The sequence below is a fragment of the Tasmannia lanceolata genome, unplaced genomic scaffold (assembly GCF_043159265.1).
Source record: "Tasmannia lanceolata isolate RefF3 unplaced genomic scaffold, GAP_Taslan_0.1 ptg000044l, whole genome shotgun sequence".
Lineage (NCBI taxonomy): Eukaryota > Viridiplantae > Streptophyta > Magnoliopsida > Canellales > Winteraceae > Tasmannia > Tasmannia lanceolata.
Window position 1 is genome coordinate 3,546,378 of NW_027518721.1, and position 69,408 is coordinate 3,615,785.

At 39.3% G+C, this 69,408-nt stretch overlaps 2 protein-coding genes across 2 annotated transcripts; both read right to left on the reverse strand.

Annotated features, from left to right (window-relative positions):
- Positions 1-45,473: 45,473 nt before the first annotated feature.
- On the reverse strand, positions 45,474-51,429 carry LOC143863618 (putative peroxygenase 4). The gene is made up of 6 exons (XM_077374341.1): positions 51,295-51,429; positions 51,055-51,153; positions 50,738-50,826; positions 47,825-47,919; positions 47,580-47,705; positions 45,474-45,836 (listed from the first exon to the last, which is right to left on the reverse strand). Exons 1-6 carry the CDS (start codon positions 51,311-51,313, stop codon positions 45,686-45,688), a joined length of 579 nt encoding a protein of 192 aa, XP_077230456.1. The 5' UTR covers positions 51,314-51,429; the 3' UTR covers positions 45,474-45,685.
- A 7,239-nt stretch (positions 51,430-58,668) lies between these two features.
- On the reverse strand, positions 58,669-59,731 carry LOC143864035 (uncharacterized). Its single transcript, XM_077374851.1, has 2 exons — positions 59,204-59,731; positions 58,669-59,046 (listed from the first exon to the last, which is right to left on the reverse strand). Exons 1-2 carry the CDS (start codon positions 59,729-59,731, stop codon positions 58,669-58,671), a joined length of 906 nt encoding a protein of 301 aa, XP_077230966.1.
- Between the last annotated feature and the right edge of the window lie 9,677 nt (positions 59,732-69,408).

The following is a 69,408-nucleotide window of genomic DNA, read 5'->3' on the forward strand; positions in this document are numbered from 1 at the left end:
TCAAAAAAATCCAATCCTACGTCCAATTCAAGTTCATGAAAAAATCTCTAAATTCTTCGTTGTTGAATTCATCAATCAAAGCTATCTTGTGTCTTCGAGCCCGTTTGTGAACGGTGCTTCATTTCTCGAGCCCATTTGTGAATGGCCTCGTCTTCTCCTTGAGCCCGTTTGTGAACGGTGCCTCATTTCTCGAGTCCATTTGTGAATGGTCTCGTCTTCTCCTTCAACCCGTTTGTGAACGGTGCCTCTTTTCTCGAGTCCATTTGTGAATGGTTTTCTATCCTCCTTGAGGCCGTTTGTGAACGGTGCCTCATTGTCCGAGTCCATTTGGGAATGCTTCTTATCCTCGTTGAACCCGCTTGTGAGCGGCGTCTCACCTTCTTCTAAAAACCGTTTGAGAACGATCTTTGTTCCTTCTCTTCAGAATCCATTCGAAAATGATATCTCATTCTCTCGTTGCCCGTTTGTGAACGGCACAGCATCATAATCATCCTTTGTTCTGAGTTGCAAGGTTTTTGCACCCAGAGTAAATCCGATTCTCCGTTATTCTAAACTGTCATCTCATGGTGCTTAGAGTAAAATATTTTTGATAGATGTTCAAATTCTAGGATTTCATCTAGGGTCTTGCATTATGTTAGGTTGCATTGTGTCTAGGGAGTCCTTTGTCGATTAAAGCTACGCAAAATGGTTCTGTTATTTTGGCTTTGGTATTCGATGACTACGTCATCTCTACCAAAGAGGGGCATCTGTAGACACCCCCATTTTGCTCTGCCTTAGTCAACAAAGAAGTGAGTATTTTTCTATCAGTTTTTCAGTGTTTTCTATTTCCGTGTCCGTCTCTTATATTTTCTCAATCTTTTCAATCATTTCTGCCATGTTTCGCATTTTTCCGCTTAGTGTTGAGAGGGGTTATTCACAAGAATCCGAGCAAGGGAGAATTTGGACCCATTGGGTAGGCCCGCATTGAACATGTCGATTGGAATGGGACCAAGAAATGTGCCCCACATTGTCTTTCATGGAAACATGAATTTTTAAACTTATATGGATTTAATGAGCGAAGTCATTTTTCATGGCGAGCGTAGTGTATTTCGGCCAATCTTGCATGGGCCCATTATTGTTGGAATTCAAGATTAAGGTGGCGGCCCATTAATTGAGTGCTTCGGATCAACCTATGTAAATGGTTTGGCGAGCACCGTCAATTTACATCGTGGCTCGGCAATTGGATGGTTTGGATCATCATAAAGAAATAACTTGTGGGGGCATGACCGGTGAATGGCTCGTTAAATGAACATTTCAGATCATCCTATGGACACAATTCAGGGGACATATTTGATTTACAAATTGAAGCCCTCAAGATGAGCAGTTTAGACCATCCTATGAAGCGAGTGGCAGCCATGGCGTTGGCATAACAAAATTATGTTGGTGTCATTACATGGATGGGTTAAATCAATTTCCATAGAGTAAACTTGTGTATTTTAGGCGTATGGTGAGGCCCGCCATGCTCCCAAGATGTGTGTGCCAATTCTAAATTGTTCGGCCATGTTGAAATGGGCCCTCATGTTGTTGAATAAAACCCAAAACCCATTATTAGGGGCCCATATGTAAAATGGTTTTCGCATATGGAGATTGTTCGGCCATGTTGAATGCGCTCCACATATATGTGCATTCACATGCTATTTTCAAAAAAAGGTGGTTCTCTTTTAAATTTAGAAGGCCAGATGTAGAATCTGACCATGCAATATGGGACCCACTTAGGCTATTTCAAAATGGACGAAAGCCCATGGAATGTTTCTATTTGGGCATGGTATAGCAAATAGGGAAGTTGACTCTAAAGGAATCTTTCAATGCCTTTCATGAAAAGTTATCGTTATTTCTTATTCTTGAAAAGGTGAGTGGTGGAATAATACCTTATTGCTAAAAGAAGAGGCCACGTTTATGTTTTGGGTAATGCCTAAAAATAAAAGAGAACAGATGTTTGGCAATAGGGGGGAATTTTCTTCTATTGCTTTTGGGGGACGGCGATTGCTTTCAAGGGAGGAGATGCACTGTTTTGAAAGGAGGAGGAGGGAGAGATCACGTTGGGGTTTTTGGAGGAGAAATATACATTCTTTTGGGCAGCCATATCTCAAAAAGGCTGGAAAACAGACCCTTCATTGCAGTTCCTCTCAACCACCGTATACCCATCACATATACCCACCTCCCATCTCACCCTCAACAGCAGCCTTTCACTCTCAAACTCTCAATCTTCCCCACTCTCCCACACCTCTTAGTCTTCTCATCTCCTCTCCGAACAGCCCTCTGACCGGACCCTTCTAAGAACAGCAGCCCTCCCAGCTCCCCTATCTCATCTCTCTCATCCCTCTCAAAAACAGAGCACCGAATCTCAACAACCCACTATCCCCTGCTCTTCCCATCCCAAGAACACCCTCTTGTCCCTGTCATCCCCTCACCACTCCTCACACTCTCTATCTTTCTCCCTATCTCTCATACTCCCTTTCTTCAGCCCACAAAAAAAAAAAGAAAAACAAAAAAAAAAATAGAAAAAAAAAACGTGGAAAAAAAACAGAGTGTTGTATACTCTGTTTTTTTCCCACGTTTTATCTCTCTCTCTCTCTCTCTCTCTCTCTCTCTCTCTCTCTCCTCCTCTCACCCCCTCTGTCGATCTCTCTCTCGCAATCTCTCTCGGTCTCCACCACTCTCTCACACTCTCTTGGCTTCTCTCTCTCGGTCTCTCTCTGTCACTTTCAACCTCGCTCTATCTCACTCTCCATCTCATATTCTCTGTCCATCTCTCTCTACCTCACACCCTCTCAGCCATAATCTCAATTTTTCAAAAAACAGAGGATCGGTTGTGTTTTGTTTTTTTGTTTTTTCTCTTGTGTTTCACTCTCTCCTCCCCACTCTCTCTTTATCCCTCTAACTCTCACTCTCTCTATCTCTCTCCCTCAATCATTCTCACTCTCATACTTTCCCTCCAGACCTCTCTTTTCATATCCACGAAAAAAAAACGATAAAAAAACAGATAAAAAGAAAAAGAAAAAAAAGAGAAAGAAAGGAAGGCGGATCGAGCGTCGGCGGGATTTTCGGAGTTTTCGGATCTCGGATTCGGCGGGGATCTCGACTATAGATAGGTACATGATTCTCAGATTTTTCCCAGATGATTTGGCATTTTTTATGAATTTTGCATGGTTTTTAGCATTTAATTAAATTTAATTCAATATTAAATGTGTGAACTAAAAATCATGATCTGCATGAGTGTTTCAAATCCGTTTTGTCCCAAAATTTAATACGATGTTCTACTTAAATAGAGTAAAATAACTATCGGATCGGATCAGACATTGGATCAAAGGTTTTTTAGAATTTGAGTGAAGATAGAATTTTATTTAAAATATTGGCTGAGAAATTACGAAATTCGAAAAAATAGCCATCTCAGGATGATCTATTTTTCGGAATTTTAAATTTTTCTTGTGTTCATCACATCAGAACAAGGTTGGAGGATATTTTCCAGAATCGTAATTTTCTCGAAAATCCTGTTTTAAAAATAGAAAGCTCTTCAAAAATATCTTTTCGACGAAGCAAAATAAAATATATTCTAAAAGAATTCTAAAATTAATGAAATTTCCTGGGAAAATAATATCATGCTGATAAATTCTACCATGAATTTTTGAGAATTGTTGGATTTGGGTTGGTATATTATTTTATGCTTTCTTTGAAAATTATCAGATTTTGGGAGAATTTTTACAGACATCAGATCACAGATAAAATTCCCAAACTTTTTACAGTAGTGTTATATTTCATATTTCTAGTTTCTGTAAAATTTTCAAGTGATTTAGATCTTGTTTGATATGGAATGTACTGTTAATTAATAATCTGGTGTGAAAATTGAAAAATCCGAAATTGATAGTAAATAGTTTCTAAAATTCATGTAAATCTCACAGCATGCTATATTTACTCACATCTTATTTCTGTATAAATTTTATTGAATTTAGATTTCTATTTCTAGTATTTTCTGTGTTATTCTTGCAATCTGATCAATTAATTGTTAAATCAAAATTAAATATGAGCTTAATGTAAAAATCTGTAAAAATCTTTCAGTAAGCTATATTTCATCATATCTTGCTGCTGTAGAAGTTTCAACTCATTTTGAATTCGTTTTCAACAGTTTCACTTGTAAAATCACTCATATGTTTAAAATTGATAAAATTCATTGAAAATTCGAAATTAATTGAAAATCATCTGAAAATCTCTAAAGAACCTTAAATCTCTGTCACATATTAATTTCTTAATCCATTGAAACAGAAATCTTAGGATCTTTAGATTTCCCTGGAAAAATGGCTAGCGCATCCATAATCGTATCCCTATTGCACTCGATCTTTGACAATTAGAATATTTAAGCTATAGCACGTTGTTGGCTCCGAGGTTACTGTCCACGAAAATCCTGAGATATGCCAGGCAATAAGGTGCTATAACCTAAGTATTAAATTGCGCAAGGAAAGAGCGCACGATTCCCTTCCTTGGATGCTATTCTGGCCGAAATTGGTGAACCCTAGAGCCATTGATAATCCTTAAATGTCCAAAAACTGAAAATCCTTGAAATCTGAAATTAACTAACTTCAAGAGCTTAAATCGATTTGTCTCGAGTCTTTCGGAACTATTGGATTATGGTTTCCGATATAAGAACCATTAGAGCCCAATTTAGGAACACTGGTGTCAGGTCGTGTCTTAGGTTTTCGGGAGTCTTAGGTTTTAGGGAGTCCTAGAGTTAGGGGTCCAGCCTCATCACGGACGCTTGCTATGGATAGCAACCGTGCCATATGTCTAGTTACACTAGTCACCCAATCTTTCCCTAAGACAAGCCTAGTAAACTAGGATGTAGGCTAACCTGCATTAGTCTAAGGAACAACTTGCATTTAGATAAGAATCATATAGCATCTTAGATGAAATCCTAGGATAATAAAATCCTCAACTTGAATTAAATAATTCCTCTTAAAACTGTTGAAACAGTCAAATCAGTCCGGATCGGTGTCTTAGTTGAGTTAGGCATAAGTAGCTTAGCTTAGGTGCACCGAACTACGTCGACTCTGATCCCAGTGAGGCTTAGGTACGTAGGCAGCTTGGATGTCTGATGGCATACCAACCGCGAATCGGCACTACAACAAATTGTGGTGTTTTGTATATTAATTTTCGTGTAAATGCTTAATCAAATCACTTAGGATTTTCCATGAAATTAGAATTTTAGGAGAACTTTCACTTAGATTGAATTCAAACAAATAAAGTAATCAAGATACACATTTAGGATTCACATTGAAATTAGATCATAGGATGCCTGTCACATAGCTAGCACATTAACATAGAGTTGAATGAGCCATTTTAAAATAAATTTAAAAGAGTTAGCTTTTAGAATTGAAGACCGATTATCGGGCATGAATGGTGCATGTGGTGGATAACTCCACATACCTTCCATTCTCGTAACCAGGTAGCGAGTCTAGATTTCTGGTTAATTATGGGTCCTAGATCCCACATCTAGGTGGCGACTCTGTCAGTCTCTTTTGTGTAGAATTCGGATTGCCTTAGTGATCCCAAGTTCACATAAAAGATGAATTAAAACCAATAATAAAATGCACACGCCGATCGCGTGGGTACGAGAGACTAAGAGAAGGCGTGGCGGCTCGCACCCCACCCCTCTCGTGGGATCGGGTCCCACATAACCTAGCAATGCTTAGGTGACACTTATCTTTTATTATTTTATATGTGCTTGATAATTTCTATCCCCGGGTCATTCATGTTTAGGAAGACGTTCTCTTGAGGATATTAGTTCTCATTTCATATGATTTTTGCCCAAAACTCCTCAAAGTTAGTAAATAAATGGCATAAGAGACCAAGTGCTCGTACTCGGGCGGATTAAGATGCTCTTCGGACCTTCCTCATCCGTAATTAGGCGCTGACCCATATATATTTCTAGTTATCCATTGCACAGAGAATTTGTTTTTAGGGTTCCATGGCCTATCCATGGATAGCGACTCTGAGTTATTTTAGATACGTCTTGGTTTCGAGCCCCGTCTCCGGATCAAAAGGTATCTTCTCATTTTGTATCGTCACTCGTGCTATGCTATGAGGGTGGCACCTATGTTGAGAGTTCCTTGGTAGAGCTCTCTCTTTCATGTGGAGATCCCAAAGGACCGATGAGGGACTCGTTCCTCACCGCCTCTTCCTCAGGGTCGGGGTCCACAGTGCCACATGAGCATCCAGTTCAGAGATCATCCTCCATGGGGCTGGAGGGCAGATTGTTGTGGGATCCATCCCCATGTGGCCCCACCCACCCACTCGTCTCTTAATTAAAAGAGAGAGTCGGTGGGGGCTTTCACAACGGGTAAAAAAGGGAACAGAAGCCTTGGGGTAATCCTAAAGATGGTTTGAAAATCCTAATCTCCACGAAAGCTTGAAGTCTTTGCTTGGGCAAGAAGGAAGAGGGAACAGAAGCCAAAACATAGGGTTTTGGAGTGGTTCTTAAAGAATAAGAAGAAAATCTATCACGCTTGGTTCTTTGTCGTGGGAAAGCATTCTCTTGCAAAGGGTTTCATGAGGTAACCCACATTTCCTCCAAGATTTGTTTGTTTATCTTCTATTCTTGGTGTATGTCTCAAGTTTTTGGGAAAACTTGAGAAGAAAGACTTTGTATTTCTCTTTTCCTTAGTGGATTTCTTTCGGGGTTTGTCCCGTGGTTTTTTCCTACAGATGGTATCAAAGATAGGGCATGATAACCCCGGTTTGCCTCCGAGGATGGAAATATCCCTTAGGGAAGATCTTGGTAACCCCAGTATGCCTCTGTAGACACCCCATTTTGACCGAACCCCAAATTACTTGGTTTAACTAAAAACCCTATAATATTAGTGAATTAGAGTCCCAAAATCAGCCCTAAGGTAGGCTAGGATCCTAAGTAAGTCCCTCTAAATTTTTGTTGAAATTCGTCGCGGTTTGCTTAGTGAATGAACGAAGTAGATAGTGTAGTGTAACATAGTGTAGGAACAAGGGGAGTGGTTTATCCTGTTTGGGTGTGGTCATGTTGGAGTACGTTGCAGCAGGGGGGTTGTCCTAGGCAACTAATAGAGCTCGAATGTGTTCTCCTTATTTTAATTTAGCATTTGTTTTCATGGGCCACCCTATGCAACCAAAGCCAAGGGCAAACAACATAAATAGAGGTGTCCCAAAGACACTTAAAAGGGGGGCAAAAATTTTATTCAAGTTCTATAAATATGAGAGCTGCTCTCTCATTTGAGGAGGATTTCATTTGTATGTTTCACAAAAAAAACCCTAGCAGAGCCAAATCATATAAAAGAGAAAGAGAGAAACTGAAACCCTAACTTTTTCCCATTTTTTCCGATCAAGTTCTTCTTTCTCCGGCCAATTTCTAGCTTACCTCCGGCAAAGCTCCGGCCATGCTCCGGAAAGATCCGGCCATGTCTTCATCCTCGTCCTCATCTTCTCAGGCAAGATACGGCCGTGCTCCGGCAAGCTCCGGCCAGCTCCTTTTTCTTTTAATCATCTCATATCTCTGTTACTAATCTCTATTGAGTTGAGTCCCTCAGAAATCCGGTTATCATAGCTTTGGAACCCTAATTAGTTAGGGGGAAATCTTAGATCTAGCATATCTTCTACATTTTTTTTACAACTGATTTCATTTTTCATCGAATCTACTGTTTAGTGTCTCAATCACAATCTCTACTTTTATTTTACTTCCTGAAACCCTAGCTTGAAGATTCATGCAAAATCCTTTCTAAAATCTCATATCTTTTCATTTAAATCAGGTTAATTTCAGCAAGATTTACTAGTTTTTAAGCAGGACTTGATCATTTTCTCTGAGGAGTCCCATCAGAAAATTTCTCTGTAGTGAGAATATATTCATTATTTTTCTCTGGTTGAGAGCTTAGACTTTAGGCTCATTTCCTGTGGAATCGAAGAATTATTGAAGAAGCTCTGGCTGAAATTTTCATTTCCGGTGTTCTGACACGACATTGTTTGTTTGAGGCCCCTGATTTTGTATAAGGGTGAACTTGATAGCTAGATGCATAGTTTCAAATTTTTGCTTGAATTAGTTTAGGTCTTTGAGAAGAAGAATTATGATAAGGATTTCAAGATCGTTGATGTAAAGGCTTCTAGGTTCTTGAGAAGAGAAGAAGACGATTCAGTTCTAATCTGTAAATTTCAAAGTTTTGTTTCAAAGACCATTGTCTTCAGCAATTACAAGGTAATTCTCATATGTTTTGTAGTTTAAATCTCTTGTTCTAATTGAATGATTTGGTGATGAAATTGATTTCGGTTGAATCTGTGAAGTTTTTGGTGTAACAATTATAGGCTTATTGTAAGGATATAATTTTAGGCATATTTTGACAAAGTAGGGTATGATGAATTGAGTTGTTTTAGGGTTCATTATATTCAATGTGTTCATAAATTAATATAAATATGATTTGTTATGATCATAGCTTAGTATAGTAGTTTTTCTATTAGAGTACAAGATAATTTAGGGAATTATTAGTTGAAGGTAGAAGTTCATGTTGTTAACAAAATTGATTGGAATACTCTGTTATCTTTGGTTGAAGCATGAATTTTGGAAGTTGTGTGTCTAGGTACTTTAGTAGTTCAAGTGCAATTCAGGTTTTGCCAATTTCATTACCCATACATGCCCTTATTTACATTAAGCTCATGTATGTGAGAGATGTTGAAACAGAATCGTTGGACTGTGAGGTAGTTATTTCTTTGGAGGGTTATTTTGAAAAGTTAACTTCATGATAGTATTTAGTGCATGGTCTTGTGATGGTTTAATGACATAAATTTAAACAGGCCTGGTGCATCTGAAGTGATAGGGCAGTGATCATGTTAGAACTTTAGCTTACCAGTGTTAGCATTACTATATTGCCATGGTTGCGTTAGTGTAATTTGTTTTCATTTCTTGCCTAATTCATTTGAAAGAAATATCATATTCTGGTCTCAACCATGCCCTTTTCTTTGTCCTGTGGTGAAGGCCCAAGTTGAGTCAATTTCCTGAACCTAATCTTGCTTGTGTTGTGTTCTTGTAAAAAAACAAATGGAAGTCTTTATAATAGCAAAGTGAAGCCTTCTTTGTATTTGATGTGATATGAAGTTTGTCTCTGTTATGATACGGATGAGATTATAAATCGTATGATCAAAGTAATTTAAAGGTCTCTACTACACCTTTTATGAGAATGATATCTATGTGATCATTTATCATTATTTGAACGAGACAGTTATATGTTTCTTTGAGTAGTAGGATATGCTGTGATATAGGATGTGATTTTAATTGCATGACTTTAACCACTATTGATTGCTTGAAATGTTACATGAGTTAATGCTTTTCTAATAGTTAGTAGTGAGCATTTGGAGGATACAACAAAACAGCACATCTCCACCCTCCATTTAGTGGACTAGTTTTCTTTCCTTTATTTCATACCGAACAGACCTCTCTCTAGTTTTGGTATTGCAATTATTTTTTTTACTTGGCTCTCTCTCTCTCTCTCTCTCTCTTCATTTTGATTTTGGTAGCCTTTTTACCTTGATACTAGCAGCCCTCACCCTTTTTGATAATGGCAGCCCCCATACTCTTGATAATGGCAGCCCTCATTCTCCTTGATAATGGCAGCCCTCATATTTTTAATAATGGCAGCCTTCATATTTTTTATAATGGCAGCCTTCATATTTTTTATAATGGCAGCCCTAACCCTTATGATAATGGTCAGCCCTCACACCCTTGAGTTTTGGCAGCCCTCACACCCTTGAATTTTGGCAACCCTTTCACCCTTGAATTCAGCAGCCCTCATACTCTTGTTGTCGAGACATGATATTGTCATAGCAGCCATTTCTTTTGTTGATATGGGTATCGGCATGAATTGGTAGTTGTATTTGTACGGCCTATTTCTTTAGTTCTGTTAGTTGACTATAAAGGATACACAGGGGTTGTGAAGATGATTAGATAAAAACTGTATATTTGTATGGGATAGACATTTGGTTTTAAGCTCATGTATTTGGTCCATTGGTGGTTCATTTTATGCTTAGCTGGACTTTTTATTGAGTCTCATTCATTGGATTGGAGCTGATGTTTAAAAGGTTACTGTTATAGCATATTATTATTTTTTAGCCCAATATATTATATCTGGATATTTTGTGGGTGTAAAAATTTGGTGCTTGTGTCTAATAGTTGTAAAGTTGGGATGAAGTTTTCATCCCGGAAGGTAGGATGGGTTATGTCGTACCTTTTGTCATTTTTTTTAACCTGTTGATGCGAGCTAATGATATTAGAATGAATATACATTGGTGTACTTATAGTTTTTCTAGTCCATTTGTTGAAAGGTGTATGTAGAATTGTACCAGTAGATGGAATGAATTTTAATACCTACAACTTAGTTGGTTATTTGTTGTTGACACATGAGAAATGAAGTTATCAAGAATAGGATGGGGTTAGACCCATGTTAATTGTGTTTCTTTAAACTGATATTTTGTGGTTGTTCTATGATTTTCAATTTGACATCATTTATATGCGAATAGTGTTACATTCTATAATTCTTGGATGATGGTTGTCAAAGACATAAGATAGAGAATATGTTCTCGTCATAGTATAAATTTTCAATTCCTTATGGAGTGTTGGAACTTGTTTATGTCTCAATCATTGTCAATATCATGGTTTAATAGTTTTAACCGTTGGCCCAAAGTTGATCGAATCAGTTGTTTCTTCGGACCACCGATTTGCTCGATCTTTGGAAAAACAATCTACCGACGGAGATCGGAGGCTCGCATTGGTCGAAAATTCTGAAAATAGTATTTCTACGGCAATATTGGGCTCAAATGAAAGAGGAAAAATCAACGATTCCAACGGCGAAAGAATTATCAAAATCGGACTTCAAAATCTCCTGAGAACCGCATTTTTCGATTTTCACATTCAAAATATTTGGAAAATCTTTGACAAAGATTCTAGGAGATTTGGTGGCATCATCTTATCCATTCTTTTGATCCCCTAAGGATTGCAATTGATCTCAACCACCCAATCTTATTCCATATCTTTGCAAAGATTTCAGGATATTTGGAGACCCGATCTCGCCCGTTCTTTCGATCACATGGAGATTGTAGTTAATCTCAGCCACCCAAGCTGTTGCCATTCTCAACAAAGGCAACCAAATTGGACATTTCCCTTGTCTTGAAATTTGCTTCCAAATCCACAAAGATTCCAAGGACAAGTGGCATCATCCTGGACCTTGATTTGTTCCTAAATCTTTAGTGCTTGATCCTGGCCACATAAATACTTGCCATTTTGAACATAGCCATGGCTTAAATGGAAGATGCCAAAGAAGAGGGAGAATATTCTAGAAAAATTCGATCTTGGCCATTCTTTCCCCTTCCTTTTTCCATCACTCAATCTCCACTCTACACCTCTAGGCCCTAAAGATGGCAACCTGGCTCATCCCTCCCCTATAAATACCCCTCCATTGCTCCATCCCAAGACACAATTCAATACTCCAAGAGAGCCGACGAAGAACTCTCTTAGCCACTCTTCCCTCCAAAAATTCGTCCAAACCCCCTCACTCCTTCATTTCTTCTCATTCGCCCTCTTTGGTCGTGGAATCACTAAGGAATCAGTTCGAAGTATCTTCAAGGAATCATCTAAAACTCAAGGATCGACATCAAACGGCAAAAGAGGTAGGTCTTTTATTTTTCAATTAAAAATTCATGGCATATAAGGCTGGTATTCATGCATATCTCTCTTAGCTCTTGTCTCTCTCCATCCCTCTTCTGTCTATTTTTTTTTTATCAAATACCCCAACCCACACCGTATGCCGCACCCCCAAAGCCACACCCTAAGACTGCACCCCTAGGCTGCACCCCTAACCCTCACCCGTAATCTGCACCCCAACTCGAGTTAAACCCGAGCCAAATCCAATCCAAAACCTCTTAGGGTCCCGTCCCCATTCGACTATGCTTTAGGGTCCCACATCCAACCAAACAGCCCCCCTCCGCTTAGATTAAATCCCAACCCCACACAATCTCCATCGCCCAATCCCATAACCATCACATGCCTGCAGCTACAACTAGCTAACTTCAGCCACCTCATTCACCCATGGCCCATGTTCTCATCCCATTCATACCATCAACCCATCCATAGCGCCATCTCACCTAACCATGTGCCGTCAGCCCTCTTATCATTTAAATCATACCCCATGTCTCCCACCCATAACCAAACAGCACATGCATTCCTTCATTAATGTCACATCCCTGTAGCAACCAATTCGAGTATGCGCCCTACCCCCCCCCATGGCCATAAGCCACCAAACTTGCCATCCCAGTGGTCTCAGCCAACAACTGGCCTATGGCTATCAACCCAACCCCAACACCTACCCCATCAGACTATGCCATGTCTATTAATCCCATCATCCCCCATCCTCTATATCCATAGTCGAACATCAATCTACATCCATTATCTATTCCCACCTCCACATCTATTACCTACCCATTAATTCCATCAGAACACATCCACACTCATGACCATTAATCCTAATATCCACACCCATATCCATACATCCATAATTCACATGCCCCCCACCCATTAATTCTAGCACTGTACCCCACCACCCTATCCAAACCCAAGCAAACCAAATTGAAATATTCAAGTACACCGTGTGATTCCCCAAATTACATGTGCTGTGCACATTTAACCACCAAAAATCCCAATCGAATCCAACCGGTCTAATCCCTACTCAACCCGAGTCACACACATCCAACCCCGACTCACCCCGGTTCAACCCGAACCACACCTAGCCAATCCCAACTCGGTCTTACCCAAGCTGCACCCAAGCCAAGTCTAACCCGAGCCGCACCCAACCGGATCCAAGTTACACCAAACCCAAACCCAATCCCTCAACCAAGCCAATCCAACCCAACCCGAGTTATCCCGGACCCAACCCTGTCCAACCCAAGCCAACCTGAACCAACCCGGTTCAGCCCCAACCCAACCGGTTCAACTCAAACCCAGAACCCGATCTCAACCCCAACCGAGCAGCCCTCATCCCCGTCCCATGTTCCACAGCCATATATTTTACAGCCACATAGCCCATCCCCATCCCGTAGTACGTTATCCATAGCCCTAATCGGCCTCACCTCGCCCACTACCTCGGTCCAATCCAAGTCAACCCGGTTCAGCCCGTCTAATCCGGACCCAATACAGGTCAGCCCGGTCCAAGCCGGACCCAATCCGAGCCATCCCAGTTCAACCCGGACTCAGTTCGAACTGGTTCAACCCAACCCAGCCCATACCAGCCCCTCAAACTCGATTTAACCCACCCGGTCCAAGGTTAACCCGACCCGAACTCGGATTTGCAGCTCGCACCCCACCACCACATGATCATCATAACATCCCATGGTCATCTACCTCTAGCCCTATCTCTCATCCAATGACCCAACACCCGTCCGTGTACTTCATCAAACCCATGCAGCACCCTGTGATTCGTATACCCATTCATGATACATATGCTCTCCCCCTCCATCCTCAACAGTAGATCATCTAACTACAGGTCCATTACCCCATCCCCATGGCGGTAGGCCTATTACCCCTATACCCATAGTTAGTATCCCATCTCACCGCCGAATAAGAATTAAACCCAACCCAAACTATTTCAACCGGACCTAATTGGTCCAGCACAACCAAACCCATATGGGTTCCACCCCTAACCGAGCTTAGGCTGACCTCAAACATGCTTGGATTCATCCCAACCGAACTTAAGTTGGAAATCAAATCATGGGATGTTAATCATGCATGTAATGTGCACAATCAACGCCATCCCAACATAACTATTTCCACCCAAACCCATGCGGGTTCCATGTACCCAGGTCCAACCCAAACCAACCCGAGTTAACCCGAGTCAACCCAATCCAACCTAACTCTACCCAACCCAAGTGGACCTTCATCCATGTCCGAGCCCACCCAACTCAACTTGTCCTATGCCCATTCCCAAACCCAATTGGTCATGTCCCCGAGCCTAATTAATTAGCCGAACAACTTTTGGCCGAATCTTACGGACGGTTCCTCCTTCCAAGTTCCCAAAATCCCACTCTCAATCTAAATTCCCCATCCAAGTTTCCACTTCTCAATCCTAGCTTCTAAAGCTAATCCCAAATCTCAGTTCCAATTCTCAATCTCAACCACCAATCGGAACTACGTGTGGCTTGATCCCCGCGACGGGGTACGTAGGCAATTTGGCAAAACCAAGTTCAGCTACACCTTTCTCCATCCTTCCCGTTCCCTCACACCCTTCTTCGTCTCTTCCATCCCTCTTTCTATCCCTTCTCCCATTCTCAAATCATTGATTGCATGTTTAGTTCTTTGGTCATTTTCCATGATTAGTTACTTTGCTTTCCATGTTTTAAAAATGGCATGTTACTTGTCTTTGACAGAAATTGCATGTTTAGTTATTTTATTTGAATTGGGAACTCTTTGAAATTTGAAATCCTTAAAGAACCTAAGAACTTTCACCTAATTGGAAAATTACAATTCAAGATCAATTGTAAAAATATTTTAGGTTCTAAACTTAGAGGTTGCACTTTAGGTTCCCCAATAGAATCTTAGAGCCCAAACTTCATAAATATACTGAAAATGCAACTTAGGTCCATTGCATTAGATCTAGGTTCATATAGCATAGGTCATTCTAAGTCAAATCAATTAATCAAATTCAACTTAAACTAAATCTCATCAAATCTCATAAAATGTCAAATCACGCATATAGGCATCTAAGCATTCTAGCTAGGCATTTAGGATCATCACTCATGGCCCGCATGAGTCTAAACTGTGAACGGCTAAAAAAAAATTAGAATGCATCTAGGTTAATAAAGTTCACATTCACCCCCTTTGTTAAACCTAAATAATTAAAGCTTTCAAAAGTTAGGCAAGATCGGTGCTGTACACTTCGTGCGGTACACCTTCCGACTTCGTAACCAGGTAACTTACCCAGAACTCAAAGCGTAGACCAAATTAACAGAGTTAATCATGGGTCCTAGATCCCTAATCTAGGTGGCGACTCTGGTCAGTTGCTTCTTTCGTGAAGTTAGGATTTTTATCCTAAATTTCTGGAAAAAGCAATCATATTCAAATCCAATGGACAAAGGCGCTATCATCATCACAAGACACACACCCTCGTGGGGCCACCCCCTCCGGGATGGGATCCACAGATAGAAACTCTTTTGCAGATCTCCTGGCACTACTTGGAAACCCAGTTCGCTAAAACTTGGGTACTTGCTGCTTGGTTCGCCACGGCTCATCTCCGCAAAGATCGGGAGCGCACTCCTGGTCCGGAACCAGCTCGGATGCAAAAACCAACGCCGCTTGGAAACCCAGTTCGCTAAAACTCGGGTACTTGCTATTTGGAAACCCAGTTCGCTAAAACTCAGATACTTGCTATTTGGAAACCCAGTTCGCTAAAACTCGGGTACTTACTATTTGGAAACCCAGTTCGCTAAAACTCGGGTACTCTAGAAACCCAGTTCGCTAAAACTTGGGTACTCGCTGCTTGGTTCGCCACGACTCGTCTCCGCAAAGATCGGGAGCGCACTCCTGGTCCGGAACCAGCCCGAATGCAAAAACCAACGCCGCTCGGAAACACAGTTCGCTAAAACTAGGGTACTCGCTGCTCGGAAACCCAGTTCGCTAAAACAAGGGTACTTGCTGCTTGGAAACCCAGTTCGCTAAAACTTGGGTACTTTCTGCTTGGTTCGCCCCGGCTCGTCTCCGCAGAGACCGGGAGCGCACTCCTGGTCCAGAACAAGTTTGGACAGCAAAGACCGAAGCCACTCGGAAACCCAGTTCGCTAAAACTAGGGTACTCGCTGCTTGGAAACCCAGTTCGCTAAAACTAGGGTACTCGCTGCTTGGAAACCCAGTTCGCTAAAACTAGGGTATTCGCTGCTCGGATACCTAGTTCGCTAAAACTAGGGTACTCGCTGCTCAGAAATCCAGTTCGCTAAAACTAGGGTACTCGTTGCTCGGAAATCCAGTTCGCTAAAATTAGGGTACTCGCTGCTCAGAAACCCAGTTCGCTAAAACTAGGGTACTCGTTGCTCGGAAATCCAGTTCGCTAAAACTAGGGTACTCATTACTTGGAAACCCAGTTCGCTACAACTCGGGTACTCGCTGCTTAGTTCGCCACGGCTCGTCTCCGCAAAGACCGGGAGCGCACTCCTGGTCCGGAACCAGCCCGGAGGCAAAAACCAACGCCGCTTGGAAACCCAGTTCACTAAAACTCGGGTACTCATTACTCGGAAACCTAGTTCGCTAAAACTAGGGTACTCATTACTCGGAAACTCAGTTCGCTAAAATTAGGGTACTCGCTGCTCGGAAACCCAGTTCACTAAAACTAGGGTACTCGCTGCTGGGAAACCCAGTTCGCTAAAACTAGGGTACTCGCTGCTCGGAAACCCAGTTCGTTAAAACTAGGGTACTCGCTGCTCAAAAACCCAGTTCGCTAAAACTAGGGTACTCGGTGCTCGGAAACCCAGTTTGCTAAAACTAGGGTACTCGCTGCTCGGAAACCCAGTTCGCTAAAACTTGGGTACTCGCTGCTTCGTTCGCCCCGGCTCGTCTCCACAAAGACCGGGGCGCACTCCTAGTCAGGAACGGGCCCTTGCAAAAACCCAAGTTCAGAACATCTCCAGCCAGACTGGATATAACCCGTGGGTAAAACTTAACCTGAAGAAGGTTCCTCCGTTCCTCAAGCCGACCAGGATATAGTGCAATGCGCTACAGGACAAAACTCTGGTCATCTAAAGCCGACCAGGACTCGGCGTGATTCGCTACAAGACAAAATTCAATTTTGTATTTAGCAGATTGCGCTATATTCAGGTCATCTCAAGCCGACCAGGATATAGCGCAATGCGCTACACGACAAAATTCAGTTCATCTCAAGCCGAACTGAATATAGCACAATGCACTACAGGACAAAATTCAGGTCATCTCAAGCCGAACTGGATATAGCGCAATGCGCTACAGGACAAAATTCAGGTCATCTCAAGCCAAACTGGATATAGCGCAATGCGCTATAGGATAAAATCCAGGTCATCTCAAGCCGAACTGTATATAGCGCAATGCGCTACAGGACAAAATTCAGGTCATCTCAAGCCGAACTGACGGCTTGGCCGCACTGATTTTCCAGGCCGTACTGATGGCTTAGCCGAACTGACGGCTTGGCCGCACTGATTTTCCAGGCCGCACTGACGGCTTGGCCGCACTGATTTTCCAGGCCGAACTGACGGCTTGGCCGTACTGAATATGATGCGTCCGCTAGATGACAAAAATCAGATTTTCCAGGCCGGACTGACGGCTTGGCTGCACTAATTTTCCATGCCGGACTGACGGCTTGGCCGCACTGATTTTCCAGGCCGAACTAACGGCTTGGCTGCACTGATTATGACGCGTCCGCTAGATGACAAAAATCAGATTTTCCAGGCCGGACTGATTCTCTAGGCCGGACTGATGGCTTGGCCGAACTGACGGCTTGGCCGCACTGATTTTCCAGGCCGAACTGACGGCTTGGAGGAACTGACTCGCAGGCCGAACAGACAGATTTTCCGGACTGACTCGCAGGCCGGACAGACAGATTTTCCGGACTGATTTCCAGGCCGGACAGACAGATTTTCCGGACTGACTTGCAGGCCGGACAGACAGATTTTCCGGACTGATTTGCAGGCTGGACAGACGAATTTTCCGGACTGACTCGCAGGCCGGACAGACAGATTTTCCAGACTGATTTCCAGGCCAGACACAGATTTTCTAGACTAATTTCCAGGTTGGACAGACAGATTTCCAGACTGACTCGGCAGGCCGGACAAACGGCTTCGCTGGATAGACTCCTCCCGATCAGGAATGTGACTCACCACACTTCCCCAAATCACTACAATGACTTGGAGAACTGGGGGGCAACTGATGGGGTATAAAAACAGCAACCTGTAACAGGTCGACACCTGTCCAGGGGTATTATCGTAATTATCTCAGAGTAGGTAAACTCAAACCTATGGCAGGACAACCCCTGTCCTGGAGTAGGTGAACTCAAACCTATAGCAGGTCGCCACCTGTCCAGGGGTGGGTAATCCACGTCACCAATTTTCCCCTATAAAAGGGGATCCAATGTTCAAACCAAGGGGTAATGCAATAATTTCTCACCCACCACTCTTAAACTAGCTCTGCACTCCTGCTCATACTGACTTGAGTGTCGAAGGGCCTGTCCGGAGTAACACTCCGGGTTGGTCTTCTGACCTCATTTACACCTTGTGCAGGACTCAGCTCCTTATCTCCTTCACTTCCGCTCCTCGGGTCCCCCAGTTTAGCTCTTACGTCACTGCCGTACCTGTTACCGATTTTAGGCCTAACAGGGGGCTCTACCTTATACAAAATGAAACCTCAGGTGGGTGTAGTTGGTGACTTTTAAAAATTAGGATTAGAGTTGAAAATGTCAGAGGGGGTGTGTAACTGCATTTTTCCCTATTTTATAATGGCCCCTCACTCACACTGTAACTTCTTTTCTGGTTCGCTGTTGAGAGCATATAGGGAATTGTAACATCTTTTAAAAGATAATTAAAAAGTGCAAAGTAATGAGTGCAGTGATATTATTGAAATTAATTAAAAAGTGTAAAGTAACGAGCGGAGTGATATCTATCTATATATAATAAAGAGGAAGGGAGGTTTACTGTTCACTGCTGATGTGGTTGTTGACTTTTATGTTGAAAGTTACAATGGGGTTATTTAAGTCTTTATGGGTTTGTCCTTTGTGACTTACTTTTTGGTTTGTCTTTTGTGGCTCTCTTTGCCTTTTGACCCTTTAAGCTCAAATTTTAAGTTTCCCTCCAACACTTCTAAAGTAAGGTGAAAACTAGGGCTGCAACAGGGTCGGGTTGGGTCAGGTTTTTCAAAACCCTAGCCCAACCCTGGAACCCATTATCTCGGCTCTGACCCGCCCTGACTCTGAGTCAGGGCCGAAAAACCTCAACCCATTGCCCGCCCTACAGGGCTCAGTGCTGGCCCTGGCCCGCCCTGATTGGCCCTATTTGGGCAGGGCCAGGCTGGGCCGGCCCTAATTGACCCTAGTGCAAATACCTGTTAAAAGTGCTAAAAATAAAGCAACCACTTATCATATAGAACAAAATGATCAATAAACAGAGAAAGGGAACAAAATAAGACAATATGAATTCAACAACATGACGGGCAACAGAGACAATTAATAATAATAATCTAAAGAAACATCAATCCAAGATAATAGAAAACATTAGCAAAAGAAACATGCACATATGGTTCAATTCTATAATAGGAAACTTAGGGTCGGGCCGGGTCAGGGTACCCGAGGCATTAACCCAGAACCCGACCCGACCTGAGTCAGGGTCTAAAAGAATGAACCCTGACCCGCCCTTAGGGTTGGAAAATCCAACCCTGACCCTGTTCGGACTCAGGGCGGGTCAGGGCTGACAGGGCCAAACTTGCACCCTTAGTGAAAACCTTTAGTCCTAGATGGGAGAATGGAGGAGAAACTTAAGTTCTAATTTTGAATTACTGGGGGATTGTTGACTTTTATGTTGAAAAAGTCATCTGGTAATTCAAAGTTACAATGGGGTTTTTTAAGTCTTTATGGGTTTGTTCTTTGTGACTTACTTTTTGGTTTGTCTTTTGTGGCTCTCTTTGCCTTTTGAGCCTTTAAGCTCAAATTTTAAGTTTCCCTTCAACACTTCTAAAGTAATGTGAAAACCTTAGTCCTAGATGAGAGAATGGAGGAGAAACTTAAGGGCATATATATATAGATCCACTTTTTTTATCTTGTGAATGAGAAAGAGGAAAAGGGAGGTCCTAAGCGCATCAACCGCCGAATCGACCGGATGGCTTGTTTATACCACAGTGGCAGCCCTCTCCTTCCTCCCTTGAATCTAGCATCTTATTTTCCTCCGTATCCGTCACGATAGCTATTATGGTATATATAAACGTTAAGTAACATTGGAATAGAATGCGAAACGATTCCTGGAAATCCACCAGTAACAATAGAATAGAAATTAATTACGTTCTTCCGTCCAGTTTTGGCTAAGTTTCCATTCCGATGTTTCAGACTTCTCGCCATTGATTTCCAAATCTCCTATTGTTTTCGTGCATTTTTAAACCAGTCTTTTCCCTCCCATATTATCCCAACGATCATGCCACTGGAACGGGCAATTTTGCATCGAATAAAATGGAAATCGTTTCCCCTTCCCACGCCATTGTCCTACACGAGATAGTGATCACTTTTTTTCATGTTGTTTCTTCTTTCCACATCTAACGGTCAATCGTTACCTGCGAGATTTTTCAGACCGCAAACATGGAGAAGCAGGAGGTAGATTTTGAGGGACCTGCCCCACCACTGACCCTTCTGTGATATGTAGATCTTTGTCAATGGAAAACAAGGTGGAGTCTGCATAAAAATTGTCATCGTTTTCAGTTCTATCATCGTTTTGATGTAAATGATATGGACTGCTGACTTTGCTTCAAAATCTTCTTAGCTATTAAAGTTAACTTTCAGTTATTTAAACCATGAATTCTGAGATGGGTTTTAGATTTTCTTGGCTAATGTTTGTGTTGCAAAGGGGAATCTTTTTTAAATTGATTATGTTCGTGAGGATCTTCTGTTGCGTTTTTAAGGATTATTTCGAAACCGGCCCCAAATTAAAAGTGGGTGTTCACCACTTCACCCCCTTCTACAACCCACACTATAGGATAATCCAAACCGTCCATTGGATGGGCCACACTGTAAAGAGGTTGTGCCCCAAAAAAACATTTCCATAGGATGATCCCAACCGTCCGATCTATAGAAGTTTCCATAATGTGAGTCCCTCTTTAGATCGGTTGGGCTAATAAGACCTGGCAAAACCGACCCGTGCCCCTGCGTCGACCCGACCCACCCGCAAATTTGTGGGTACGGGCTGGAGTTTTAGTGACCCATGAAAATCGACCCGTGGGTCACCCAACCCGCCAAAACATGGGTTGGGTCAGGTTTACCTGCGGGTACTCGCAGGTTTTGTGGATTTTTTTAATATCTTTATTTTTATTTAAAAAGTAAAAAAACCAAGGGTTAAGATCATATGATCAAAAGCCAAAACAAAAGGGGTTTTATTTTTTTTACTCTTTTCTACTTTTATCTTTACACTAACATAAATAAATTTGTTACTGTGACTAATTTGTTAGTTTGCAAAAATGGGCTTTACCGACTTAAGACCTCATCCCAGCTTCCAGTAGCTTATGGGCTATGCATGAATCCGGCCCCTGTTTTTCAAACTAGATGATTGGACGGTACAACCCACACCATAGTATGATCCAAACCGTGCATTTGATGGGGGTAAATAGGTTGTGCCCAGAAAATCATTAGCATAGGATGACCCCAATCCTCCGATCTAAAGAGGGGCTCACAATATGGAAACTTCTATCGATCGGAAGGTTGGGATCATCCTATGGCAATGAATTTTGGGGCACAATCTATTTATGTTGTGGCCCATCAAATGGACGGTTTGGATCATCCTATGGTGTAGGCTGTACCGTCCAAAAAAAAATATGGGGTGAATTCATACATAAATGGGGTAAATTTATCACCACCCAAAAAAACACTGTTTTGGAAAAAAAATGCTGGTAACCCGCGGGTCAACCCGACCGACCCGCACTAGGTACGGGTCATCTGGTTGCTGACCCGTAGGAATGCGGGTCATTTTTACCCGCACCCGCGGGTAACCCGACCCGACCCACCCATTTGCCAGGTTCAGATGAAAATGATTTTTTCCCCACCTTCTAAGTGGTATTTCTGAAACCAATGGTTCTCTCCCCTGTTTCCATTTTTTAAATTCTTTATTTTTTATTTTCTTCTTTTTACATGTGGAATGTTAGTGGTGTTTCTCAAACCATGGGAAGAATTTTATAATTGTTCTCTCCTTTTTTCCATTTTTCATGGTAATGTTAGTGGTAGAGAATTTAAATTTATGCTTAAAACATTTCATTAGAACAGTTTTAAAGGATACTTTCTTTTGTCGCCATTGATGCCAGAATCCTTTCCCAAAATACTCGATTTAGCTCTCAATGATCCTTTGATCTTTTTGTTAAAATAAATTTTCTAACTAGAACTAAAGGCTTAGCCAATTTTGATCTAACTCTAAATCTGGGTTGTTTATTAGTAAATGAAGGTTGTATTTTTCTTAGATTCATTTGCTCATATAATCTTTATAGCCTACTGTTGTTGTTTTTACTTGGTATTGTGTTTGAAGTTTGATTGGATTCGGACAAGAGTGGATCTATAAGGTTTTGAAGGACATGATCTCTTTAAAGAACAAGCAGACCTAAGTCACCTAACACGAAGTACAGGACTTCAGGTATGGGAAAACATATTACTTCACTCAATGGTTTAATCTATATTGGGTAAATTTTGTAGGGATGAGAGGAATCTGATGTCCCTTGGGTATAAAATCTGATAGACGTGAGAGGTGAACGTTCATTGAGAGATGCTTCTATTGGATCTGCGGATGTAGACTTTGGGCTACTCTTTCTCTTCCGGCTGGTTTTGCAGTTTTCTTTAGTATATTGGAGAAATTATATGATGTTTGGGATTCGGATGCTATCACCACGGTCCCTCTTCTCTTATAGGTATGGACTCATGGTCTATTTTCAGGCAGATGTATAGAGAATCGATCAAATGCTTCTTCTTTTCCATTCATATGTATGCGAATAAATAAATGAAATAATATTCAATCTTTCTAGCTGATTTGTATTTCCGATTAACTTACTATTTTAATTTTGGTTTTTTTTTTTTTTTTTTTTGTGTGTTTGTTTCTCTAATGGATGATCTCCATTTCCTTCTACCTTCTCAAGTCCAGACCCATTTCAAACTATTTATTGTAGCGTTTTGGTTGTAGTTTATTTGTACTCTCTGAATGCTTCAACTCTTAGCGTGTTATATTTAGCTAAAATTTCTAACTCTTGCTTTTTTCACATGTTTTTCGCACCAAGTACTATCTTTTTTGTCCCACTAGTTATTAAAATAAGGGGCTGCCTATTTCATTTAAAATAAAAAAATAAAAAAAATCAAGGGACCGCATATATCAATTACCCATGCAGCAGTATTAGGGCCCGTTTGGATACCTCCTATTTTGTATTTGGATTTGGAATTGAGTTTTGAGGAGCAAAGAAGGTGAAGGAAACTACCAGATCTGTTAATTTCCAATTACTTATTTCCACAGCATATTTGGAAATCTAATTTTTTTCACTGTCAGTCACTTATTTGGAAATCAAAGGATTTGATCCGGATCCAAATCACAACACAAAAAGGCTGCAAATGTGAGAAATACAAATCAAAATCTTCTCGGCATCCAAACGGGCCCTTAATTTAATTAAAAAATGATATGAAACGGGCTTATAGAGAACAGAGAGATGACAACACAAAAAATCAAATTAATCAAATAATTCTTATCAAACCACCACAGTTTTAAATTTTAACTGCAACCGTTCCATCTCCACGGTAACTCCATCTCCTTCTCCACCTTATTAACACATTAGCTAAATTTGCACAAACATGAATCTTTGCAATTAGATTCGTTCATCCACTACCACCATGTCATGAACTAAGCGATACTAAAATCCAATGTGCTTTTTCCAATCATGAAAAGTTGGTTTCTCACTAATGCAGTATACTTTGACTGTCACAATATTCTCATCGCATTCTCTGAGTTCTCCAAGTAGCCTCCCAAGCCAATTAGCTTCTTTGCAAGTATGCACAGTGGCAATGTATTCAGCTTCTGTTGCATTGCAGGCAATACCACAACAATAACAATAAATAGCAAACTAACTGCACCACCAGCTAGGGGTGGACATGGTTCGGTTCGGTTCTGGGGTATATACCCAGAACCGAACCATATGTAATCGGTTCCTGGAATTTGGAACCAGAATCGAACCATCTATCTCTGGAACCGAACCGAACTTGATCGGTTCGGTTCTGGGTTTACCCAGGTGCAATTTATATCCACAAGACCCCTAATCTCTGCAATGTATATCCACAAGAACCCTAATTGATGCAAAAAAAGGAACAAGAACCCTAATCTCTGCATTACAAGAAGAAATCCCCTAATATCCGCACCACAAGCATAAATCCCCCAATCCAACCAACAAAAAAACATAATAAACCCTAACCGAAACATCAAAAACAAGATACACCCCCTTCTTCAACTCTATTGCCAAAAAAACTCCATCAGTAAATCCCCAAATACATCCCCCTTCTTCAACTGTATTGCAAAAAAAAAAAAACGAAAAGAGAGAGAGCGAGAGAGAGAGAGAGAGAGAGAGAGAGAGAGAGAGAGAGAGAGAGAGGTTTCATACTTGGTTTTATCCAAGATTCGTTGAAGGCGACGAGAGTGGCGAGAGGAGGAGCTTGCGCCTTGCGAGGTTGGAGTCTTGGAGAGAGTCGGAGACGGCGAGAGTGGAAAACAGAAAACTACGGTTTCGTTTTTTACGATTGGGATTTTATTCGTTTTTAACTTTTTAAGACTAAAAGGCAAGGCAAATCGTTAAAGGGGGGTGAATTAAAAGGCAAAGCAAAACATTAAAGCAGGGGTGGATTTTCTCACGGAAAATCGGAAACCGTTGGGGGTGGGGTGATTTTATCAGTTGAGGGTCAGTTCTCGGTTCCAGGATCCCAAACCCAGAACCAAACCGAATTTCCACCGGTTCCATGATCTCAAACCGGAACCGAACCATTTAAATGTGGAACCAAACTGAACCGAACCAAAGAGGCCGGTTCGGTTCGGTTCCTCAGGTTGAACTAGAATCATGTCCACCCCTACCACCAGCAAAGGAGAAAACATCCCGGGGTATACTTCTGCCTATCCGTGTCACATAAAAGTCCGAATCAATAGAAACAACACAATTAAGATCCACGCCACTATAATATATGGCAAATTCAGAAGTATCCCTTAGATATCTGAGGGATCCACTTCACAAAATGTCACGCCCCAAACCCCACCCTGGGCGTAAGACATGACAGCGCCGTACACCTGCAAGACAAGTTCCACAAATATACAAGGCTACAAAGCAGATAACAGAAATAACCTGGCATTCATAATTAAAATGTATATCAAATTCAATCTAAGTGGACTCATTAGAGTCAAATCAAATCTCATCTCTCCCCAAGAGTCAGAACAATTAATATAATAAGGTCTTTACATCTTATGCCAAATATTCACTTCCTAATGAACTGAAAATAAATAAACTAAATTAGTCTCTGAGCTAAAATCCAAATCCCAGCAAAGCGTCCTGTTCCTCGTTAACCTCACGAGGGCCAAGACCTGAAAAATGTTAAATAACCACAGTCAGCTGAAAGCTCAGTACATGATAAAATACTACTCTAAGTATGGTCTAAGCATAACAAGGTTCACTCGAGTCAGATGACAAAGTCAAAACTGAATACTGAATTCTCAACTGAACAGTAGGCACAAAGTGAATATAGTGTATGCCAAACAAGGTTCTAAATAAAAGGTGCAATAAAGAAATTCAATGTCTAAGGTCTGATCAAAGTCAAAGGTTTCCGAGTTCAAATACAGTTCAGAGTCATAGACATGTTATTGCTTATACACCAACAGTCCACGGTGTTGGAACTAGTTCCTCAAAGTTCAGATACAAGTCAACAGGGCCAGCGTTTTATCCCATTGACGGGCTAGAAGTTCCAGTGTTCTACCCCCACGGTGGGTCTAGAGTTGCCAAATGTTTTACCCCCATATGGCAGGGTCCAGAAATCATCCAAGCCTCCACAAAAGTGTTCAAAAAGTGTCCAAGGTTCATATTCAAATGGTTCAAAATATTCAAAGTTCAAACTGATAGTTCATAGGTTCAGAGTTCAAAACAGATGTTCATAACAGTATTTCAGAACAGTTATTTCAAGGTTCTAAAGTAGTAATAGGTAAGACAAAATGGCATGCTAGACTCAAAGCTAGTTCAGAAGTTCAAAGGTGTCAATACTGATTTTCAAAAGTCAATGTGAAGAGGGTTTTCAAATACCCATAGTAGTACGTTATTACATACCTCAAAGATGCTCGATTTCTTTCTTAATTCGGATTACGATTCAATATTCTGGTCTGAATAAGGCATAAGTAACAAATAAGGGCCCTAAAAGGTAACCCATTCTATGGCTATTTTTAGTATTTTGGTGATATCATTATTGTAAAGTTTTCAAAACTTATTGAAACTATTTTTAACAGAAAGATGACGTTTTTGGCATATCCGTAGAGTACAAAAGCGTTGAAAACGGACAAGAAACGAATAAGTTATGAATTTTCGAAGTTTTGGAAAAATTGCCGCGCCGGACTTCGAGGAATTCCGGACGTCCGAGGATCCATCTGTTGCCAAACTTGGTACTCACGGACATCCGCCATTTTTCCGGACGTCCGCCCCATGCGCAAGCCCAGATTTCTCCGAAATGTGATTTTCACCGTTTTTGTCACTAAAACGGCCATAACTCCTTCGTTTGGGGTTCAATTTGTGCGAGGTCGGACCCGATGGATTTGTATCGACGAGAGGAATCCATCAAACCCGACTCACGCTCTAAATTCAAACACATGATTTATGAAAAATCGCTAAAGATTCTTATTCGAATCTTTAAAACTCAAATTTCTGAATTCAGATTCTTATATATCGATGTTGAGTTCGTTGGAATTGTAAATCAATATTAGATCCAAGAAAACTCAAGATCAACCCAAAGATTCGTATTTTTAATCCATATTTGAAAATCCGATATAGGGGGTCCCAAGTTGAATTAGAGATGGCAACTATGAGGAGGGAGAATACGGTTGTTTAAGAAAACTAGAATTTACCAATTTGAAAAACTTAAACCGATTAAGAGATCAAAAACAATATTTTAAGCATACAAGTTAAATCTAATGGTGCAATGCAAATGAAAGAGCAAAGAGATAGAAAGAGTGCACCCGAGATTTAAAGTGGTTCGGTCCTCAAACCCGAGGCCTACTCCACTCCACCAACCAAACTCGTTGATGGCTTCACTATTTGATCTTCTTAACCTTGGCGAAGATCGGTGCCAATTACAATTGCTTTAACCTTGGTGGCAATCCTCACCACGGAGAAAAAGGGCTCCGCTTCTCCGAATACTCGCCCGAATACAAATCTTGAAAGATGAAAGAAAGAACTAAAAGATCCCTTCACAAGGGTTACAAAAGATGTACAATTGAGAGCCTATGATCCAAATCCTAGAGTTGGTGATGAGAGGCACAATTGAAGCTTGATTCACTCTTGGGTATTCAAATGAAGTTTAAGAGTGTTAGGATTAAAATTTTGTATGTTTAGAACACCCATATTTATAGGAAAACCAAAATATGACCGTTCAGTGGCATTACGGTAATTCCAGCAAAATTCCAAACGGCTCTTTTTCAGACCGTTGGAGTGTTCTCGGAGTTCCGAGAATAATTCTCGGAGTTCCGAGAATTCTCGGAGTTCCGAGAAAAAATCTCGGAGTTCCGAGAAGCCACACAGAAATTGGAAAAAGTCTACTGGACCATTTCTCGGAGTTCCGAGAATAATTCTCGGAGTTCCGAGAAAAACTCTCGGAGTTCCGAGAAGCCTATGCAGAGCAGATTTTCAATTCTGTTTTTGGGCTTCCAGTTCTCAACCAAGATGGGATTGCTATGTGGTGTGTGAGATTACTTTAATTATGCCTCTAAAAACCTAATCTAGGTTTGGATCAATTACATTAAGAAATGGTCTTCAATATTAATTTCTTCATGTCTTCAAGTCTTCATGACTTCTTGCTTGATGACTTTGGCCTTCCAATTTGTGGTCTAATGTGGGCTTCTTGGCCTTCAATCCAAGCATCCTTGATCTTACTTTATCAAGATCTACAACTTAGACAAACAAACACATTAGTGATAAATGATCACTTGTGTATTGGAATCATCAAAACAAGATGGGAATGCCAAGGTAAAAACCATTGGGCTTACAATATTAATCAAAGTTCTTATTTCTTTTTCTTATCAACCCTTATTTTAGGATTTCTAAGTATCCAAATCTTTCATAGATCATAGATCTTACCTTGGTTCGCGGCTTCGATTTCGAAATCACGATCTCCTCGGCCTTCTTCTTCTCTTTCTCCAATTTCTCTTTCTAGGGCTGCACAACCATTTAGGGTTTGTTTAACCACAAGTTAATCTATTTATAGGCTTTATTAGAAACCCTAATCTGAGTCAAATACCAACGAACAAAAACACCCCTTTTTATTCAAGGGGGGACGAAAATTGAAGGGGGTATTTTGGGTATTTACACAAAATGATAATGATTTTTTTTTAAATGATAAACAGAAATTTATTAAAGAGGCAAACAGTTATACAACAAGGGGGACAAGGTGTCCCATATCTGAACAGCAACTATACCTTCCTCAAAGCATCACTGACACCCATTCCCCAACCCAAGACCTCTAAATGTATAACATGTTTACCGCTGGGAATCCTACCCCAATTATCACGGTCCCTGAAGTTGGTGGTTCTACCATCTCATCTCATTGTGATGCCTCCAAGAGTTGGATGCTAATACTGAGATTGCAGGAAAGCAGTTTGATGACAAGTAACAGCGCCAACTAGAATAATCTATACAGTGATATCATCCTCTTTTGACCTTGGCTTATCTCAACATATGCTTGAATAGAGGTTGAACCATCAGTAAAAGATCACGAATTTTAGAGACAATGTCTGCTATATCTTCCATGGCCCCTATGCTAGCATGTAGCCCATGTCACTATGTTGCAGAACGATCCAAGGACTACGCCCGTCATTCATGTACCACTTTTGTCCCCATAATAATACTAGCTTCTGCCTCATTCATGTCATAAACCCCTGCTGGGCCAGAGAATGACAACAATGGTTTGCCATTACAATCCTGAAATAAACCTCCTACGCACTCTCCCTAGGTTTCCTCTCGAACTTCCAATGGTTTGTTCTTGCATCTTCTTTCCGTAATAACCGTTTCATTCTCTTAGGATATCACCCACTTGGTAGTTTGACTCTAACTTAGTCGCTCTTCCCTAACAAATACGATCAATTTTTAACATCTAATAGAATTCTTCCCAAGATTTTTTTTTTTTTAAATATGCAGTTGTTTCGCTCCCAAGTGGAGATGGCTACCATCTCAGTGTGGTTTCGCTCTTGCTTCTTCTTTCCATAATAATCATCTGCCATTCTCTTAGGATATCACCCACTTGGTAGTTTGACTCCAACTTCGTCGCTCTTCCCTGACATATAAGATTAATTTCGCCTCGCCAAATGGTCCGCCTTGCCACTCTAGCAAGATCATCTTAGTAGATCTTTGGAACACCTGAGACATCCAAAGCACTTGAGTATCTCCAGCCATAAACCATGAGAAAAAGGGAAATGGATCAGTAGACGATCTAGCGTCTCCCCCTTCTTATAGAAAATGCACCAACTTGCCATCTGGAATTTTCTTCTTTTTATCCAATCACAGGTGTTGACATTCTTATTTACCATAGTCCATGCAAATGCCATTACCCCAGGGCACTGGACTAATACATTCTTGGGCGGCGAACTCCCTCTCCATTACCATGCAAATGCCATTACCCTGCTACTAAACTCGAAGAACTTTTTAAAGACTAGGCCCTCAATCTTTGGTCTCCAATAGTGTTCCTTTGTATATAGCTTGGAAAAGTATCGGATCATGATATCCTTTACATGGTTCCATTCCTCAATCAATTCTTCTTCCTCCAAGATGCAATTAATAGCATTAATCTGATGGTCACCCTCCTAAAGACAAATAGCTCGAGACTTGAGTTTCCTAATAATTTCCTCGCTCCTAAGAATCTCCTCATACTTCGCCTTTAATGTCATTCTTTCATTTGTTTCACCATTGTCCAAGACATTCCTTTCCTCTTTTCTTCCAAGTAAGTCCAAAGCATGTAGGATTTCTTACTTCCTAAATTTTTTCCCTTCTTCGTCCATTTATTTTTAATTTAAGAGCTTTCAATTTCATGCATATTACAAAAACTTTCTATCCCAACACTGGGATTTCCTTTCACCATTCCTCTATATTATCATCAAACCCTGGATTTTGGCACAATGCCCCATCAAACTTAAAATGGCTTCGGCTCGGCATAGAAATCCTTCGTCTCTAGGAGTAGAGAGCAATGGTAAAAAATTGGTCTTAGAAGAGCTCTGATGTATTATTGGGAAAACTCTTCCCACTCTTTCAATATTAGCACCCGGTCAAGCCTACATAATGTTGGTGCAAATAGGGAAATTATAAAAATGAAAACTGCGATAGTATGATCTTAGAGAAAGATGGAAATACCAAACAGAGAATAGATAATCCTCAATATCTGTAGAGCTGCTGTACGTCCTCGAACGCTTCGCTTAAGACGTTATTCGGCCCTATTCCGGTGCAAGGATCTGACGACCGAACCGTCTCCAGGAACAGCAACTAAGTGTTGATGTGCACCTACCAAACACTTTAACAACAAAGCTTCGAGTCTCTCTAGTTAAGCAAATCGGGCTCTACAAAAACACCTTAAGGCTTCTTGTGAAGATTTTAATCTCACACCAAAATATGGGACACACCCTTGGTTGGCTTTTCTTTCACACACCACAACAGTGGTGTAGAACATTTTTCTTCTCTCTTTTTTCTCTTATTAGAAGCTAGCCAAGAGTCTCTTCATTCGTATGGAATCACCCTTAATGAGAGACCTAAAGGCATTCAAGTAAAATGAGTAAACCAAAGAGCCACCATAAATGGAATGCAAAGAGTCACCAAGAAAGTCCCACTCTTTTGTCCTTTTTGTGCATGACTTTTGGAGTACCAAGGAATATGAAAAGCTACCTTAAAGCCTCAGCCCAATTATTGAATATTTGAAACTTAGATTTTTTAATAAAAAATCCAACAATCCTCCACAAGTTTCAAATCATTCACAAACTGAGAGAGCTCGTCACATTGTGCATAATGAAAATGTCCGAAGACTTGAATTTCCAAATAGATTATCTGAATTGTAATGTAAGTACATGGTGGACTTAGCCTTGAATCAGCACCTTTCTACTTTTCTGTAATAACACATGACTAGACTCAGAGTACAAGTGCATAGTGGACCATGCCTTGAACTACCACACTACTCACAAGCTTGCTTGAAACAAATAGCACACAGTGCTTTTCCTGGTTCTGCGAGGGCTCTAGGAGTATGCCAGTTCCATAGAAGACACATAGTCTCCATCCTAACATAGGTGTGTCATTTAGTGTGTTCCTGTCAAATACCCTGTACCCGTAGTACTTCGGACCACATTAAGGCTTAAAAACCAACCTCTTTATCATGACAGGTTTCTGTGTGGTCTCTAGCAATCTTTCAGATTACATAGGAGATGACAAACCTCCATCCGCACATAGGTGAGCTCCTCAGAGTATCCACAATACTCAGGACTCATTAAGGCACTAAAGCCAACCTCAACTCATTCATGTTTCTGCATGGACTCTAGCAGTCTTGCCTACTCAGACCACATAAGAGGTGATATGCCTCTACCCATACATAGGTGAGTCCCTCAGGGCATGCACCTGTCATGCATCCCACACACAAAGTGCTTTGGGCTCATTAAGGCTTACAGTCATCCTCTATTCCGACATGTTAAGTGAACTATCATAGGAATGGTCTCAAACTATTTATATTAAAGTGCACCAAAAAACAAATCCATTCATATTTCATTCTTTGAACCATGAACTATATTTGATGGTAGACTAAGCTTTGAACCACGAATATAGTTTAATGATAGATAGAAATACAAATAGATTATCTAGGCAAGAGACTCATTCCAACAAGTGAGAGACGTTTTCTGCAACTCATGCAATGAGACCCTTGTGCAACACATGCACTTAGTCCTTTATGCAACAAATGCAAGCAACATGAATCAGTCTACTTATGTTTTATTCTTTGAACCATGAATGACAAAGTTAGGTAGACAAGTCTTTGAACCATAAATGTCATTACAATGGTAGATATAAACACAAAAGACCTTTCCAAATGCAAATGACCATAATTCAAATGCAAATTGCCATACCTCAAATGGACGTAAGTCCCATTCTAACTCAGATAACTCAGACAGATGGAACAGATAACTTCTGGTTGTAGTCATATGGAACAGATAACTCAGACAGATCAAAATATCCATATGTCTTCAGCATGCCCTCGATGTAATGAGATTAAGACAAACGAAACCTAGACTCTGTCCTCAGAACTCTGATCCCTAGGATAGTATTGGCAACTCCAAGATCTTTCATACTAAAATGTGATGAAAGAAAATCTTTCACAGAAGTCACAATCTGTATATCTGTCCCAATGATCAGCATGTCATCTACATAGAGACGGATGATTACTGCCTTATCCCCATCAACCTTGCTGTATAGGCATTTATCAGAGTTATTGACACCAAATCCATCACTCCTGAGGATTTTGTCAAACTTCTCGTGCCATAGCTTTGGACCTTGTTTTCGACCGTAGAGAGATCTTATCAACCTGCACACTTTGTTCTGTTGACCTTCAACACAGAATCCCTCTGGTTGTTGCATGAACAGTTCCTCAGTCAGATCACTATTCAGGAATGCCGTTTTCACATCCATCTGATGCACAATCATTCCTTCTATTGTTGCTAAAGCAATAAAAACATGAACTGTTGTAATCCGACAAACTGGTGCATAAGTATCAAAGAAGTCTATACCTTCTTTCTGAGTGAAGCCTTTAGCCACCAATCTGGCTTTATACTTCTCTATGGAACCGTCTGCACGCAACTTCTTCTTAAAGACCCACTTACAACCAATGGGCTTAGCACCTTCAAGAAGATTTACTAGCTCCCAAGTATTGTTCTGGATCAATGAGTCCATCTCATCATTAACAGCTTCTTTCTATAATAGAGCATCTTTAGAACTTATCGCTTCTTTGAATGTTTGTGGATCTACTTCAACACTGTATGTCATAAAGTCGTCCCCAAAAGACTTAGCTTTCTTGATACGTTTTGAATGAGGCTCATGAGATTCAGGAATGATGGAATCATCATTCACTTCAACTTCCTTAGACATTTGGATACGTTTCCATGATTTTACAGGATTTCTATCGAAATTTCCGAAACCAAACTAAATCTTACCTTTGAATTCCTCAAAATTCCTGAATTCTATCATTTGGACACGTTATACGTTCCCATGATTTTAAAGGATGTCCACCGAAATTTCCACTGAAACTGAAATATATCCATTTTTTCATGGAATTCAGGAATTCAAAGGTAAGATTCCAAAACACTTTTTTTTTCTTTTTTCTGTTGTGCCGAAAAACCATGTGTTGAGCCATTTTTTACTTTTTCACGACACCCTATGTGATTGCACGGAGTTTGCACGAAATTTTCCCCAAATTTCGTCAAAATTCGTTCGAATTTCGTCAACATGTAAAAAAATAAGCTTATGCACAATTTCGTTCTAAATTTTGCCAAAATTTAGGGAAAATAAATTTTCCGATTCATTTTCTTTCGGTGTCGGTCCACACCGAAACCGACATATTTCGGCCGACATTTCGAATTTCGGCCAAAATTTAAAACCACGATCAAGTGAACCATTCTAGCTCAATCCTACTCTCTATTTATCAACCCCATACCAACAATCATCTCTCATTCATCCATCCCAACAGCTTGCCTCACCATCACGATGCCCTACACAGACCAATGTTACCTGGAACGCGGTTCGTTTCCGTACGTGGTACGGGAACAGGTACAGGGTACGATGGTAGCGCGGTACGATGAGGGTATGGTATGTTGGTTAGCTATTCGGGGTCCCTGTCAGTTTGGAGCACTAATTCGAACTCACACTCTCTCTTTCTCTCTCTCTCTCTCTACACACACACACACATATGTGTGTAATTTCATATATTTTTACAAGAATATCATTCCAAAGTACACACTAGATACATTTAATACACAAAATATAAAAACCTCATTTATGTCATACATATTTTTTCAAAAAGAAAGTTCCCATTGGAATATATGAATATCCTTCCATAGTCCATACTCCATACTACATCCATTTAATAATATATAAAAAAAAGCCCCTCATGTATGCCCTACATATTTTTTTTCAAAAAGAAAGATCAAGTTCCAGTCCAACCCAAAATATATATAATGTGTAGCTCTCTCCATCTCTCCCTTAGTCTATATGCATCTCTCTCTTTCTCTCCCGCGGGTCGTCATTTTTGGCGATCCAGATCGCTAACGAACCACGTTTGGGATCGTGCGATTCCGGATCGCAGGTCGAAGGGCGGATGGCGAAATCGATAACTATGACACGGACTTCTAAACCACCAGTCTATCTTCACGATTTCCATTACTTATTGGCTGACACAAATCCATAATGCTCACTAACATGCCTGCAAGGTACTGTGGACCCCGATCCAAGGACGGCGAGGGAACGAGTCCCTATCACCCTCTCTGGATCATCCACATGTGTGGAGAGCTCTACCAAGGAACTCTCAAAACGGTTGCCACCCTCATAGCATAGCACGAGTGGCGATACAAACTAGATATCTCTTGATCCAAGGATAAATCCCTAAACTAAGAAATACCTAAAATAACTCAGAGTCGCCATCCATAGATATGTCATGGAACCCCAAAATCAAATCCTCTGTGCAATGGATAACCAGAAATATATATGGGTTCGTACCTGGTTACGAATGGAGAAGGTCTGAGAGCACCCCCAATTCGTCCGGGTGCAAGCACTCGGTCTCTTATGCCATTTATTATTAACTCTAAAGAAGTTTGGATAAAAATCATATGAAATGGGAACAATCCTCAGGAGTCGTCTACCTAAGCATGCATTTCCTGAGGATAAAATAATAAGCATACACAAAATAAAGTAAAAGATGTGTCACCTATTCTCAAATATGTTATGAGTGACATGCCTAACTGGTGTCTAAGTTCTGATATGCAAACACATGCAAGCTATAACTAAAGGTATAGGATCAATACAAGAAAGTAAGAAAACACATCAAAAAAATACAATAACTACACAACAAATCCTAAGACTCTAAATGATTAGCCCGAGTCTTCGGATGGTCTGGTATTCATCTAAAGAAGCCTACGTATCCCCGCCTCCGCAAGAATCAGAGCCACGTAGTTCTTCGCGCCTATTCTAAGCTGTGATGCCTAAGACATCTAGCCCTCTATCCTAGACTCAATCTAAAAGACCAGACCAATTATTAAAGTTTATTGTACGATTATTTAAATTCCAGTGAATGGTGGATTTTAGGACACCCTATATGTCCTAACTAAATGCAGATTAGCCCTAAGCTAATGCAGGTGGTTCCTACAACTTATGTGTAACTATGCTGTGTTTCCTAAGAAAAACAAAGGGTTGACTAACGTATCCTATTCTAGTCATCACTCGGCGATGTGGATCGCCGACTGACCGGACGGAGGCGCTCCTATAACTCTAGGACAGACCCCTAACTCTAAAACAAGCATACAACAAACAAACAAACAAACAACCTATCAAAAGAAACTCCTAACTCTGAAACTCTCTATCTAGGAGAAACTCCTAACTCTAGAGGAAGATCTTTTGAAAACAAGGTTTTAAAGGCTGTTTATTCAGAAAGATTTAAAATACTATTTACAAAAAGTTTGGCTGGACTTGGGATAAAGATCCCAAGCTGCACTACGTACCTCGTGGAAGAGGATCAAGCCAACGTAGTTCGAAACGAACTCTCCTAATTACTATTTCTAAAACACTCAACACTTCAGATTTTTTTTTAAGGTTTTCAAATGTTTTTTTATGTTTTAAATTTCTATTGTTTTTGAGTTCTAAAATATTCGATGTTTTTGGATTTTAAAACTTTTTCCAATGTTTTTTTAAGTTTAAAGAGTTTTTACCCTTTTGGTCAAAGACCTAAGGGAATATACAAAGCAAAACCCTAGGGCTAAACCCTAGGGCTAACAGGGGAAACCCCTAAACTAGGTAAACCAACGCCAAAGACGAGGGAATGATCTAAGATCACAAATAAGAAAAGCTCTAATGAGACTGTGCTAGTCTCTAACAAAGAAGAACGACAACAAGAATAAGGAGAAACTCCTAACAGATAATACCAAGGAAGGAGACAAATGAGCCCGAGGCTCTCTAATACTACAAATTAAAGGAGGAATGAGTCAAAGACTCTTTAGAAGGAGCTGCTCTAATATAAGGCTGGGTAAGCCTTCTAAAAATGGAAACCCTCTAAATGAGACAAGGTTTGTCTCCAAATAGGGGCTCCATAAATGAGGCAAGGCATGCCTCCTATAGGTACATTATCTATCAAAATCAAGGCAACCTCCCTGAGGGTAGGCTCTAAATGAGGCTTGTCTCCAAAGGAGCACGGCCTAATGAGACATAGTATGTCTCCTAGTATGGGTCCAATTTCTATCAGTGTCTAAAAGACCATTAAAGTCTACTATATAAAGGAGGGGAGCTCTACTTGGACTGAGCAAGTCCCCTAAAATGGGCTCTTCTAACGAGACAATATTAGCCTCCCTATAAAGAATTGGATTGTTCAACTACACATCACTTTCAACAATAGATGAAACTTCTATTAATAAAACACAAGATATTTTCAATTAACACTATTATCCTCTACATATGCCATAAATTTTAGCACAAGCAAACCTAGTGTCACTGATTATATCATGAGATGCCAACTAATATATTGCAAGCAATTCAAATTCTTATATATAAAAGAAACAGAGCTTATGAAATTAGACATATTAGAAACCTGAATCAAATTAGAGGCTTAAATTCTTCTCTTTCCTACACCTTGTGCAGACCTCCTGACTACATCATTCTAAGTGAAAGAGTGTTTCTAAATGACAAAATAAAATGTGGGCTGCACATATTCAAATTGAAAGAGTGGCTGCCAAGAGCCAAAATAAAGTGCACAAAGTCTACAGGGCAGCAACTATGTTACAATTATGAAAGATTATAATACTAGAATGCATGAGTATATAAGGCAGAAATGAGTGTATAAGGTAGAAACAGGGCTATAATTATGAGCATACAAGACAATGAGTAGATAATATTGAATCATGATTGCACTTTATGTTAATAAAGAACAATTCATTCAAATATGGAATCATATCTATGCAATTTCAAAGGCCAAAGAAGTTTCCCAAGTTTTATGCTTAAATTCAGCTTAATAAGCCACAACATTATCAAGGATTTTGTACAAGTCTTAATGTGTCATTTGTTATATAAGTCACACTCTTAGACATACAGACATATATGTAACCGCACTTATGCACATTCACATATACATGTTCTTTCATACACACATCAACACACATTTGATACATATAGACACTCTCACATACACATACCTGTATATGCTCAACCACATTCACAACTATTCATCTATTGACAAGAAACCCAATGAATAGAATTGAGTAAAACAGGGATTAAGTTATGAATTTGAACCCTACAAAACAGGGTTGAAAAACAAAGTGAAATCATCGCCCTTGCATTTTACCAATCAAAGGGAGGAAATATTGTGCAGAAAGTGAGCCAAACTTGGACAGATTTGTGTGCGTGAACTGCGCCAAACAGAGACAGATTTATGTGCATGAACTGTGTCAAACAAGGACAAATTTGTGTATGCAAATAATAGTATCCCTACATAAAACAGTTTTGTTAGAGGTAAATGACACTACAACTGCCACATGTTAAACCATTATTATGACCAGTTTACAGTGAGCGCACAACTCCAAATTGAACAAAATCTCCTTCAATATTCTTTTTCTATATTTTTTTTATTTCATTCAGCTCATAAAGAAATTTATGATTCAACCAACACTCAAAATCCATTTGAATAGCTTCTACAAGTTCAAATACAAGTTTACTCTGAATTGATTTATGATTCATAAATTCAATCAAACCTACAAATAGCAATAATCATTGTAATCTTAGACAAAGTCATGACCTTCCTATAAACTCAATCTGCCCTGTAAGATTTCATTTCAACGAACAACCAATTAACCAAAATCATTTGGTTGATCATATGCTCATACTAAACTTTGCTCAGCCAAAAATGAAAGGGAATAAACTTTTGTTTTTTATTTTAGAAACATGATCCATATAAACAATGAAAGTTATGACTGATAATTATGCATGCCCAAACTTTGGAATATGAATTTAAAGGATAATCATGAAATTTTAGCACCTAAAACTTGTAAGAGCAACAATATAATAGACGAGTATACATCATCAACATAGGAATGCAATTCTGACAGGTTTCACAGAGAGATGAAACTGTAAGAGATGATTTACGATTCACATAAATGAATACAACACAGAGAAGCTTGAACAAGATATATACCTAAACTTGTAATTGACATGCTATATTGGTACATCATTCACCAAAATGTACAAGAATAAGAACACGAATAAATTAAAAGGTTAAAATAAACACCTATTAAGAAACAAACCTATTGAATCTAAAAAAAAAATCTAAAGAACATTCACAACACTACATGAATAACATCATCTAAAGGATCTACAGAACAGCCACGAGATCATATCATTTGAAGGAAATCTCGTCTTCAAACGACAGTGATTTCATCGCAAATCCAGATCTAGACATGTATAAGGAAAATCAAAGAACAATGAGGCAAACAAATTATATTCAAGTAGGAATTGAAAATTGTACCTCGGCTCTTTACACTTTCCCTTGCTTTTTCCAAAAAATGAAAGCTATCAACCGGATCGGAGCACCGATTGACTCGTCGGGGAAGAAGATAGCTTAGGGCTTGAGAAAAGTCTCTCTCTCTACAATTTCTCTTCTCCTTTCTCAACCTCAAAATTTTCAGATCTAAGCTAATATCACACAGATCTGAAGATCGAAACCAGATCAGATTCTGGCAAATATTGTGCCGGAAAAAGTGAGGTTCAATGCCGGATTTAACAAAAAGAAGGTGAATCCAAAGTTGCTGAGATTGGATCTAAGATCTCAAGGCTGAAAATTAGGTTTGAATTGGAATGAAGATAGAGATCTGAAGTGGCTCAGCGGTGGAGAAGATGAGGATGATCGGAGAAGGATTTCCGACAAACAATCGGAAGAAACGATCGGCGGAGGAAGGAAAAAGAAAACCCAAATCTCTCTCTGGTCTTACTCTCTCTTTTCTCTTTCTCTGGATTTTTTAGATGAGAATGAACAGTTTTTCCCTCTTTCTGATTTTCATCCTTTTTTATAATACAAAAGGGCTAGTGATATTGGCACACCCTCAAATTGATGGGCGCACAAAATCTGATTGGCGCGCCCGTCAATTTGTCCTATCATTGCTTGGGTTGGCCTGCCGCAGGATAAATCACTCCCCTTTTGGGAGTGTACTACACTCATTGCCTAGGTCTGTTCACCGGGCAAATCGGCTCCGATTTCGATGAAAATTTGCAGGGACCCCGGTAGGATCCCAACCTAGCTTAAGATGAAATTTGGGGCCTAATTCCAAGATTTGATAAGGTTTTTGCTTAACGGTGTCAATTAAGGCTCGGTCAAAATGGGGTGTCTACAGGTACCCACCATCATCTTTCCAACTACTTTGAGTTATGATAATTTTTCACCTTCTCACAGCATCTTTCTTGCTAAGATAGCCTCCGATAGTTTTTTTTTTTTTTTGAATGGTGAATAGTATTAATATACATGAAAAAGGCAGAGAAGGTCTGTACAGATAAAATAAGAACGAGAACAGAGCAAAGACAAAGAAACAAACCAAGGAGGTAAAAAGTAAAAACTGTTTAATTTCTCCCTGAATACCCCATCTCTGGCTAGCCTATCCGCTAATCCATTTGCAATCCTCTTCACATGATAGGCATTGATAGTTGCTCCTCCGACCCTATCTTGGATTTCATCAAACAAGGCCGCAAATCTCCACGGAATTGAGTGCGTGCCATTAATCCATTTTATCACATTTAGTGAGTCTCCTTCTATCTCCACCTTTTCCAAGTCTACATTCCTTAGAAGCTTAATACCGTGATGAATAGCCCGCACTTCTGCCTCGTTTGCATCCATAACTTCTATAGGACCTGAATAGGCCCATATAACAATTCCTTGGTCATCTCTTAATACTCCCCCGATTCCGGATGGACCCGAGTTTCCCATACTAGATCCATCAAAGTTAAGTGCAAGTGGCTCCCATGCTTGGACCACTTTGGGCTCTTCCCTTGCTCCATTACATATCACCTTCCAACCATACCATAAATCATAAGAATACACAAATGCAAAGCTTGAAATGGTTCTTACCCAAGATATTGTGATTGCTATCATTTTGTTGAATAGGTAGGAGAGGTCTCGTTGAAAAGCCTTTGAATACCCATGCATTTCTTTCCTTCCATAGAACCCATAAGGTTGTGTAAGCCCAATGGTTTCCACCTTGGCATTCCCATCTTATTTTGATGATTCCTATACACAAGTGATTAATGATCACTAATGTGTTTGATTGTCTAAGTTGTAGATCACATTGGTGCTAAGACAACATTGCTTGGATTAAGGCCAAGAAGATCTCATTGGACCACATCATGAAGGCCAAAGTCATCGAAGTCCAAGACGAATGAAGACTTGTGAGGGATTTTTTGTTCTTTCCTTCTTACTCAAAGAACTTGTATTGGGCGAGTGTTCGGAGAAGCGTAGCCCACTCTCCGTGGTGAAGATTGCCACCAAGCTTAAAGGTAATCGGAATTGTAATCGGCACCGATCTTCGCCGAAGTTAAGAAGATCGCATAGTGAAGCCATCAACGGGTTTGGTTGGTGGAGTGGAGTAGGCCTCGCGTTTTGAGGACTGAACCACTTTAAATCTCGGGTGCACTCTCTCTTGAACTCTTGCTCTTTATTTTGCATTGCACCTTTAGATTTAACTTGTGTGCTTCAATTTCATTGTTGATCTCTTAATTTCCAAATTGGGTTTGAGTTTTTAAAAGGATTAAAACTTGCTAGAAACCTAATTAATATTCACTCCTCATAAGTTGCCAATTCGGGACCACCCTTGGAATTTCAGGTTGCAATAAAGGATACCTTCCAAAGACTTTTTCCTTTACCCTTCCATGGGACCATTTACCAGTTTTCTAGCAACTTTGCTAATCTGGCTGGAAAGACCCACTCAATGGCAATTGAGATACATGAGTGGAGAGAAGCAATGGTATTACCTGAGTGGAGAGAAGCAATGGCAAGTGAGATACATACCTTCGAAGACACTAAAACTTGGACCATCACTTCTCTCCCACCAGGAAAGGATCCCTTTAGATGCAAATGGATATATAAAACTAAGTATCGGTCTAATGGCTCCATTGAAAGACATAAGGCACACCTAGTTGTTAAAGGCTACACCGAAGAAAAAAAAAATCTTGACTATCATGAGAGCTTTTTCCACTTTAGCCAAGATGGCAGTTGTTCAATGTCTTCTCGCCATTGCTGGCTGGAACATTCAACAGCTAGATGTAAACAATGCATTCTTCCATGGTGACCTCGCTCATGAGGTTTATATGATCATCCCACCTGATTTTTCCATCATGAGGGAGAATAGTGGGTGCAAACTAAACAAGTCCTTACAAAGTTTCCAGATGCTTTGATAAGTGTTGGCTTCAAGCAATCATGGGTGGATTATTCATTGTTCTAAATAGTTCATGGTGCTTCGTCCATTTTCATATTGGTTTACGTTGACGATGTCATTTTTTTTTTTAAAGTGACATATTTCCTTAATATTGAGATAGAAATCGGGACCAGTAGTCCCATCCTTCATAACAAAATATTAAGGTGGACTTGACCGACATACCGGCATCGGTCCAATTGAAATAAACAAAGCATTGACATTGGGTTATATCCATCCTTGTACTAAACAAAAGATTGTATCATTTACATCTTCTTACAACCATAATACATGTACCACCCGTACGTGACAAGGCCACGACTTACTACTGGCCAACAATCTAGAGTCTTAAAGATAGCACCTTTAAAGACTGGTGTAGAAACAGATGGCTATTGCCCCCTTAATCTCAACACTTCGAAAATAATGCTCTCCCAGGAAAAATGTAGCTAAAGCATCCAGACGAAGCGAAGCGAAATAACGAATCTCTCAAGCTACAGCAATAGAAAGTAAATTCTGGATATCATCATCACTGGAATTGACTCTCATTCTAATGAGACTCTTAAGATTTAGCAAATTCTTAGGTATTGAAGTGGCACAATCTTCTAAAGACTTGTACTTATCACAACGCAAGTCTTATAAATACTTGATGAAATGGGCCTACTAGGTGCTCGCACAAATGAATTTCCATTGGAGCAAAATTAAAGGTTGACAGGCCATGGTGGTGAACTTTTGGAAGACCCTCCTTATGATCGGCGTCCCATTGGACTCCTGATCTACCTCACCATCACAAGACCATACATCATTTTAAGTGTGCACATTCTTAGCTAGTTTATGCATGAACCTCAGAAGCCACATCTAAAAGATGTCATTTGTTTTCTTCGATATTTGAATGGAAGCCTAGGCCAAGAAATTTTACTTCCTTCTCCTAGTGTGCTTCACTTGCCCACCTGTTGTGACTCGGATTGGGCTAGCTGTCACATTACTCACCGGTACGCTACATGTTACTACATGTAATTGTACCTTTTTGGGCAAAACACCAATTTCTTGGAAAAAAGAAGCAAAATAGTGTGATTGCATTCATACTTGGAACATCACCGATGTCGACGAGATTGATGGGTTATAATTTTCCAACAAGAACACCATTCAAACAAAAAAAAATTCCAACAATTGCAAACCAACCTAGCACACCTACCTACAAACATACAGCCAATGCATTGTAAAGTAATGCAATACTATCAACACTATTTTTATCCAAAAGATAACCATACAAAGACCAACAAAAAGATATGGATACATACATGGGCGGATCTAGGGGGGTCAAGGAGGGGCAGTTGCCCCCCTAAGATTCTGAAATTTTTCTACGAGTACCTGTATATATATAGGCAATAGCACCCCTTCCCTGTCTCTATTGCCCTCCCCTTTCTCTCTTGACAGACTAAAGTCTTCATTTTTTTATTATTCTCTGAGCAAGTACAAAGTACCAAAAGAAAATTCTGTATTAAAGGAAGGGCAAAAGGCAAAAGTAAAGGCACAGGTAATAATGAGGTTTGAGGGCAAAATTATAAAAGAGATGGGTATTTTTGCATTTTGTGAGGATAAGAGTTCGCTAGCATGTCTTTTGTGCAGGTGTCACACCAAAGAATTTCATCTCTATCTTGCAAAACGAAATCCCCTTTTGCTAGCACCCAATGAGATTTTATATATGTGTAAATTTGTAGTCCATTGGATTGCCTGTTATAGTAACCTCTATAGATCGGAGGGTTAGGATGATACAATGGAGATAATTTACACGGAGTAGCCTGTTTATGTTGTAGCTCAACAAATGAAAAACTTGGATTGTCATGTGAAGGGGGCCTCATAGTACCTTTTTAAAAAATATATTACTTCACGAGCATCGCAACATGTAAAATTTTAGGAATTATTGAAATTTTCAAAGAAAACCAATTCTATTTTATTTTAGGGGGGCTTGGAGTTTATTAAATCACTAGCATTCTTGGACCATGCTATGCATGGGTGTAAAATAGTGGACCCCACCCATGGTGTAAATAGTGGGCCCCATTACATCAAAATATGAAGTGTAGTGTAAAGCGGTGGGCCCTTAACATGCTACAATAGACATCCTCTTGACTCCCACCCTCAAGCAAATTTGTCCCCCTTCAAGAAAATTCCTAGCTCCGCCCCTATATATATATATATATATATATATATATAGAGAGAGAGAGAGAGAGAGAGAGAGAGAGAGAGAGAGAGAGAGAGAGAGAGAGAGAGAGAGAGAGAGAGAGAGAGAGAGAATTATAGTAATCCTCAACAATCATGTCTTCCAACGCAAACAAAACCCTAACTTACATATCTCATTTAAGATGCATAGATACATGTCAAAAGAACAAAACCTCCACAACATACAAACACCTACCAAACAAAAAACCAAAACCCAAAAAAAAAGGGGCCAAACAGAAAAAGGAGAAGTATGCAAAAAACGCTTATCTCCATTTTCATTCCATCAGTCCTGATTCTTCAGCTTCTCAACCCTCTCGCTTACCAACTCTAGCTTAACCCTAGAACCAGGGGTCCAGGACCGACTGTTTTTTCTCTTTTAGTTTCGAAAACAAGGCTCTGAAAAGTGAGATCGGAGGGGTTTATGAGAGTCGTTGAAGGACACATGGATTTTTGGAAAACTAAGTGATGTCCACGTTGCGAAAGAGGAAAACTTTTGTACATTTTACTTAGGCTACGATAATAGCACCACCATGTTTCAAAAATTACAGAAACTCGGCTTGTCTTTTCCTTTTTTTAATTGGCTTTCGAAAGCTTGTTGGAATTGTAACAATCTTTGACAGCTTTTTAAATGATAAAAGACAATATAAGTTAGTGCAATTATCAAAGCATAGTAGTGCGAACACCAGAAGCCTTTATTTACTCTTTTTTCAGGAAGGGAAATGATATCAGCACATGAACTTTTTGTTATGGGCGTGCTCTAGATTATTTTGGGAAATGATATATCCGCCCCTTTCGATCACCAGGAACACCCCATCAGTGTATTAGTGACTAAAGAGGGGCTGTTGTACTTATGTCATAAGAATTCAATGCCCCTGATTGCCACAAACACTGACAGGGGTGTTCCTAGTGATCAAAAGGGGTGGATATATCAGTTCCCCTTTTTTTTTCTTTGGCTAACAGTTTTTTGGGAACCTTAATGACCTTTTGACAGCTCTTCAAATACTAAAAGACAAGATAGGTGAGCCCATATATCAAAAAATTGTTTTGTTAATATCATTTCCCTAGGGGAAATATTTAGAATGCACTTAGTATAAAACATGATAGTGCCAATATCAATGGCCTCGTTGTTGGTATCATTTTGCATTTCAAACAAAGCACTTGAAGGATAAAACGTAAGATAAAGTATACATGGAATAAAGAATGAAGAATCCTAACCTAACCTCTCGGCCTAATCTACCATAGTTGCTTAACAAAAAAGGTAAACAAATAATTTTAGGAGCATAATAAAGCGACTCTTAAGAAACTGTTGTCTATGTATGAGATGATTATGGAGATCATGCCTCTAGAGCTAGCATTCCTCAATAACTTCAGGGTTTTGCCGTTAAGATGCATTGGGAATGATATTTTCCAATTATTTTATACACTGTTTGATAAATATACTCATTTTCTGTGAATTTATTATCAAAAGATGTGTAAAATATCATTTCCTATGCACCTTAACAAGTGCCCTTAGGGCACTAGTTAGCAAAACCCATAACTTTATATGCAAATAAAGACCAAATGTGGTAGCATATATCCGAATATGCATTAACAATGTTCACTTCCCCAAACACTAGCAAAATCTAATAATACATAGAAAACTGAGTTTCCTTATTCAATTCAGGCAATTCACTCACACTTATGTATATAATATTTATATATATGTAGATAGAAAACATTAACAATGAAACTAAAGTAATTATGCGACCACAAGAAGCATCGTTAACTAAAAGTCGTCAAGCTCTTTTCCGACTGGAAGCTCTCTCCTTTTCCATCTTGTCAAAGAGGCTCCCGTCATAAACAGCTCTCACGGTCTCCTTGTGCAACAATCCGTCCTTGTCCTTACACAACACATATAGAATCTTCCATTCTGTCCAGCTCGCGAACCTACAACAGTTGGCAGAACATGATTCCATTAACAAGGCGGGAAAAAATATGGTATTGGTTCAAAAACCATAGTAACAAATGGTCAAACAAACGAAAAAACATGTTTAATGTCTAAAATTTTGAACTTTGTAAAATATAGCGCCCTAAAGTTAGTAAGTTGGCCAAAGAAACACTTTTAATACGTTTAAAATATGAAGAATGCTAAACTCAGGGACGCCCTTGCAAAAATCATATTAAAGGGCGCCCCCATTGCTGCATTTATTGCTCTTTGACTTTGACAGTTTTCGGTTATGTTATAAATGCACTTTGGTGATAGCCATGGTTTCAAATTTCGGTTTCGGAATGCGTTTCGATCCACACTAACTCAACTCAACTAAACTCAATAAAGCCTTTGTCCCAAACTAGTTGGGGTCGGCTAAATGAATCCTTCAGAAAAAATCATGAAGAAGGTAAAAGGAATCTACTCGGATCTAATCCTGGTTCTAGTTGGGTTCTTTTACGTTGATCATTTTCTTCCATTCTATCATATCCAAGGTCAAGTTCTTTGTTATGTTCCTAGCTATCAAGTCTTTCCTAAATGTTTCTACCCAAGTTGTTTTTAGTCTGCCCCCTACCTCATTTCACTCCATCAATTTGGCACGAGTCGCCTCTTCTCACCAGAGCATCTAAAGGTGTATATGTCCAAACCATCTTAAATGGTGCTCTCTCTTCTTCTCCTCAATTGGAGTCACCCCTACCTTTTTACAAATGTCTTCATTTTTAATTCTATCTAGCCTTGTGTGGCCACAAATCCATCTAAACATTCGCATCTCTGCTACAGTCATCTTATGCACATGCTGCTTCTTGGTGGCCCAACATTCTGAGTCGTACAGCATAGCTGGCCTCACAGCTATCTTATAAAAATTTCCCTTCAACTTGGTAGGAATTTTACGGTTGTACAGAACTCCTGAGGCAAATTTCCACTTCAACCAACCTGCTCTTATTCAATGGTTAACATCCTCTTCAATCTCTCATTCCTTATATAGAATTGAACCATGATAGTAAAAGATATCCCTCTTAGATACCTCATGTCCAGTCATACTTACTACATCCTCGTCCCGTCTCCTTACATTACTAAAGTTGCATTCTATATATTCTGTCTTAGTCCTACTCAGTCTAAAACCTTTAGATTCCAAAGTCATTCTCCATAACTCTAATTTAGCATTTACTCCTGCTTTGGTCTCGTCGAGTTTCGATCCACACCGAAACTGAAATTTCAAAATTTCGGATGAAATCCAATACACCAATCAAAAATAATATTATATTTAATATTGAATTTTGGTCGAAATTTTGGGAAAATATTATATAATTAAAAATCGTGATTTTTGGGTCGAAATTTCAGAAAATAATGAAATTTTGGCCGAAATAAAGTACCATTTCGGTTATTCCCGATTTCGGTTTCGGTGCTGACCGAAATCCCAAAATTTCGGATTTCGGTCGAAATTTAAAACCATGGTGATTGCAACCAATGCGAGCTCCCTTTCATCTTATTTTTGCAAGGACAACCTTGAGTTTAGCATTATTCTTAAAATATATTTTAAATGCCATATTATTTTGCTGTAAAAGTTTCAAGGCGAATCTACAAAACACGTTTTTTCAACAAAAAAAAATGTACTTTAAAACGGCATTTTGCTATACTATTCATACAATAGAATACAAAAATAAATAAATAATAAAAAGTCGTTCTTTCTCGAACACACTCACCATCCTCTGTAGTCTTTAGGAACTCGATTCGACTTCAGCATCTCCATCAATTGATTCGAGGTTAGAGCATTGGAGTTAGTGACGGCGTGCTTCCGAAAAATCTCCTCAAATTTCGATGGCACAAACCTTGTCAAAACAATTTGAACCTACAGTTTAGTTTGAGTATTTCTGAATGGAAGGGCCAAAATTGAAGTTTTAGTGTACTTCCAAACACACACCCATGGAATTTGCAAAAGAGTTGTTACCTTCCTTGTGCATCATACACTCCAGAGTCGCTCCCGTGTTTGGCTTTGTGGATGTGCTCTATGTAAATTGGGAAAAGTAGGGAAAACTTTTTATTCTGCATCATAGAGAGAAGATTGGTTTCTGATTCCAATTATTATAAAGAACACAATAATAATAAGATATCACTTACAAGTTACAAAAACAAATGAGGATAAACTAATAAAGTAAACATAAATTGTTAGAGATCACTGCTAATAGAACTGTAAAATAATATCATGTGGATTTTCTTTATGGATAAATTAAGGGAAATGATAAATGTGCCCATTTTCATCACCAGGGGCACCCAACAGCATTGTATCAATGACTGCAGCGGGGCTGATGTAATTCACGTCAGAAGGATTCGGCGGATTTGATTTCCACGTACATTGCAGTTGGGTATCCTGGTGATGAAAAGGGGCGCATTTATCATTTCCCTAAATTAAAATGGTTTGATCAATGGGCAAAAGAGAGCTTTTTTCTTTTCTTATGGTCATTCTTCGTCATTTTCCAAGAAGTTCCTTGGGCCTCACCCGCTTGGTGTGACCATGATCTGGACCATTCATCTGAGCATTTCAATTGATGGAATTCAAATGGATGATTTAGAAAGCTAAAGTCTAGATTCAGGCTCTCAGATGGAATAATTAGTAGCCATTTGTATACATGGTACGATCCTGGATTTTACAAGCTAAAACTTAGATTTTATAAGCTAAAACCTCAATTTTATAAGTAAACCTGAATTTTACAACTCTGAGACCCTGTTTGTTTTTAAGATTATGACCACCGATTATTGGACTCAAAATTTTGTTCAAATTTGAGCCCAAAAATTATTTTGGAACTCACAATCAGCTGTCTTAATCTTAAACGAACAGGCCAGAAAGTATACAACCCAGATTATAAAATCCAGTTTTGAGCTTGTATAATCTAGGATTTTACAATGTTGGATTATAAAATCCTTGTAAGGATTGTTATCATGATTTTTAGGTAGTGGCAGCTCCACAATGTCCTCTAGATGAGGGTTTTGTAGCAAACCGAGATGAGGGTGTGGCCAGGAGAACCCCACGTCCTACCTCTATTACTTTGGACAATTCACAAAGTAGGCCCCACCTAAAATTCTACTACTAGACAATCCTAACCATCTAATCAATAACATGGAAATAAAGGATAGCACATAATTTTGTGGGTCCCAACCGCTTAACACAAGGCAATCCGCTTTTCTACCATTGGAGGGAATGATTGATACAAATTCATTTAGGCTTTGTTCACTTCTTTTTCCTGGTGCTGTTTTCCCTGGAAAACAGCCTTTTTTTTACCTGGACAGAATTTCTGTGTTCACTTCTTTTCCAGGGAAAACTATTATCAGATGTGAAATTTCTTATTTAAAAGCTAAAAATGACGTGGAAATTGACTTTTTCCTTGTTACTTGAGATTTGCTTTCCGATTAAATATATCGGAAAGAGGATTTCCAGGGAAAACGAAGCCTTTTCCTCTGGATTCCTTTTCCTTCTGCCATGTCACCTGGAAAGGCTTTTCGGGGAAAAGAAGTGAACAGAGCCTTATAGGGTTTAGGATTTAGGGCCAACGAAAGGCACCACTAATGTCTGTCTATTCTCTCTTGGACCTTTGATGGGAGTGGGCTCATCCACATTCTCTACCCTTCTAATATGCAATATGCGATGGAGACTCGTGGGACCCATCGATAGCTATAAGGTTCACATATAATTAACTTTTCCAGACTAGGTGTTTCACATGACATCCTTCTAATAAATTATTGGATAAATAATATAGTGGCCCACATTAAATGCGACACTGAGATTGTAACTTTATGAGTTAGCTGCTAAGAAGACACGCATTTTTTTTTTGTTTCTATCGAATGAAAGAAAATTTCTCACACGGAATAGCAGATCTCGATTCTCGTCTCTTCACCAAGAAAAATCCTTCAAAATGTAAGGCAAATTATAATTTCTCTTACCATTGTTAGACTATTAATCCCCTATTCGCACGGAAATCTGAACACGGTAGATAGACTATGTACAGATGTTCCCATTCGTATAAAAATCATAACCATGTCCTTGGTTGAGATAGGCTATGTACAAATGTTCCAGAAGATGAAAAACGTCTTGGATCACTAGCATATTAATCTCCAATGAGCATGGGACCGACTCTGGAGTTCAGGTGTACTCTCTCGTTTTGAGTCTCATTATCAAGGGTATGTCCTTGGTTGTTCTGCCCCTTCCTTAGACATTGTTCTAAGGACTGGGGAATGTTTTTGTTCCTTTTATTGTATCATCTTTCTTTAATCAATATATTGTAGGGGTCTGAGGTCATGATCATCCAATTCTTAAAGTATAAAATATTAGTAACGCCTTTCTCCAAAAGTTTAACAACTAGTAGTTTCACATGGTATCAGAGCAAACCTCCTTGATAGCAAAATTCCACATGCAATGGCCAAACCCAAAAGAGAGGGGTCACATGTGTTCAAACCAAGGTTTTAAATTTCGTCCGAAATTTCAACCAAAATTGGTGAAATGTACCAAATTTCAGCAAATTTCGTTAATTTCGTCAAAATTTGAAGAAAAATATTAATTATTTATTCCTTTCCCAAATTTCAGCCGAAATTACCAAAATTTCAGTAATTTCAGCTGACCGAAATTTCTGGATTTCGGCGAAATTTCAGTTTCGGATGGGTCCGTAATTACCCCCAAAACCGAAATTTAAAACCTTGTTCAAACCTCCTTGATAATAAAAATCCACATGCAATGGCCAAATCCAAAAGAGCGGCCACATGTGCCAGGCCTTTCTCCAACAGCTTAAGCTTTTGGAGTAACCGGTAGTTTCACACTATTGAATGGCTATAATTATTTCGGCGAAGAGAGAGAGAGAGAGAGAGAACTTGCCGGGGGAAGGGTGCGACGACTAAGTGCGACATTAATAAAAAAGGCACTGAAGATGGACAAGGCCAAACCACACCCGATCGCACGAAACCCTAAACAAACAAAAAAAAAAGAATTAATTACAGAATAATAAGAGGGAGAGACAGTGAAGGAAAAGGGCATTTTGGTCATCAGTGATAGCGTTATTAAAGATGGCATTTATTTGAAAATTTAACCCTGGAAAATGGTGTCATTAACCGCCAGCATTTTCATTTCTGGAAAAGCCTCTATTTAGAAAATGTTTTCCTTAAAAAATGTAACCATTACTGAAAAAAAAAAACCTTGGAATGTCTCCCATGGATACACAATTCCATCTCCATTTCTATCAAAGAAGGCAACATGTTTCTGTAGCGTGCTCAAATCCCCCTCAAACTCATCATCTTCAGAAGAAAAGAAAAACGTCAATTAAATAAATTTAATAAATTATAACAAGAAACCCAGAACATCAATTAAATAAATTTGATAATATAACAAGAAACCCAACAATTAAAAACATTATAACTTGAATGTAAATGCCATACCTTCACTTGGAGAAGACATGGATTGCAGAGAGAGAGAGAGAGAGAGAGAGAGAGAGAGAGAGAGAGAGAGGGAGAAGGGGGGAACCTGCTATCTTTTGGCAGTGGCCTTTAATTTATGCTTTTCATTTTCTTTTCGTTATGGATGTTGGGTGCTTAGAAGCCAAGATTAGTATCGGTTTACAAGCATCCGATTCGTACACGTGTCGGTTATTTAGAGCGCGAATTATACTTGGAACCGTGTATCACGATATGCCATTATTGATAGATTCGCCCTTTTTGTATCTTGGGTCACCCACTTGTAGTGGAAGGTTGGTCATAAACAGAGGGAAGAAGAATGATAGAATGAAGGGCGCCCTTGCAAAAATCAGCTCCAAGACGGCCTCTATTGGTGGATTTTTGCAAAGTGAAGCCCCCAAAAGAATGGAATGTGCTTAAAAAGTGGATATGCACCTAAAAAGTGGAAAATGTGTTGATTTTGCAAAAAATCCACAATAGGAATGCCCTTGGAGTTGATTTTTGCAAGGACGCACTTCATTCTATCATTCCTCAATAAGTAAAGGGCGGCCCAGGGCACGAGGCTCCCACCATTGCGGGTCTGGGCTAGATGTACACAGCCTTACCTCTATATGTGGTTAGTAAAAAATGGAAACACAAAAAATTGCTTTTAGAATTGGAGCAATGATAGAATGAAGGGTACCCTTTGCTGAAACCAGCTTCAAGAGCACCCCTATTGGTTAATTTAAGCAAAGTCAAAGCCGTTCCACTTTTTATAGCATCATCCACTTTTTCGGCACCACCATGACCGCACTTTGTTGAAATTGAACAGTGAGGGCGCCCTTGAAGTTTGCTTTTGCAAGGGCGCCCTTCATTCTATCATTCCTCTTAAAATTGTCATCAAGAAAATATAGTAGGGATAGAGTTGGAAAGTTGGCGAAATTACCCATTTAATATATTTTCCACAAATTCGTTTTTTTAGCGGTAAAAGTATGAGACAGAATCTTAAACTTCACACCAATAAAAAGCAATTTTTCCAACCAAAAAAAAAAAAAAAACGCCCTTAAAATGGCGTTTTGCTAATTATGGTCATAAACTCATAAATACACTAAAAGGGGCTGAATCAGGAAGGGGGGGAGGGGGCAATATATCATTTTCCTTTATCACGTGTGCGCCTGTGGGTCATGCTAGTTGCTGGTAGTGCTAGGCAAGTTACGTCGTATCTTTCTTATCTTTCTACTGCAAATGAACGATGGAGAAACTGAAAGCAAAGGCCTCATGAAGAGCTTCCTTTCCGCTTGGTCCAAGTTTAGGACATTTATGGGTGGGAATTGATATTTCCACCTCCTTCCTTAGTATTTTCTACCCACTTATGATTGTCTTTTTCTGAAAATGACCCAAAAAAGGAAGTAGAGAGAGCTGTGGAAATGATGGAAAGGGGGTGGAAATTATATCATTCTCAGGGAATTTTGCAACAACATTTCCAATTATAAACATGGCCTTGTATGAGGTAATTTGAAACATGCATTAAGCTGGGTCCACCTTGCACCAATTATTTCGTAGCATAAATATCTCCGTTTGGTTCCCAGGTTTTTTTTTCCCCGGGATTTATGTGGAAGAAAAAAAATCCTGGGAGATTGGTGGGAAAAAAAAAGTCCTACAAGTATCCCGGTAAAATGAAAAAATCTATGTTTGGTTGACCGGACTAAGGTGGGAGAAAAAAAATCTTAGAAGTATCCCAGTAAAATAAAAAAACCATGTTTGGTTGACCGGACTATGGTGGGGAAAAATAAGTCCTAGAAATATCCCCGTAAAATAAAAAAAACCCATGTTTGGTTGGCCGGACTATGGTGGGAAAAAACCCCTCTCTGTATCTTATTACTAAAATGCCACTGTATAGTCTATTCTCTTTTTAGATGGGTCCCACGTTACATGGTTGAATCGAACAGTCCCGATTAATTTTTATTTTGGTGGGGTTCACTACATTTGAAGATCCAATCCAGACGTTCAATGGGCCCGGCAAAAATAGACTGCCACGTAATCATCTTAAATAATCTTAACTCTCCAATCTTTATATATTGGATGGTTGGGATAAAACAAGAACACATGATTTTCGGGGCATGGCCTATTTACATTGGGCCCCAACATATGAATCTTTTGGATTTCAGAACAAGTTGGAGCTCACTGCATTTGGAAAAAAAATTACGGACTTATAGAATTTTTTTTTTTTTTTGCAACATGTGAAGGGTAAACATTTTATCACAGCATAAGAACGTTGTTTATTTATATCTAGAGTGAAGGGAAAAAAAAAAACGGTTTTGATCATTAAGCACAATCCCAAGCATATTACAGCCACTACACATGTCCTCAAAAAAGAAAAGTACACCACCACGCATAAGAACCATATCTAAGGAGAAGAGGAAGTTGACCCGGCAGAACTTGTTGACGCTAGTGGATACCCTTGAACGTTGGTCTCCTCTTTCCCATGTTGTATGCACCCACTATTGCCAAGTAAATAGGCATGAAGGGCAACATCTGCCTCTTGACTTGTCTCATATGATTGGTAACAAGCTCCACTAAACTTGTTCACCTGAAGATGGCAGTCCTTCCAATTGTCAAACACACCAACCTGCCTTCCCTTGAAAATCACGTAGAACTTCTGTTTTACCATTCACTTACAGGAACGCACAATAGGGTTAGAAATAAACATTAAAGAACATAGACATGCCCAAGAAAAAGGCTTCATAAACACAACCAAATCAAAAGAATGTTCAAAGACTTGAACCACAATTAATCTTCATAGGCATTTTGGTCATCTAAGTGGTCACCACCTAGGTGATCGCCTGTAAGTTATCGACCTTATAGTTATTGAGCATGAAAAGGGGCTTCACGTGCTCTATATATAGCTGAAACAGCAGCTGGTTCTCCCAACACTCCCACCTTCCCAATTGGCTCTGTTTGGATTGAAAGAAAAACTTTTCTGATGGAAAATTATTCTCTAGAAATATTTTTTCTTCCCACAATTTAGAGGGAAATAATATGATTATGGTTAATTTAGAGGAATATCATCATAAATTGAAGGTATCTCTAAATAAAAATTGAACAAGGTGGGTTCAAGTTATTTTTTCCATGAGTAAAAAGTAGGCAATTTTTTTTTTTTTCCTTTCCAAAATTTTCCACAAGATTCCAGAAATCCAAAGGAGGGGTGGGAAGATCATAATGTCACCGATAGGACATACTACTCTTTAAATAAAGGGTATTCTTGTCTTTTTAGAACTTAAATTATCTGCCGTTTCAATTCCGTGAAGTGACGGTAGAATTTACTCCATTTGCAAAGCATGGCCGTGCCACAACTCGTTTTGCAAAATATCAAACTACACGACTCTATTTGCAAATAGTCCATAGTGGAAGACTCTTTTTGCAAAAACCCCATGTGATTGTTCTCTAAAATACATGCTGACATCCACAGCAATGTTTTATAAAGCATGTTCATTAAACCAGGAGCCCTAGATAAAACTCAGATCACTACAAGGAAATTTAATAACTACTGTTTTGCAAATTAACATTACAAACCTGGAGCAAACCACAGTAACCTAAACATACGCCCATAAGAAACTAAGCCAACAAATCACAGTACTTATGATAAAATCCAACCATATTCTCCAACTTCAAGCACAGTATCCAAATAAAAACATAGAAGCAGCCACAACAACAGGACAACAAAAACCAACTGATGTCCGAAGTAGGGAAGTTACTCTACTCACTCCCTCCCAACTAACCGGCTCCGAAAGAACTTTGCGACATACATTTCTCGGAGGTCCTTCTCACGGCGAACAAACAATCGCCCCTCCACCAGGTGTGCGCTCAGATAGTCATATATATCAGCGAGCGCTACACGATCAAGACCATCAATTTCTTCGAGTGCCTCCATGATTTGATCACACAGAATGTTCTCCTTCTCATTATTCTCTTTAACAGCAGCGGTATTCTCTTTAATAGCAACCTCAACCTCTGATACACTGGCGGCGAAAGTGTTTATAGTTGAATTCAAATCACTAGACCCTCGCCTCTTGCGTCTACTAGGACCACCTGGCCTACTTCCCTCACCGCCCATACTCGTGCCTGAGGAGGGGTCGACCTACCAATATCTGGCCTACTCGATGAAGTGTGTGTCATAGGGGTCGGCATCTGAGGAGCACTGAAATCCTAAGAATCTTGACCCAAATAGTCATCATGGGAGAGGAACTCTCTGAAGCTATCGTCTTCGGTAGGTGGCATCTGGGGAGTGTAGAATTCCTCTACAACTGGCCGTGGTGGATCCCTGTTATTTCTCCGAAATCCCCCATCTGCGATGTCCTTCCCAAATATTTCAACCCAGTCACCATACAACTCATAAGGTTTCTTGAAGAATTTAGCTGTATCAGGGTTACCCTACACAATAAAGGAGACTATATAAATGAAAAAATATATTGACTGGTGGGACAATAATTCTTTAAGTAGTGTAGTTAGCCACTTCTTACCCTAACATAATTTTCACCAACGTCATTTTGTAACCGTGAGCCTCTTCAACTCACAGTCCCAGCCGAACCCACTCCTGTTAACTAATCCATGCAGGATCTTAAATAACTTCTTCATTTGTTTCACATGATTCTCGATTTGTGTGCGCCTCAGTTGGAGGCCGAAAGTCTCATTCACAACCGTCGTACAGTATACATAAGTACTCTCTTTGAATCCGTTGAGGCATGTCTGGCCCTCCTCACATTGATGGCACAATGCTGCAACTAATACCTTATCCATCTCTGTAGACCATTTCGCATTCTTACCTTTCTCGGTCTCAGCTTCGTCATCCATATCCTGAAAAGATATCAGTTGGAAAAAATGCAAGAAAAAATATATTATCAATGCTTTCAATATGTTCTCATAACTATGCTTTCATAATTGTAGCCGCTCATCTTGTCCTTCTATATTACAACAATTGATTGAGCAACCCATGCAATCCAACAGGAATACAAATTAGGCAAGCAGGCATGAGTTTGTGCAATTCTCAAAACATCATTGACCTAATATCATTCCACACGAACAACTAAATCAGTTTAGTGCAACTCTTTTTTTTTTAAATAATGACCACATAAACCCCTATAGCGGACTATGACCATAACTAAGCATGTCATTCAACAAAAGAAAAACAATTGAATTCAAACAATCACCTGGACATAACTAAGCAAAGCAATAATGTATGAGCGTCTTATGACAACAAAACTTGAACCAATAGTCATCACATAACCATGAAACGGGTGCTGAATATCTTAAATTTAAGTGACAAAAAGACTGAAGCAATGCAACTCTTCTATCATACACTGCAACAGTAATAAATAAGCCATAAATAAGCTAAATTAGTAGGCTACTGAGTGCTGAACCAATTAGAGGATAAGGAAAACCAAACTAAGCTTCATGAGCTCTATTGCATTAAACCTGATATGGGTACAATGAGTATTCACTTAAGGCTTAAGGAAGAAAGTTAAAGTGGTAGGACATGACTGACCCAGTAAAAATAGTATAGGCTATTATCAGAACACAAACCATGTCAAAACACAAAAAGAGATAATGGCAAAGGCATTATTTTTCTTTTTGAATGAGAAACCTCAGTTTACTCTACACTAATCATCTTAGCCACCATTGTCATTTAGATACTATCCCACACATAATGCAAAGCATCACCAGAATCATAAAAAAAATGCTTAACTCTATTGATACTACAAGTTGCGGTAAGGCTAACACATAAAGATAACATTAACCAACTGAGACATGAAATGAAAACAACCACAACTATATGAAAAAATGGAAAATTTAGAGGGTTACAGATCTCCAGGCCTAAAAAAATGAAATGAGGTGAGGACAAGAATGGGAACTGGTTTTCAATAATGAAGAAAAATGGGGCTTAGCGTTTCAGGTTGCAAAAATGATTGAACATTTAAAAGGCAGTTTGAGAAGATAGTCCCCATCATTACCACCAAAGAAAATAATCAGTATGCCCAAAAAGAAAAGTCCCCATCATTACCACCAACTCTTCATATAGTGTGCAAATTACTAGAGAAGATACACTACCAGTAGACCTCTTGGTGATAAGGCATGTCCCAAGGCTCCTCAAGGAACTATCAAGGTATGTTAGGCTTTGATTAAGCCACCATCTTGACACCCTCCCTGGGTGGTAATACCCTCTTCCTCTGGTGCCCATATAAAAACTGCAAGAATTTCCCCTGATCTTACAGCAGCTGAAAGTGCAGGGTTATCCTCAACCCTCAAATCTCTCCTAAACCAAACTATGCTCAACCCACCACTAGATATATCTCTACCCAACCAACCCAAAATTCAAAAAGCATCCAACCTCATGTATCTCTCAACACCCTTTTCCCAACCAACCCAAAACTCAAAAAAAAAAAAAAAAATTACAATCTCATCAACAGCCTCTTCCCAACCAACCCAAAACTAAAAAACATACAATCTCAACTATCTCTCAACACCCTCTTCACAACCAGCCCAAAACTCAAAAAACATACAGTCTCATCTATATCCCTCAACACACTCTTTCTTCCATACAGGACACATAATAATTTTTTGCTAGAATACAAGAGGAAACTAGGAAGAGACACCAAGAATTGAGGAATGAAGAGATTAAGGTGTAAAGCAAAAGCGTGTCGGTGTAAAGCAAAAGCGTGTCTATGAAGATGGGTTTTTGCTATAATGGAAAGTTTCTTCGTTTCTTTAGGAGATTGGTTCAAGGCCTTAGGCAAAAAAGGCAGTTTGAGAAGATGGGTTTTTGCTATTATTCTCCTTTCTTTTAGGAGAATTGGTCCAAGGCCTTTAAAGGCAAAAAAGGCAATCTGGGAACACAGGTTTTGCAAAAGTCTCACTCACTTATAACTCCACAATGATAACAAGGACCTTGCTTTCCCATCCAAAAAGTGACAGAAGTTACATAGAAGGGTCTTAAAATGAAGCACTAGTGACATACAATCCAAAATTAGTATACCTTATAAGTGGCATACGAAAATATGTGCCATACAATCTAAGCTAAAGCACCAAACAAGAACCATATCAAGGAGAGGGTCTATAATCTCTCCACATAGCTGAACAGATTTCACTCCTAATTCTGTCTCCTTCTATCCCATCCTGAGCTCTACTTAGCCATGGCTCCCTACGCAGTTCTTCCTCATCTAATTCCTCCTCATCTTTTGCTCTTCCACATTGCCTACTTCTGTAGGCTAATTCACTATCGGCAAAAACAGCTAATTCACAATCGACAGCAGCAACAAGCCCATCCCGAGGCATTACGCTTCTAATGAAGTTGTGAATACAACAACAGGCTATGACTAAATCAATCTATTTGGGGAAGGGGTACATTGGTTCGCCGTAGAGGACGGCGAAACACTTCTTAAGCGCACCAAATGCACGTTCAATTACATTTCTAGCTGAAGAATGCCTATGATTGAATAGTTCCTCAGTGGTCCATGGCCTGTTACTTCGAAATTCATTCAGATGATACCTCGTCTTACGGAACGTGGTGATGAAATGACTCAGCAAGGGAAATCCGCCATCCACAAGATAATACTTCCCAGGGTGGCAAATAATTCCCCTCTCATCAGCAAGCGTTTTCCCCAATATTCTAGAGTCAGACGCAGATCCTTCCCAACCAACTTGGACGAATGTGAATTTTAAGTCAAAATCACATGCAGCTAGTACATTCTGGCTAGTCCACCCCTTGCGACATAGAAATCGGCCTCACGTATCAAATGGCACTTTAGCCCGAATATGTGTCCCATCGACCGCCCCAATGTAATCCTATCATATAGGATGGAAAAATGTTACTGACATAGTCTACAAGAAAGGAATAATTATAAGGCTACAAAGTCAATACCTTGAAGTAAGGATACAAACTTCGATTCGCTCTAGTCTGTGGCGGTGTATCCGGTGATGGAGGTTTTATGAGTAAGTCTGACATACTCATAATTGCGTCAAGAACCTTATTGAAATATCGACTAACAGTTACCCTTGATCTTCTAAAATATGCTTTCATACAGCGGTTCCTCAGGTCATGTGAGATGATGTGTAAGAAAATTGCCAACTGCTTTTCCACTGAACAGTGGAGCGTATCAGTTAGCCGTCCGGTTGCCTTTAATATATAGACAAATCTTGTGAAACATTCCACATTCATTCGAAGGAGATCATGGCAGCGCTCGTCACTTCGCAGAGCATAGGGGAGAAATGTGTGTGGGGTGAGATAGGTGTTCTCATAAGGAGAACATTCGAAGAACGCTTGTTCTTCTTCCATCACTGCCGCCAAGGCTACAGCGGTACCGGCTGCAACCAAAGCGCACCCTTGTATCGCGAAATTCATTACACCATCATCTCCACTACCAACGTCTTCAGTTGGTGGTAAGCTCATTGCAAATGAATAAGTATACTCAAGAAATAAGAATTGAATGTATCTATTCATGAAACAAGGATGTAAGAATGGGTAAGTATTATGACTGGAAGATTCACTCCACAAGGATGTAACTACAATCTAGAATATTCAAAACTCAAATGTCGCTCAGTAACCCCATCAAGTGATCTTTAAATACCAACATGGGTTACTTGACAATATTAAGTACTGATTTTTTCTCCAATGGGAAAAGTTGATTTAAGTCTAGAATGAAGCCATTCAGGGTTAGTGATTAGTGACTGTGTCATGTATATATCCAATAATTAGAGACTCAATTTTTTATTCAATTTGAACACTAGTTTCCCAAATAATCCTATTTTGTTCCTGGAAAAAAAATTATATGCATACCATCCTGTCCATAGAAGGAAATTATCTCTTCCGTCGTGAAATTCATGCATTCTTAAAACAGGACATACCGAAACTGTAAGCCCAAGGGTCTATCCTCCTACCTTGTTTTGATGATTCAAAACTAAATTGATTATGTTTTTGAATACTAATCAATTTGCCTTGAAATGTTGTGTTAAGATAGGTTAATCATGGAAGCAACCAACACACCACTTGGTCATGCTTGATGATGAACCAAACAAAGGACAAAGGAGCTAGAGCATACTTGGAAGAACCACATCGTGAAGGATCAACCAAGGAGAAGCTCAACACCATCATCTCAAGCAAGCACACAAATGGAAGATCTATGAAGACCAAGACCAAAGAGAAATGTAACTATACTTAGACTCGTTGTACATCATTTCTCTTTGGATTTCTAAGTCAAGGCAAGCTTTTTAAAAATATGTTTTCAAAAAGACTAACACTCCCCGTATTAGAACTTAAATGGTTAAGTGAATGTTCGTGAGGTGGATCAACATATTTGGACCCTCATGACATTCCATTTATCTTGTTAAAATTGAGTTCCAAAAGCCCAAAATAAATCAGCAATAAATTCAGAAGAAATCTGTTGAATTTAGGCTTCTCGGAACTCCGAGATTTTTCTCGGAGCTCCGAGAAATGGTCCAGGGAGTATATTTTATACTCTGGACGATTTCTCGGAACTTCGAGAAACAGTCTAGGAAGTATATTTCTAGCTTCTGGTCATTTTCTCGGAACTCCGAGAATGTTCTCGGAACTCCGAGAATGGTTCTCAGAACTCCGAGAACGTCGCGACAGTAAAAAAAATAGCCGTTGGGTTTCAAATGAAAAAATATTTTTTAGCGTGTTTTTGTTACTTCCACCCCCAAACGATCATAAATTCATATGGGCTTATAAATACACATTTAAGAGGTTCTCTCAACTCTCTTGAATCATTGAAAAACCATCTTGAGCATTTACAAATACTTGCAACTCATTTTCGCTTAAGCTTCTATTTTTTCTCCAAACTTGCCTTGCACTTGCAAATCTTTTGAGTTTGGATTTAGGCTTTCATCTTGGTATCTTGGAGAGCATTTAAGGAGACTTCATTGTGCATTAAGCCTTAGAGGAAGGCATTGCAATCTTCTTTCTTCATTGTAAAGGTAGTTAGGGCATCCTATTCTTAATACCCTAGTGAGAAGCGCTTAGAACTCGGAAAAAAGGAGAGTTGGTGTAAAGGTGGCAAGGGCATCCTTATTTAATACCCTTGGAATTGTAATCGCCTCGGAGCCGGGCATCGTGGAGGTCTCAATAGTGAAAATCCTTGAGGACGATCTCAAGAAGAGTGGAGTAGGGTTTTACCAGAATCACTATACATCGGTGTGTTTGTTTCTCCTTCTTGTACTTTTATTTTTATGTTTTGGTTGAATTTCTAGTTTTCATTTTTGATATTGTTGAAACTAACCAAAAACTAAGCAAGCAAAGAAAATTTGAATTAGGTTTAATATTTGAATTTAAAACAAGGATAAAGTTTTATGAAAACCAATTCACCCCCCCCCTCTTGGTTCCCTAGACCTATATTTCAATTGGTATCAAAGCCTCGTCTCTTTTTTTGTAAAACCTTAACCGGTCTAGAGAAAAGACCCTAAAAATGGCAAACCCTCAACACCATGAAGGTTACTCAAACACTAGGCCACCTTATTTTGATGAAACAAATTTTGGATATTGAAAAACCAAAATGAAAATCTTTTTAACCTAAGTCTACCAAATTTGGAGAGCCGTTCAAAATGGATATACCTTGCCCACTAGAAATCTAAATGAATGGACCGAAGCCGAACAACAAGCCTCAAACTATAATGCCAAAGCCATGAACTCCTTAATTTGTGCTTTGTCACCCGGAGAATTCAATAGAGTCTCAAACTTAAATTCGGCTAAAGAAATTTGGGACACCTTAGAAGTTACTCATGAAGGAACTAACCAAGTTAAGGAATCTAAAATGAATCACCTATTTAGGCAATTTGAACTCTTTCAAATGACACCCGAGGAGACCATTACCGATATGTACACTAGATTCACTAACTTAGTCAATAGACTAAGGGGACTTGGGAAACAATTTTCAAATCGAGATTTAGTAACCAAAATCTTTAGATCCCTACCTCTATCATGGGAATCCAAAACCTCTGCAATCACCGAAGCCAATGACATGAACACATTAAATCTAGATGAACTAATAGGGTCCTTGATAACTCATGAAATGATTTTCAAAACAAAAGCACCCGAAATTGAAAATAAAATAAAAAAAGGTTGTTGCTTTTACTTATAATGTAGGTGATGACGAAGAAGCAAAAGGAGACATGGAAGATGAGGTAGCCTTCCTAACAAGAAGAATCAAATTCTTGCAAATGAATATGGGAAACATGAAGAATAGAAAAGCCTATCCTCCATTCAAGAAGAAAGAAGAGCTCGGTGACTGATCATCTCAACCCTGATGCTACGGATGCAAGAAACTTGGACACATTTGTCTAGATTGTCCACTCAACAATGAGCCTACTCTGAACAATCGAATCAAGAGGAGAGAAGGCAAGAAAGGAATGACCGCCACATGGGATGAAGAAAATGAAAGCGAATGTGAGCCGGATGATGGAGAAGATTGCATGATTGCAAGGAATGTGTACTTCATGGCTTCAATAAATGACAATCAAGAGGTATGTCTTAGAAGCCACAACAAGAAGAACACATGGTACCTTGATAGTGGATGCTCTAGACACATGACCAGATAAGTCACTCAATTTGCATCCCTTTCACTCAAGGATGGTGGAAAAGTTACCTTTGGAGATGACAAGAAGGAAAAGGTTAAAGGAGAAGGCATCATAGGTAACTCTACCTCACCCATTCATGATGTACTTTATATTGATGGCTTATCTCATAATCTTATTAGCATTAGTCAACTATGTGATAATGGGTTTGAAGTAGTCTTCAACCCCGACAAATGCATTGTTAAGAATAAGGTAGATGGCAATGTGCAATTCATAGGTTCTAGAGACAATAACATTTACACCATTGGACTAGATAATCTTAGATTACAAAATGTAACATGTCTTAATGCCATTAGTGAAGATTCTTGGCTATGGCATAGGAGGTTGAGTCATGCCGGAATGGATCTCATATCAACCCTCTCCTCAAAAGACATAGTTAGAGGTTTGCCTAAGCTTAAGTACATCAAAGATCATATTTGTAGAACGTGTCAATTAGGCAAATAATTAAATAGTTCTTTTACCCCTAAAAATATGATCTCTACCACTTACGCCTTGGAACTACTTCATATGGATCTTTTTGGACCAATGAAGACAAGTAGCTTAGGAGGAAAGAGGTATGTGTTTGTTGTTGTGGATGACTACATGGGTCATATTTTTAGCACATAAAGATGAAACCTATAAAAATTTCTCTAAGTTGTGTAATCTAAGTACAAAATGAAAAGGGTATTGCCATATCTTACATTAGAAGTGACCATGGAACAGAATTTGAAAACATCACTTTAACACTTATTGTAATGATCATGGCATCAAACACAACTAAGACACCTCAACAAAATGGGGTTGTAGAAAGAAAGAACCGAACCCTTCAAGAAAAGGCTAGATCAATATTGCATGAGAATGATCTCCCTAGATACTTTTGGACGGAGGCGGTTAGCATTGCTTGCTATATCATAAATAGGGTGTATATGAGGCCAATTTCTAAGAAAACACCTTATGAACTTTGAAAAAACTTGAAACCCAATATAAGCTACTTTAGGGTGTTTGATTGTAGATGCTACATCTTGAATATCAAAGACAACTTGCATAAATTTGATAAGAAGTCGGATGATGGCATATTCTTAGGGTATTCTACACATAGCAAAGCATATAGAGTGTTTAATAGAAGAACCCTAATTGTAGAAGAATCCATGCATGTTACATTTGATGAGAGAGAGCCAACACCTCAAGACATGCCACATGATGAGGATGAACACATTGAACACCTTTTACCTAAGACAAATGTTCCTCCCCAAGAGTCTACAAGTGATACATTACCTAGTGAGGAAGTTGAAAGTGGAGAGGACAACTCATTACCTAGGGGTAAGAGAATATTGGTAGATCATCTGGAATCTCAAATCTTAAGTGATGCCACATCGCCGGTAAGAACTAGATCATACTATAGAAGTGTGAGTAACAAATTGGCATTCCTATCCGAATTGGAACCTAAGTCCATCAAGGAAGCCGAAAAGGATGAATATTGATTGATGACTACGCAAGAGGAATTGAATCAATTCGAAAGGAATAAAGTGTGGAGGTTAGTGCTTAGGCCTAGTGATCATCCAGTTATTGGCACAAGATGGGTGTATAGAAATAAAATTGATGAAAATAAAATAATCACTAGAAATAAAGCTAGGCTTGTAGCCCAATGGTACAATCAGGAGGAAGGGATAGATTATGATGAGACATTTGCTCCTGTTGCGTATGGAAGCTATTAGGATACTTTTGGCATATGCATCTCATAAAGGATTTAAATTATATCAAATGGATGTCAAAAGTGCCTTCCTAAATGGCTATATCCAAGAGGAAGTGTATGTTAAGCAACCTCCAGATTTTGAAGACTACACAACATCCAAATCATATTTTCAAGCTTGATAAAGTTTATATGGATTAAAGTAAGCTCCTAGAACTTGGTATGAGAGACTATGTACCTTCCTTGTAGAAAAGGGCTCTGAGATGGGCAAAGTAGATAAGACCTTATTTATCAAAAAGGAAAATCAAGATATCCTACTTGTCCAGATCTATGTAGATGACACCATCTGTGGCTCAACAAATCAAAGGATGTGTAATGAATTTGCAAATCTAATGAAAAATGAATTTGAAATGAGCATGATGGGTGAGTTAATCTACTTCTTAGGACTCCAAATCAAACAATACCATAATAGGATATTCATAAATCAAGAAAAATATACAAAGGAGTTAATGAAGAAGTATGGTATAGATAGCAGCAAGACATCGAGAATTCCAATGAGTAGTACAGCTGCTAAGTTAGAAAATGATGAAATTAGCAAGTCAGTGGACCAAAATATGTATAGGGGTATGATAGGTAGTTTACTCTATTTGACAGCCAGTAGACCAGATATTATGTTTACTGTCTGTCTCTATGCTCGGTTTCAATCGGATCCAAAGGAGTCTCATATATCTGCAGTCAAGAAGATCTTCAAGTACTTAAGAGGAACCCAAAGTCTGTACTATGGTATGAAAGATCTAGTGACTTCACTCTCACTGGATATTCAGATGCAGACTTTGCTGGATGTAGAGTGGATAGGAAAAGCACTAGTGGGACTCTTCAATTCTTGGGCAAATCACTTGTCTCATGGTTTAGTAAGAAATAAAATTCAGTAGCTCTATCCACAACAGAAGCAGAATATCTGGCAGCTAGGGCCTGCTGTGCACAAGTCCTACAGATAAAAAGTACATTGATGGACTATGGAATAAAATTGGAAAATATTCCCATCCAATGTGACAATACTAGTGCCATAAACATGACAAAGAACCCCACACAACACTCTAGAACCAAACATATTGAGATTAGGCACCACTTCATTAGAGATCACTCACAAAAAGGGGACATATGTCTAAAGTATATCAATACTGAGGAACAATTTGCTGACATCTTTACAAAATCCCTTAGTGATGATAGAATATGTTATATCAGAAGTGCCTTAAACATTTGGAGTGCAGATCAAGTCAAAGAAATTGCCAGATAAATACTTTATGCCTTTCACCCGCTTATCTATATAGTATATATGTATCACCCTTGTTTGGTAGTATCTGCATAAATGAGATGACAAATCCTAATCTTAAAAGTCACTCAATTGGTACTCTTAGCCTTCTTAGTTCTCTAAGAGGGAGAGGTACTTTCACCTTAATTAAAATACTTAACAATTTGGCATTGAGCCAACATCTCAATCATAAACAGGTATATGTGCATTAATCGGCTATATACTCATATCATATGCATCTCTTCAGGGGGAGTTTCAAATATATGCATCACTTGCTTATCATGATATTTTTCTTTTTTTTTCTTTTTTTCTTTTAAAAAAAACACAAAAAGGGGAAACAGGTATTGCTCTCATTCAAAAGCTTAAGTGGGAGTTTTAAAGCTAATCAACATGAATCTCCTATTGAATATATCCTTGTTCATGTATGCGCTTAAACTTGATAAATTCTTCTTTTTGTCGATGACAAAAGGGGGGAATTTTTAAAAATTGATTATCTGAATGTTCCATATGCACTATCTGCCTTCACTTGTTAATTTTCATTTGTGTATATGTTGAGGGGGAGTACTTGCATTCACTTGCCTGTAATGTCACTCCACACACACCTCATAATCAATTTTGTTTGTCATCATCAAAAAGGGGGAGATTGTAAGGCTAAGGATCTATCCTCCTACCTTATTTTGATAATTGTAAACTAAATTGATTATGTTTTTGAATACTAATCAATTTGCCTTGAAGTGTTGTGTTAAGATAGGTTAATCATGGAAGCAACCAACACACCACTTGGTCATACTTGATGATGAACCAAACAAAGGACAAATGAGCTAGAGCATACTTGGAAGAACCACATCGTGAAGGATCAACCAAGGAGAAGCTCAACACCATCATCTCAAGCAAGCACACAAATGGAAGATCTATGAAGACCAAGACCAAAGAGAAGTGTAGTTATACTTAGACTCGTTATACATCCTTTCTCTTTGGATTTCTAAGTCAAGGCAAGCTTTTTAAAAATATGTTTTCAAAAAGACTAACACTCCCTGTATTAGAACTTAAATAGTTAAGTGAATGTTCGTGAGGTGGACCAACATATTTGGACCATCATGACATTCCATTTATCTTGTTAAAATTGAGAAAAAATCAACAATAAATTTAGAAAAAATCTGCTGAAATTAGGCTTCTTAGAACTCCGAGATTTTTCTCGGAGCTCCGAGCTCAGAACTCCGAGAAATGGTCCAGGGAGTATATTTTATACTCTGGACGATTTCTCGAAACTCCGAGAATTTTCTCGGAACTCCAAGAAATGGTCCAGGAAGTATCTTTCTAGCTTCTGGTCATTTTCTCGGAACTCCGAGAACGTTGCGACAAAAAAAAATAGCCGTTGGGTTTCAAATGGAAAATTGATTTTGGGGTGTTTTTGTTACTTCCACCCCCAAATGGTCGTAAATTCATATGGGCTTATAAATACACATTTAAGAGGTTCTCTCAACTCTCTTGAATCATTGAAAAACCATCTTAAGCATTTACAAATACTTGCAATTCATTTTTGCTTAAGCTTTTATTTTTTTCTCCAAACTTGCCTTGCACTTGCAAATCTTTTGAGTTTGGATTTAGGCTCTCATCTTGGTATCTTGGAAAGCATTCAAGGAGACTTCATTGTGCATTAAGCCTTAGAGGAAGGCATTGCAATCTTCTTTCTTCATTGTAAAGGTGGCTAGGGCATCCTATTCTTAATACCCTAAGGAGAAGCGCTTAGAATTCGGCGAAGAAGGAGAGTTGGTGTAAAGGTGGCAAGGGCATCCTTATTTAATACCGGTGGGATTGTAATTGCCTCAGAGCCGGGCATCATAGAGGTCTCAGATAGTGAAAATCCTTGAGGACGATCTCAAGAAGAGTGGAGTAGGGTTTTACCCGAACCACTATACATCTGTGTGTTTGTTTCTCCTTCTTGTACTTTCATTTTTATGTTTTGGTTGAATTTCTAATTTTAATTTTTGATATTGTTGAAACTAACCAAAAACTAAGCAAGCAAAGAATATTTGAATTATGTTTAATATTTGAATTTAAAACAAGGATAAATTTTTGTGAACACCAATTCACCCCCCCCCCCCCTCTTGGTTCCCTAGACCTATATTTCAGAAACAATCATTCAGTACTGGTTAACCATGCATCTGTTGCCATTAATTAGAATCTAATAAGATTGAGAAGAGATAATGACAGATTCAATCAGAAAATGATATCGGATTCTATCAATTGACATATTCAAGCAGATAATGACAAGAGAAAATGACACCGGGTTCTACCAATTGAAAAGAAAAAATGACAGATTCAAGCAGATAATGATAGATTCAAGCAGAAAATGCTTGAATCTGTCATCGGGTTCTACCAATTGAGGAGATAATCATCTTATTATCCAACAACAATATTTTCCAGTAGGATTTGAAAGCAGAAAATGACAGATTCAAGCAAGGGTTCTACCTGTTGAAGATTTGCTCATGCTCGCTTTCCTGTTCGGTGGGTTGATTTCGTCGAATATAATGGGCTAGAAGTTGTGCTCTCCTCCTCAGATGCAGGAGCAGATCTCTTCCCTTTACCTTCCATACACCATAACCCTTCCTTCATCGACTCTTTCTTCTTATAGAACCCTAGGACGAACTACCACCATGAATTTCTTGATCTGACACCTTTTTTGCAGGAATTTTTCTGGATTTTATTCTCTGCTCCGTGCGCTTCTTTGATTACAGCTTTCTTCTTTTTCAGGCTAGGGTTTTGACTGGGAAAGAGAGGAGATTGTGGAAGGGACAGGTTATTCCATTTTCACCTTACGAGAGGGTAGGGTTTGATTTTCGTGTGGAGAAAAAGCCAAAACCATGGAGGGGACAAGTTATTCGGGAGAGACGAGTGGGTAGGGTTTTTCGGCGTTTTTTTCTCATTTCCACCCTATTTTCGAGTGGGTTTTTTGTGCGTGGGATAAAGTCGACAGTTGTATGCGTGAAAATTTTGGTCCCTGGGATAAATTTTGGTCCCACAAAAAACCCGCCAACCAAACGTGGGTTTCCTGCGGATACACCACACATGAAAAAAAAACCCGGCAACCAAACAGAGCAAAAAGAAGGTTAAGATAGAACAAGTTATCCTTCAGTTATTGATGATAACCAATTATATAATTTGTTTTTTGGGTCATTGAAAAGCCATAGTGGGGTCCACTTGATGGACTACCTCGATTATTTTGCAGGTGGATGTGGCCATAAATCGAAAAAAAAAATGACCCATGATGTGAGAGTATATTAGAAACACTCAGTACATTTCTCAACCTAGGAAAATTTGTTATAAGAGTTATTTCCCCATTACCAGAAAGGGAAAGGGTTTTTCCCATTTCCTCAAGGTGGCAATGAGCTCTATAGCAACTAGTTTTAGAGGTATTTTGATAAATTTTGTATACTTTACAAATCAAATAGGGAAATAGTATCAGCACAACCAGATATTGATATTTGCACAAACCCAG

Excerpts from the sequence above, each read along its gene's own strand:
- LOC143863618 (XM_077374341.1), bottom strand. Across the intron at positions 50,827-51,054 it reads TCCATGGGAGACATTCCAAG|GGTTTCGTGCGATCGGGTGT; the intron begins GTTTTTTTTTTT and ends TTGTTTGTTTAG. Across the intron at positions 45,837-47,579 it reads CCTAAAGACTACAGAGGATG|GTTCGCGAGCTGGACAGAAT; the intron begins GTGAGTGTGTTC and ends CAACTGTTGTAG.
- LOC143864035 (XM_077374851.1), bottom strand. The coding sequence starts at position 59,731 with ATGAGCTTACCACCAACTGAAGACGTTGGTAGTGGAGATGATGGTGTA. Across the intron at positions 59,047-59,203 it reads GTTTGTATCCTTACTTCAAG|GGGTGGACTAGCCAGAATGT; the intron begins GTATTGACTTTG and ends CTATGTCGCAAG.